The sequence below is a fragment of the Abramis brama genome, assembly GCF_963993115.1.
Source record: "Abramis brama genome assembly, chromosome: 19".
Classification (NCBI taxonomy): Eukaryota; Metazoa; Chordata; class Actinopteri; order Cypriniformes; family Leuciscidae; genus Abramis; species Abramis brama.
In genome coordinates this window covers 30,411,198-30,482,824 of record NC_139981.1, presented here as the reverse complement: position 1 = coordinate 30,482,824, position 71,627 = coordinate 30,411,198, and the positions used below count along the sequence as shown (strand labels likewise).

Sequence of the window (71,627 nt, the reverse complement as noted above, 5' to 3'; positions counted from 1 at the left end):
CACTCAGACAAAGACGAGACAAAACCGGGAGTGTCAGAGCTCTGTCACAAAACCAAGAATTGAACTAGACAGAAGTGATAGAACCCTGACAAGGTGAGGAACTAATGAGTAACTATGGAAACTAATAACGACCAGGAACACAAGCAAAACAAAACCAAAGCACAATAAAACTAAACAGGCTTAAACATAACCCTGGCATTCCAACCCCAAACCCAATGAAGGCCCGTCCTCGCACCGTAATAACAGTCCAACTCAGGAGGGAGGGTGGGGGCTCTGGGGGTGGACGAGGGGCTGTCCAAGGGCAAAGAAAACGGAGGATATGACGGAGGGAGAAACCAGGGCAGCGATGATGGTGGGAGGAGATGAGAGCAGAACATGGAACATGTGGTACTTGGTGAAATCACGTTCACCAAGGTAGGAGTGGAAGGCAGGGTAGGAACACAAATATCAACTCTGTGCTGGGTGACGAAACAGGTAGGATACAATCACTCTCCCAATCAAGTTCAGTGCTTCCACACTCGCCATAGTCAAAGGGGACAGGCTCCACTCCATTCCCTCATACTCCACCAGTAATCCCTATTTAACAGATGATGTAGCCGGCTCAAACACCTGGTCAGACTCGTTAGGCTCGGGTTCCAGGGCGATATTTAGCTCTGGCATCCGCTCTTACATCGCGGCAGGCTCGGGGTCCGTGTCGGCAGTGGGCTCAGGCGTTTTGTCCATTGGGACTGTGGCGGTATGCGTGGTGTGGAATTTTGGTAGTTTGATCCTCCTCCATTTCGCAGATGGTAAAGCGGGACCTGCAGTGAAATAAGACCCAGAAACTCTTGAAAGCTTCCTCGAGGTCCATCTCCAGGTAGGCGCACTCTAGTCTCCGCATTTAAGTCTGCACACACAATTAAGCTATCGTTGTCGTAGTGGACAAGGTGGCATAAATCTAGGAAAGCCTGCTTGTGTCTCTCAAAAGAGCTGTCACCTTGAGAGAGAAGGAGGATCTGAACTGCCGCTAGATCCAATTCTTCGAGGTCAGAACGGATCTAAATGCATCAGTTTACGTTTTATATACAAAAGAACTCAAAACTATAGACAGGAACAGAACAGCCAACTGGCAATGAACTGAAAGAAACACAGGCCTTAAATACACAGGTGAACAAATCAACAAAATTAACAACAGGTATGACATATGACCAAATCAATGAGAAACCATAGCAACAAACTGAAAACTAGGACACAGAACTAAAACACATAGCAAACCCACCCTAAACAGAAACAAACCCAGACAATCCTTTACATAGTGTTATAAACAATATACATTTTATGAATATGCAAAGAAAATATAATTTTGGATCCGTGTATGTATTCTGGTGGGAAGGTTGGCCATGCATTTTATGGTTAATATTTTGAATTAGATTTTTATACTTATTAGTTTTCATTTTACTTTTAGTCATTTAAGTTTTAGGTTTACTGTTCATATTTCTATCTATCTATCTATCTATCTATCTATCTATCTATCTATCTATCTATCTATCTATCTATATCTATATATATATATATATATATATATATATATATATATATATACACACGTGTGTGTGTGTGTGTGTGTGTGTGTGTGTGTGTGTGTGTGTGTGTGTGTGTGTGTGTGTACAGTATATTTATACCATATATATATATATATATAGTTCTTGATTTTGGTGTTTTGTTTTTGTTTGTGTTTTTTTATGTACTATTTTGTGTTTTAATGTGAATTTTCATTTCTTGCTGCCCATCTTGACCAGGACTCCCTGGTAGAGATATTGTATCTCAGTGGGACCTTCCTGGTTAAATAAAATATTTAAAATATTATTTATATATATATATATATATATATATATATATATATATATATATATATATATATATATATATATATATATATATATTGGTAGTAATGAGCAAAGAGTTTTGTTATTGTAACGATTTGGGTGGCTGTAATAATCACACTAACAAAGTCTTTACTTGGAAAACACGAAGGAGAATACAGGAATAAAACTCACAGGACACAACCACTTTAACACAAATGACACAGAACCATGAACAGAGGAAACTAAGGGTTTAAACACAGATGAACAGATGTGGAACTAATGGTTAACATTGGAAACACACTTGCAGAATTAACTCAAACCAGAACAGGGAACAGAATAAAAAATTTAAAAAAAACCAGACCAAAACAGAACTAGAACCTAACAGTTATACTCATAAATACATGTTATTTATGTCCATTCACGCATTAAAACAGGGCCTAAACTTGATCAACTTGATCATAAACCTAAAAAAGGTAACAAAATTATATTATTTAAATTATATTTTTATACATTTATATTATTATAATAGAATAAAAAAACTGTCACAAGGTGTACATAGGCTGTATAAGAGCACAAGCCTAATCATAATCAGTCCTTAAAAGTCAACTCCACAAAAGTCTGCGAATTAGAAGCTGAATTCGACTTAGAGAGAGCAAGAAAGAGAGGGTCCCTTTGCTGACTGCATTAGCATGTGAGGGTGGTATCACATTCCTACTGAATCGGCAAACTCATTCCCTACACTTAGGAGCCAGGACGCCTCCCTAATGTGGAGTGTAACACAACGCAGTGAGCCTGGGAGAAGGTGATGAGGTGGGGGTGGAGGCTAATGAGAGGGTAATTGTGCCAGTGAGAGCTGAAAGAGCGTTTGATAGGCCAGAGGAGGGAAAGCTGAGATGTCCTGGGTGAGAGAAAGAGCCCTGCGGGGGTGTTTAACAGGAGCAGGAAGGATCGTCTTAACTGAGCAGAGCACCGCTGACCTTCATGTCCGAGCGGGACGCCTTGGCTCAGCTTTCTGGTGACAGGGAGCCGTGCTTCACTGCGGAACGGGACATGCGGTCAGGCCCTGCTGACTCCAGTCGGACAAATTGTTGCTCACAAGAAGGGTCACGAATGTAAGGTACAGCAGCCATGGGAAGTATTTGTTTGCATTAACAAATTATCAACACTATGGCATTTATATTAAAGAAAGACAAGCATACTTTACAAGCAGGAAATTTGACAAAAAGATCTTAATGACAACAGATGTCAAACATTACCGGATCATGTTCATATATAGTTAATGTGATTCTCTACACCTGTCTCTATGCCTCTCCTGTGTGAACCTCAGGAGAACTGACTAAAAATCACCAAAATACCATCTACCCCTAAATGCTAATTTAAAGGTTTCTAATTTCTTTTAGAGGTCTCCTACAATAGGTTTACATGGATCCAAGGTAAAGAACACTTCAATCTTCTCATAATATACATTGCAGCATCACTTCTTCTCTCACAAGGTCTGAAATGGTTCAATCAAGGATTCAGTGTCTCTAAACCCCTCCCTTTCTATGAGCCTACTCTGCTCTGATTGGTCAGATGGCCCAGTCTGTTGTGATTGGTCGACTGCTTATAGTGCGTGTCGGAAACCAAACACTCATTATCATATCTGAATTTCAGCTCCAGCTCTTCCTCAACACTTGATACACAATGAGATGAAGGATGGCATCGGTTTTACCATGTCACTTCCAGTGCGAGTCCTCGTTCACTTGAAGTGCAGAAAACAGTGTCTTCTCAACATGTCGATAACATGAACCAAACTCTTCCATTCTCAGCTACAACTACAGTGTTTGAGGGACAAAGTAGATGTTATTCACGGGCAGCCAATGAACACCATAGACTGACATTATGCAAATTTGTTACAGACCTATGTAGGTTTGAGCAGGAATTAGATGGGAGACAATAACTATATAATAACCAATAATAACCTTTATTCTCCAGTTTGATTAGACCTTTTACATTCACAACCAGCTTAATTACACAGTGCATGTAAGGCAATATCAGAAAAAGCATAATAGGGGCACTCTAAAAGGTATTGAAATATACTAACCTTTTAGAGTTATTTCAGATTTTAAAAATGATGCGTGACAATGAGCGCCTTTTTTTTTTTTTTTTTGGCGTAAGAACAAACTTTTTAACTGGCTTGAGCTGAATGATAACACTATTCTCTTTTGTAGAGCTGCTTTACAGCTGAATTTAACTTATTTCATAAGTGATGAACTTTACACAGTTATTGAAATGAATTAAAACAACATTGAACTGAATTTAGCTGAATAATTACACTATTGTCTTCAGTAGAGCTGAAATTGAATGTTTTACAATTGATAAATTAAACAAAATTAACACATATTCCCTGTTTATTACTTCAAAGCTGCTTTGAAATCATCTGTATTGTATAAAGCACAATATTAATAAATGTGACTTGAATCGACTTGGCAGTGCAATGCCTAAGATTGTGAAAATGCCATTGCAATTAAAATAAAATTATAATTTTAACAGAAAAATATTTCATGTTTTATCAAGTGCTTCTGATCAACTTTTTATTAATTTTAAAACACATACATTTTAGGTAACACTTTATTTTACAGTGTCTTTATTTCATATGTAACAAGTACTTACTATATAGTAATAATTTAAGCATAATTACATGCAACTAACCCTCAACCAAACCCTAATCCTACCCTAACCATAGTATGTTGTTAATTAATATTACTCAGTACTTAAATATATAATTACACTGTAACAATGACACCTTAAAATAAAGTGTAACCCAATTTTATCATATGCAACATACATGTAACAGTAATATACATACATGCATATAGGCCTAATACAAGAAGACAACACTGAACACAAACTACATTCAATTGTATTTAGGATGTCAAATATTATTTGTAATAACTTGTACTGATGAATCATACATAATAACACCAAGCGATAGAAAGTTAAATTCTGGGTTCAATATGAGTTAAGCTCAGTTGACATCATTCGTGATATAATGTCTCTCGCTTTCTTTATAAAATACAAAAATCAAGGTTATGTTAAAGCTCTTACAATGGAAGTGAATGGGGCCGGTTTTTGGAGGACTTAAAAGCAGAAATGAGAAGCTTATCATTTTTTTAAAGCACTTACTGTACATGGACCTCCAATGTAGAAACTTGGGGTCAACATGTTGATATAGCCTACTTTTAAAAAATAAATATATATATATATATATATATTTTTTTTTTAAAATAAATATATATATATATATATATATATATATATATATATTTTTTTTTTTTTTTTTTTATAGATTTAGCTATTCACCTACACAATATATTCACCTATATTTAGCCTACATTTGCAACCACCCAAGTCTGTTCTGCAATGTAACAAGTACTTTTTACAACCGAATCAATTTGCAGTCGATAAAATCAAGTCCCATCCTACATTTTTTTCCTTATTTGATAACTTTCACTTGTAAAAAATGTCCAATAACAGAAACAAAATGGGTAGCAAACTTTACAAGAAAAAAAAACATAACAGCAGTGTTTTCCATTGACCTCCCAGAGGCTTCACATTGTTTTCACCTGATGTTCCTATAATGAGTATTTTGTAAATAGTCAACACTGTAATGAGCAGTGTTATCATGAAACAGCGTGGTGGAGCCACAAAGTTTCGCAGCGCTTCTGGTTTCAGTTAGTCGGCCTGAGGCGAGGTTTGTGCATTATAAACATCACCAAATGAACAGCAGCTTCGCTCTATTGTAAAAGTGGAGTAATTAGCTTCTGCTTATCTGCTTATTCTGCCCTTTGGCACTAGTTGAATTTCACCCCCATTAAACCGCAGCCTTATCAGCAGCTGACATAGTGTAATGCCCATTTCTGACGAGTTTTGAAACGCACATCGGTGTAATGTTTCTGCAAGACCTCGTGATGCGGAGAGGCCAGAGGGAGGGATTAGAGAAGAAAAAATCAAATAAATAAATGCATTAAAAACAAGCTTCTTTTTTGTTTTTGCTTTTGAAAATCAAAGGCTGCTGGAAAGGAGCTTTTGCTTTCCGTGAAGCCTCGGGAAGACGAATCCGTGCACGACTGGCATTGAATGGCACGTCGCAGATCTCATTCTAGATGTGACAATAACTCTCCATTTGCCCGAAGTCAATGTCAAACAATAATGAGAGATGTTTGAGTGGATGTCACACTTTCTTTTGGTTCTCGGGAGACAGCATAGAGGTTTTCGGATTCGCAAGTAATTGCGATGAAATCAGGGATCGCGTGAAAGGAATGTCGAGTCGGAACGCGTCCTCATTCAGTTCCGATTTATGCAAATAGCTCCCACTACAAATCACTTCCACTGTATGCAGCAGAGACACACCGTTCAAACACTTCACCGCTAAATCACTCAGTGGGTGTATTTGCAGCAGGGACCTGAAAATGAGGACATTTATTCCCTCGCTCTTTTCCCGGGAAAGAATGTTTCCGAGTATGTTTATTTCATATGCTAATTCTCCCTGTGAGAACACAGTGAATGAGTTGGGTCCTAAATGCTTATTTTGGCCATTTAGCATCCGACAAAAAAGCCCCATGGAGGCACGGAGAGTTGGCCTGAAGTGACCCAGGCAGGTAGCCAAACCAGCCGGAGAAGAGTCTTTACAAAGCATCGTGAGAACTTCTCCCAGCTCACAATGCTTTTCACCCTCTCAAAGACTTAAGCATGTTTCCGCTCATTGGAGATGAGTTTGCTCCAAAGAAAGACGTTTTTGCAAAACTAATGGGCGAATCTCACGAAAACATGTCAGGCTCACATTTCACCGTAAAACCAAAATAAACACCTATTTTTCCTAAAACTACTTTTTCCTGCAAAAATGATTTGAAGCCTGTTTGTTTGTAAGATGTTTTGCATTATGACATTACTTACATGACGATTAAGCACCTCCCCCTACTGACCCTTCGACAAGCTCCGCCCCTTTGGCCTACATTTCTTTAAGCATGAGATTTTCTTTCTTTTTGAAGTTGCATGATTAAAAACAGCATAACTGAACTGTGCCGCTGTTACTGTTACTAAAGCGTTAGTTCACCCAAAAATGAAAATTCTGTCAGTAATTACTCACCCTCATGTTGTTCCAACCCCGTAAGACCTTCGTTCATCTTCAGGACACAAATTAACATATTTTTGATGAAATCTGAGAGCCGTCTCACTCCTCCATAGGCTGCTAGGTAATCGATATCTGCTATCCCAGAAAAGTTAGTTAAGACATTGTTAAAATAGTCCAAGTGACTACAGTGGCTAGTTTATCAAGCGACGAGAATACTTTTTGTGCGCAAAAAACAAACAAAAATAACGACTTTATTCAACTATTCATTTTCTTCAGTGTGGGCCTCTGAGTGAGTTCACGTAGTGTAACAGCGCAGCGCTTCTGGGTTGTACGTCAGAACGTAGGCTCACTATTGGTCGACGCTGGTCATGTGTGTGATGCTGGCCAATAGTGAGCCTACGTTCTGACGCACAACCCAGAAGCGCTGCGCTGTTACACTACGTGAAGTCTTACGGGTTTGGAACAACATGAGGGTGAGTAATTACTGACAGAATTTTCATTTTGGGGTGAACTATCCCTTTACTAACGCCTTTACTACATGAATTAATATGAAATATGATCAATATGGTAGCAGATCTTCTGCACCAGTTGTTCTCAACAGGGGTCTAATCAAACTTACACTTTTCTCTCAAAAATGTTTCAATTTACTTTTTCAAAAGGTATATCTTTATTTCCATGCATTTGTAAACTATTTTCTTACATTTTGTCATTCCAGACGTCTAGCGTTTTAAAGACTTGGCACAAGGACTGCTGCTACTGTTGACTCCACATGATTTATTACTTGTCTTTGAATTTTTCCTCATTTCTAAGTCACCTTGAAAAGTGTATGCTAAATAAATGAATCTCAATGTGTTCAAAACTTTTTGTACTTTTACTACTTGTCAAAGGCAGCTTTTTTGTCATTTTTCACATTGTAGAGTGATGGTGAAAAGTAAATCTGATATTTAAAAAATGGAATCTCCTTCTCCGAGCCTTTGAGATTGTTTTTCCTTTTTCTGTTATTCTTGATGCTTCAGGAGTGAAGTAGAATCATGTCATGTATACGCACTTCTGATTTTAACAAAAAATTCATGTGAATCATGTCTATCAACAGTGGCCAAAAAAAGTGATATTTCTTTTTAATGACCCTACAAGTGTCATGAACTATTGGAGACACAAGGGTTGAGGATCCAAATGCAGAAGTTTATTAAAAGGTAATCCAAAGACGTAATACAAACAACAGCCAAAGGTAAAAGCACAAGCAAACAGTCCAAACAATATCACAGTCCAGGGCAAAGGCAAAACAGAGACATCCAAAGGAACTGGGCAGAAAGTCAAAAACAATGAACATGAAAAACCAAAGATCGCTCGGAAATACAGTGCTGACACATACAAGACTTCGCAGAGAGAGACTGAGAGATGCATGACTTTTAAAGGCTAATGTACTTTTATAGTATTCATTAATATTTTGAATTACCTTTATTTTTTCAGTTTTTGTTTTAATTTTGTTATGTTATTATTTTTATGTTTTGTCTTTGTAATCGCTTTAATTTATTTTTATTTCAGTTTCAGTTGTGGTCATTTTAGCACTTTCTAATGTTCATATTTGAAGTTGTTTTACCATCCAATATTTATATTTTATATCACTTTTATTTCAGTTACTGAAAACAATTTTTAATAGTTTTAGTTTTAGCTTTAGTTACCAATAACTACACTAAAGCACACAGGACCAAATAAATTAGAAAAGAGTAAGTGCTTGGCTGCATCCGAAATCGCAAACGTCCCTAATATATAGGCGAAACAATTTATGTGACAAAAGACGTATGTCTGAATTCACAGTCCTCATAAAAGAGTCTGCAAAAAGTACCTGCATGACCCGCTGAAGTGTGCATACGGTGGACACTTTACTATCCCATGAGGCCATGGAAGAGGATTGGCAGTGAAGCGACACAACTAACGCTGGAAAGTCACATGATAATGACAACATGGCGAATGCAGTACGTCCGGATTACATTCATACTATATAGGACATACTTTTTAGCGGTTAATAATTACTTATTCAAAATAAGCACCAATGTGATTTCAGACGCAGCCATAGTCTGTCAGAAAGCGTTGATTGGTCAATCACTTTTTAAGGCGGGGATTTTAGCGGTTAATAATTACTTATTCAAAATAAGCACCAATGTGATTTCAGACGCAGCCATAGTCTGTCAGAAAGCGTTGATTGGTCAATCACTTTTTAAGGCGGGGATTAGCAAAGGGTTATTTTTGTTTTATTTAGTTTTGTTACATTTTCTTTTATGCAAAACAAATTTATTATTTTCTTTTGTTTTTGAATTGAAATACCCTACAGATTTCCCTGGGATCCATAGTGCTGAAATAATTGACTCATGAATGGCTTCTTTACTCTTTATCATTTTGACTTCATTCAGCACATGGATTATAAAGTTCAGTAGATACAGGACACTGTGAGATCACAAAACTCAATTGAACGTTCAGACTCTTTGTCTGGGTGAGCGGCTGGACCATGAAGAATTGCAGATTTGTTTCTGAGACGTAATTCTTGTGGGTCTCTCTCTCTCTCTCTCTCTCTCTCTCTCTCTCTCTCTCTCTCACACACACACACACACACTGACCGATTTCAAAGAGGAACACCCCCTCCCCTCCCATTCGCTGTTCTGTTTCCACGTTTCCATAGCAGCCGAGCTTCGCTGTGTTTTCGCCCCCTTTTTTGTTTTGCACGGAGAGGCATCTCATAATGGGGGTCTAAAGGGAACAGGAAGGGAACACTAGCGGGGAAGGGGGAGACTGCGGGCCGAAGCTGTGAAAAAGCAACAAAAACAGTAAGAAATGCATTGATAATGACATCACCAGCATTTCCCACAGTGGCCAGTGTCTTAATGGAGCTGGAGCTTCATTCATCGGCCCCGGGTTTGGCTTTCCGAGAGCCTGGGGAGGCCAGCGCTCCCTTCATTCTCAATGGGCTTTTTGGTGAGGAACAGAGGAGCTGTTCTAGGCTTGGAGAAAAGCTCAGCTAATTCACTTTAGGGTTACCAGGAAGCCTGAGCGCCCGCAAGGTTGGCAACAATGGCAAACTTGATTGCCTCACTTCGATGGCCCAAGAACTCCCAGCTGGAGCACCAGAATCAAATGGAACTTGTTTTCTCTGTTCTGTATGTTTCTTTCTCTCGCAGCCCCGCCTCTCTGTGTTCACACACATTTATTTCTTCATCTCTTCCTCTGATGGGATCCCATGGCCGCCTGACCGACCCTGACATATTTCAGGGAGGGAGAGTAAGAGTCTTTATCAGATCTGTGCCTGATGTTAGAGCGCCCCCTGTCGGCTGTGGAGTGCAAGGTCAGAGAAGAAGTCATTTTACACCTAAATCCATCCATCCATCTTCCATTAGCGTTATTACCACTCATTTTTACAGGATCCGCTTCACACACACATTCGCTCCACACACACTCCTACAACAATTTGGCATATTCAGTCCACCTAACCTGCATGTCCTTGGACTGTGGATGAAACCGGAGGAAACCCACAATGACACGGGGAGAACATGCAGACTCCACACAGAAAGGATTCCTGGCTCTGCCGGGACTCGAACCGGGGACCTTCTTGCTGTAGGGCGACAGTGTTACCCAATGAGCACCCTAATTAAAAGGGGGAAGGTGAGCCACCCTAATTAAAGTGATTAGGGAGGTACGGTGGCTCAGTGGGTGACACTGTCACCTCACAGCAAGAAGGTTTGAGTCCCGGCTGAGTCAGGAGGTCTTTCTGTGTGGAGTCTGCATAAAGATTATGTATTACTGCCGAACAGGGTTACCATATGGCAGCATTCACATTTTCTCAAATTACGGCAGAACTATATTAGACAAAATTCATCAAAGAACAGATCAAAGAAGGATAAAACATCATGCTGGTTTCACATCAGGATTCAGCTTTGGTTCAGTTTGGACATGGTAACACTTTACAATAAGGTTTCATTTGTTAACATTAGTTAATTACATTAGATAACTTGAAGTAAGAATGAACTGCACTTCTACAGCATATATTAGTTTTAGTTTATGTTAGTTTCTACATTAACTAATAAATTATTTCAAATCAAATGTTGTATTTGTTAACATTATTTACAGTTTTTCTTGATTGCTTAAACACTACCAGGCTTTTGAACTAAATTTTCAAAAACCATAACGCCATTTATCAAAAAGCACACCCATTTCACTTAAACTATAAACACTATTCCCTGTTTTGACACATGAGTCAGATTTGTTGAACTGTCACTGCAAAACTCTACACACAAATCCCTTCGTTTCTCATTGCCTACACCATGCTGTCATTTAGAAAGCACTAGCATTCAATATTGTTCACTCAAGTCAGCACAGCTTCAGCTCAGTTAGCACACAATTACCCAGGTGGAAACACTAAGAGTCAAAACTGATCACACACCAATCAGAACCTTCAATAGATAGATAAAAAGGGCCAGAGTCAGTTCACTGGGTTTTGGAAAAATGGATCCAGAAAGACATGAAGGAGGTTGAGGACACTGGAGTGGAGGAGTGGAGGAGGAGGAGGTCGAGGAGGAGGACGAGGAGGAGGAGGTGGAGGTGGAGGAGGAGGACGAGGAGGAGGAGAAGGACGAGGAGAAGGAGGACGAGGGGAGGAGGAGGACGAGGAGGAGGAGAAGGACGAGGAGAAGGAGGACGAGGAGGAGGAGGACGAGGAGGACGAGGAGGAGGAGGACGAGGAGGACGAGGAGGAGGAGGTGGAGGAGGAGGACGAGGAGGAGGAGAAGGACGAGGAGAAGGAGGACGAGGAGGAGGAGGACGAGGAGGACGAGGAGGAGGACGAGGAGGAGGAGAAGGACGAGGAGAAGGAGGACGAGGAGGAGGAGGACGAGGAGGACGAGGAGGAGGACGAGGAGGACGGAGGAAAAGGAGGAGGTAGGAGGAGGGAGGAGGAGGAGGAGGAGGAGGCGAGGCCGGCGAGGAGGAGGAGGAGGTAGGAGGCGGAGGAGGCTGAGGAGGACGAGGAGGAGGAGGAGGACGAGAAAAAAGTAGGAGGGAGGAGGAGGAGACGGTGGCGGAGGAGGAGGAGGAGGAGGAGAAGGTCTCGAGGAGGAGGAGCGAGGACGCGGTGGAGGAGGAGGAGGTGGAGGAGGAGAAGGTCGAGGAGCGAGGAGGCTGGGCTACGAGTACAGCGAAACTTGAGTCGCTTCACCATCGCCTCGATCATAAGAACCTTCAGGGAGAAAAACAAGTACAGTAGATGTCCTTCAGACTGCTCTCTGCTGTAACTGTTGAGTGCTGTACACTGTGCTGTTACAACACAAAAGAAATGCATCAAATTGCCTCACATACAGATAGAGTTTTCTGAATGCTTCCATTTTGTAAAAAGGATGTGTTTTACTTACAGTAATCAGTACTTCTATTTTTCTAGGACACAGAGACGATGAAATGGAAGAAGCCTGTCAGATATTTCAGTTGATGCGTGCCAGCGGGGAACAGGTTAGCAAGAGGATATTTATTTTTGTTGTTGTTGTTCTTTTTGGTGTATTGCACTGTACAGTACATTAAGGAATAAAAAAAATGTGCCAATGTATCCATTATGTGTTCATCATGTGAAAAGATTTGTGAGAGGGGGGAACCACAAGCAACATAACTTAACAGTTTGGAAACGTTGTTTTGAATTTATTGCACCAGTGTGTTAGACTATGTTGTAGTGTGTGTGATTTTGAGGGCTTGTGTGTCCTGTCTGAGGGCAAAGTTTGGTTTTTCAGCAAGAGTGAATGGTTTTGAGTGTAGAGCTTCATTTTGACCTGAAAATAGTATGTTTGGGGAACTGCATGGGTGAGAAGTTATGGATTTGTGTTTACTGTTTTGAAAATACGAGGCATAGTTTCAAGAAATGTGTTTAAGCAATCGAGAAAAACTGTAAATTAGTTCATTTCATCTATAAAGCAGTTCTGCAGAAAACAGTGATGTCGTCGTCCAGCTCAGTTCAGTTCTCATACAATCAACAGCATCAGTACAGGCAGATCAATGATATGTTGAATATTAAGAGTCCCCAACTAAGCAAGCCAGAGGCGACAGGAACCCAAACTCCATCAGGACAGAATGGAGAAGAAACCCTTGGGAGAACCCAGGCTCAGTCGGGCCAGTTCTCCTCTGGGCATGTGTGTATATATACTCATCTTCCCTTGCTGCGACATCTCTTCTGTGAGGCCGGGAAAACCTGTCACTCACAAATCTATTGGTGGTAGACATGGTCCAGTTTTTAATTATATGCGTCGACTTCCTCGTGTAAACAATGCATTTTACATTAATAAAAGACAGAAGTATAAAATTTCAACATCATTTATTATGAATAATGACATCAGTATTGCCGAATTAGTAGTTTATGACTGTACTATGAACACAGGCACACTTTAGGCATCATTGTCAGATATTCATTCATTGTAAATAGTCATTTACTTTTACGTTTAACATTAGTTGGTTTTTTTGTTTGTTTGTTTGTTTTTTGGTTATTTTACAGTATGTGTACTTGCAGTGTACTTGCCTAAGACAGTACAGGGTAATATAAGGTAACTGGTTAAGGTTAGGTTTAGGGGTAGGTTCAGGGTTACTAGTTATTACACAGTTATTATAATTACTATAATAGATACATATGTACATGGTGAACAGGACTGTACAATAAAGTTCTACCATTTTTTTATTTTGTTTTTCAGGCTGTGCATTACAATGATCTTACCATGCTTCAAGAAAGACCCAATACAATACTGACTATAAGTAACTTTGCAACTACATGTCAACTAACTCTCATTAGAGTATTAGTAGTATCTGCTAACATTTTATTTTGATACTCCTCAACAGACATTTACCGACTATAAGTAAATTTGCAAGTACATGTCAACTTATTTTATTAATGCTAACCTAACAGTCTACTAATACTCTGAGGGTTAGTAGATATGTAGTTGCAAAGTTACTTATTGTTAGTAGAATGTCTAAAATGTAACTGATTTCTGTATAGCTATTAAAATGACATTTTGGTCACCACTAAAATGGGTAATACATTGACTTAGGCTGTAGACATAGTCAACATTGAAATAAATATAGTTAGGTTTAGTATTTTGTGTGTGGTTTTATATTGTCTTGTAGAAACACAATGTCATACAGTATTTGCTGATGTGATTTTTGTGGGCATGCTACCTTTCCACATTAGTCTAGTCTTGTGCTGACATCTTTTGGCCGATGACAGAACTACAGGACAGAACAACATTTACACCAACGACTTGTTTTAACCAGCACATCCAGAGGCCAGTTGCGTAAACATAGCCAGTGTGTTAAGAACTAGTAATCAGTCTTACTTTTCGGTATCAAATTAGACCATTCTAAGTTTTTATGTAACTGACTTAAAAAAAGTTATGAACAGTCTTATGAAGGAAAAAAAATGGTGACTAACTTGTAAGACAAGTCTTAGTAACGGCCCCTGCTGGTTTCAGTTGAGACAATGAGATGGGCACAAGTTGCATCAAGTCTAACTAGTAAACTGATTAATCAAACTGGACTAGTGTCTTATCATGTGGACTTAATTACTGAATACAGACTGATACAAATAGACTGCTGATTCATGAACCAATTATTTATTACAAAAATGCAAGACAGAACTCTTAAACTATAATCTAATGGCAAACACAATACAAAAACATACATCTTTTATATAAGATGTAGGTCTGCTGCATTGAGAGATGAAATAGCTACAGCAATTGAAAACAAAGAAAATGACAAACATAAATCAAACCGTGAGGAGTGTGGACAGGAGAGCGGATGAAACCTTATATTATTGGAAAGAATTGAAAACAATGGCAAGAACAAAGGAAATATATTAAAACTACCAACAACTACAGAGAGTACCAAGAGCGTTTTCTTTTTTTGATAACATCATTCCGGGTGCAACAGTGTCATCATCTGTGCTTCACACGCGCATCTCAACTCTGCTTAAAGTCTCATTTTTCAACACCATAAATGGGTTAGTAATTGTGAATCAATTTCAATTCAGACAGTAAATGGTGAGTGAAAGTCCAGACGCGTATGATCATCGAACAGGAGACCGATAAAACTTTGATGAGCTGAACCGCACGTCTTCTGTGGTGCATCGGAGAGCTTTGGTCTTACAATGAGTAGCTGAGGGCACTTGATCGATTTTTAAAAATGCATGGAGGATATTTCCGTGCCTCGCTCATTTAAGGTCTTGACCGTGAGATCCAAAGTCGCGTTCCAATTTCCTAAGTATGTAGTGCTTCTGTCTATAAATACAATAGTGCAATGCTTGTTAAAATATGAAATCCCTTGGCTATTCCATAACTTATGAAGATACAGAAAAATAAATCAGATAGAACATCTTTTTTTTTTTTTTTTGCAACTGCAACTTTTTACACATATACAGCAGAAGTAAAAAGCACACACTTTTGCGAGTATATTCTTTTCTCGTATTCATCAAGTGCACACAAATCTATATGAACAACATTTTAAGTGCATCCGTACATGTCCATGTCCAATAAGCATAAAATGCACCCTCCATGGACACAATGGATTTCATATTTTGACAAATGAACATCGAACAGGAAAGAAGTACCAAAGACATGTTGAGGAAGCCAGTCAAATCCAGAGAGTCAAACCTAGAACAATCCAATCACCCCAAAACACTCCCGTTTGCTCTCATCCTGCAGTTTTGAATGAAACTGTATACACTTCTAATATCCCATAAAAACAAACAGCAAAACCTGTTTTTGTGTGTCCAGACTTCAAGTGAGAAAATTTGTTGGTCTAAGAAATTAGGTCTCATAAATATAATTACAGGGGACATAATTGATTCAAACCGCACACTTAGTGGAACAACGTTCAAGTAAATTGCATATAAAATTTACTTCTTGCATACAAAACTTGCCTTTGCGCCTTCTACTCCAACCCACACCTCAATAAGTACTTTATTTTGGGTTCACAGGTTTAGTGCAAGCACGAAAAATAAATAACACCTGCATTGCCAATGCCACTTGCTTTTCTCTGTTGTTTTTCTTGTGGATACCTAAAAAAAGGGGACATACATTAATTACACAATTTGGCTTGCAAAGAATTACCTTCCCAGTAAACTGAACGAACAAAAGAAAAGGGAATGTCAATCTAAAGAAAAATTTCATTAACAAAAATTGCTACTATATCCCCAATAATGTGGCCGAAAAGGGCTATGATAATTACAAGACTATTAGAAAGAAGCCACACAGGCAGGGATGCCGTGAAATAAGAATGAGGGGTAAACCAAAAAAAAAAAAAACAGCAAAAACACAACAACACCCCCCCTCCCCCCATCTGTGGAGCCTCAACAGTTCCAGAACATCGCAATTGAACAATCTCAATCCTTCTCAGTCCGACTCGTATTCCAGCGGGGCCACCTCGTCGATGACCAGCTCCTCTTCGCACTTAATGTCTTCCAGTGTCGGCGACAGCTTCATTCCCGCGTGGACCTTCTTATGGCGCGAGAAGCTGGAGGAGTGAACGAAAGTTTTCCCACACTGCGGGCATTCGTAGAGCTTTCCCGACGCGTGCGTTTGCTGGTGCTGCTTGAGGTTGGACAGGCGGATGAAGGTCTTCTTGCACACGTTGCAGGTGTAGCACTTGTCGCTGGCGTGCGTGTGCTCGTGTCGGGACAGGCTGGTGGTGTGGCTGAAACGCTTGTCGCACATGCGGCAGGGGTACGGCCGTTCTTCGTTCGGCAGACACAACCTCTTCTTGCCTCCTTTACTGTGCTTGTTCTTCTTGCACAGGGTGTAGTAGTTGGGCTTGTCGCGGGAGCACAGCTTCAGGCGGATCTTGAGGTCCGAGGACTTGTCGAGCGAGTCTTTGCCGTGCGTGTACGAGTTGAGGAGCTGTCGCACGTGAGCCACCTGGTGTTTGGAGAGGCCGGCGGAGTGGCTGAAGACCCTGTCGCACTGAGCGCACTGGTACTGCTTCTCTCGCTCGCCCGATGAGACCGGCATTCGTTTATTCGTGCCGTGGTTGGATTGGAAACTGTGCTGGGTCATGATGGGCGCCGGGGTTGGTGCTGGGTACAACGGCCTAACGGTTTTATCCAAGCCTTTTTTGTGGATTAACCGATGCCGCGACAGACTGGAGCTGTGATTGAACGTTTTGCCACAGGTGTTGCACGTGTGCAGTCTCTTGGTTTTGTGGCATTTCTTGTGAATGGCCAAAAGCCGCTTGCCGTTGCACCTTACCCCGCACAGGTTGCACTGGAGAGACTTTTTGCTGTCGCCTAACTTGCTGAACCCCTTCGAGGAGGCGAGGGCCGATCTATCCGAGTGAACGTGCAGATGGCGAGCAAGACTGGAGGAATGGCTGTAGATCTTGCCACAGAAGTGGCACTTATAGGTTCTAGTGTGAGACACCTCCTTCTCCCAGGAAACGTCAGAAACGTCCTCGGCTTCGCACAGCTGGCTATTCTCCGGTTCCGTGTTGTCGTCCGAGTCGGATTCGCTTCCCACCTCCTCCTCGTGCGTCGGGATCAAATTCGGATCTACTTCCTCACATTCTGGGTACACCGATTCGTAAGGGACGAAGAACGTCTCATCCGGTTCCACTTTCACTATCTGATCGGAGGTGAAGCAACCAGCCTCGTCCAAATCCTTTTTGACACAGGCTATAGTGAATTTTGAGCCCACCTCGGCCCACTTGACCACGTATTCGATTGGTTGAGTGTCGAGCTCGACCGTGATGAAGTCTGCTCCTAAAGCGTCCTGCTCGGAGCAGGTCAGCTCTGTTTCTATCTCTTCCATTAGGGCTGATTTTCACGGCCCCTCTGTCGCTTTCTCACTGGGGAGCAGTGCCTATTCCAGCCTTAATTTACACCTCAGCAAACCCTGGAAGGAAACAGAAACAAAAAGCGTTTGAGTTCGATTAAACAGTACAAGCAATAATAACATACATCAACCAATATTTGGCTATTTTGGGATTATTGGCTGATAATTTGTCAGCCTGACAGATTATTATCCCCTCCCTCTTGTGTAAATTCTAAGAGCTTTGTCAATATATTTATTGTACAATGTAACTATTTCTGTAGTAGCTGATTTTGAGTTGATATTGACAACCCTCTACAATGCGAGTAAATCATATGCAAGCATATGCGACCAAATTTCACACTGGGCGACTAAAAAATTACTTTAATTGTAAATTGTACGATCTCAGCCGCCTGTGATTGAGTAAGAGGAAAAAAGTTTGGCGCAGATACAATATCATATCATCGTAAACAGTTGAGAAAGAAAACGCATGTGTAACTATCAGTATATTGGATCCTTGCATTCGGTCTTAAAGTGACTAATATTCCTGCTGTGGCCTGTTTTTAACATTAATCAAACAAAAGACTCACTGCTTTCGACTTAATAATTTTATAACTTTAATAAGGATTCATCTATGTTTAATTTATACAGTAAAGACTATTAAGTGTTGTTTTACATTTGATTATTCAATTTCTGTACTTAATCTGTATAACTACTGTTAGATTTACCTGAAAGGCACTGTTTATTTTATCTGTATCTTTGTTCTATTTTGATTATTTGTGCTATTGCTTGTAGACTGATTATTTGTTCGTATTTTATTACAGACTGGTCTTTAATAGTGTTTGAAATGTATATTTTGTTTTATATTTATGTAGATTTTTCTTTTTAAATTTGCATTGTTCATAGTCTCGCAAGTAAAATAAAAAAAATGAGTAGCCAATGGCAACTCGAGCTTCAGTGAGTCTGTAGAAGGTTGAGTAAAATACAGTAGCCTAGTCAACATTTGAAGTGGATCAAAATCCATGTATAACTTTGATGAAAGGTTTTGATCCACTTCAAATGTTGACTACTGTAGATGTATTTTTATTTTTTATGGTCATGATATAATATCAGCATTATATCACTCTTAGCCACTGAAGAACCATGCAGGTCGACTGCTAGAAAAAAGTATAGGCTGCATGGAGACTCCTGATCTATGCAAGATATTGTACTTCCTCTTAGATGGTTTTTACAATCATTAACAACAGCCAAGCAGACTATTCCTCGACTGTCATTTGAGAGATCCAGAACGATAACGTACATTTGGAGAAAGTTCTACACTGACATTTTACAGCATGTTCTGAAGAATCATTCTGACATTTGCAGAACACTCTAAAGAATCACTCTGACATTTAAAATAACTGCATTCTGATATTTAAGAGAACATTCCATGGAATCATTCTGACATTTAAAGAACGTTTAGAACCATGATTTTGACAGAACGTTCTGGAGAATCATTCTGACATTTAGAGACCGTTCAGAAGAATAGCTCTGACGTCCTGGAGAATCGTTCTGCAGTTCGTGCGAAACCTGTCAAATCCGTCGGAACGCGTTAACATGTCGATGATCTGTAAAATGAAAGCGGAGGTTCGCGCCAGGGTATTTCCTCATCAGCGGGATGCCGCGAAGCCGCCGCCGATCTCGCGTTTTCGCGTGTTTACGTGAGGCTTATTTATTTATAAACTCACCTTCTCTGATCAGTCGTGGTAAAAGACATGCAAAATAATGTCTTTAAACCAGCGACAAAAAAGAAAAGCAGGCAAACAAAAGCGTTACAACGGTAAACAGGAAACACAACTGTGCATCGACACGGTGCATTGTGGGAAGGGATTAAATGGGGCTGCAACCGAGTGTCCAACTGTATATTTTATTTTAAGAGCATTTAATGCCGCACGGGTCGTGTTCAAGTTGTACACGTCAAGAACGTTTTAAGGTCTCGATACTAAAATGTAGACAAGAACTGTGCCCTGATTCACTCTGACCTTGCAATGGCACGGAAGAGGCGTTCGGCAAAGCCTGACTGTACACATATTATAATAATGCCAGGATTCAATCGGCCCGCCATAAAATCGCACATATATTCAGCATTACAGACATACGATGTAAGCGTATATCTCACACCGAGGCCCAGATACACACTGAAACTGAATACGATGTGTACAAGCTGTACTTTCTGTACTACTGCCAGCTTGTGCTGAAATAACTCGCACTTACGGTTGCTCATGAATACATATATTATTATAATCACTGACCATTTCGATATAGACATGAGAGAAAACAGATAATCCGTGAGCCCATTCGGTGCTTAAAATACGTTTTGATCGGTTATTCGTAAGAAACGGATGCTTCAATTAGAGAAATAACAATACAATACGCTTCAGAAAGAGCCAAAGGTATTATAAAGACTCCGAGAATAGTGACATATGGCCGGTGTGACTGTATGATCTGTTGTATTTAGATTCCTCAATACAGTCACTAAGAACCACTGTAATATTATCACAGCGCGTCTTCCTGTCCCCATGACTGCACTTCATTGTGATCAAATAACCAGAAGCATCCACTGTTTAGACATTTTGCAATCAGCCAAGTCAGTTAAAAATGTATTTTAAAGTAATTACCAAGCATTTACTGTGCAGTTTGGTCGATGGAAATCGGTTCGGTTCTGCCGCACCTCTGTCAGATCATCCCGATGTCGTCACGGATGTCATCTTTTTTCTCTCAGCCTCGACGCGTCACCGCTGATGTATAAAACACGTGGATCGACTTCCGCATTCCACTGTGAACATGATAAACAGCATTAAATACGGTGTGTTTTCAGAGATTGTAATATACTCCAAATAATTAAAATGGACTGCCTGGAAATGACTGAAATTGTTTGTTTGTTTTTATTACGGAATAATATATTATTTCCCTAGTAACAGAAAAAACTAAATAATGTGCATTTCTTTTTTGAAATTACATGGACATGACAATAAATATAATTTGTATTCATATATGTATTTTAATTGATATGTCTATTTTTTATTATTATTATTAAGAGAATTATTATAAGAGAATTTCCAAATATAGCATGAACTTTTTTGCAAAGTATAACCGGTTAAATGTATATAATAATAATATATAAATAAATAAATAAATGCCAGAACAAATAAAAAGAGTGTTGCTTTACTATCATATATATATATTTAATAACAACATTACATGCAACATTACAGTTATACAAAAATACGTTATTTGTTTTGCATAATGTGAAAAATGAAGGGGTCTGGGGGTGATGGTGTGTGTGTGTGTGTGGGGGGGGGGGGACATTTTTATGTATATTTAATGAATCACTGTAAAATGTATGTATAGGCCTACTTTTTTGTCCAATGACAATTGTATCATCATACATCACTTCCCAAAGATGTCAAATTATATTTAGTTTCCTCTTTATAATGCTAGGAATATTTACCAAGCAAAAATAAAAGCAAAAGGCATTTCCTTTAATTACTAACTACTATCACGAATAATAGGCAATTCAATTTAATGATCCAATAACATGTTCATATTCACACACAGAGAGAGAAAGAGAGCATTGTTTTATATGAAACTTTATAATTTTAGTTATTAATATCAGCTGTTCCAAATCGCTTTAGTTTCAGTTGTTGATCTGGCCAGAAATCGTTTGCTGTCGCAAAAACCGTCGTGAGTGTGCTTCGATAAGCTTTGCAAGTATCCATTTCATATCCACAGTTTATCCCCATCATCACACCAACTGTGCTTTTTTATATTATAACATAGTAAAAATGTTTATCGTATGTGTTTGAAGGGTGAGAACTGTTTGTTATGGTAATTAAATGACCCTCCACAGTTTACTTTACGGCAAACAAGGGGAGCGTCAGGTTAAGCATTCGCATGCTGAGGCACGAGTTACTGAATACTGAATAATTGAACTATTTGATTGTATTCTGGGGGTAAAAATGACCGATTGCAAATGTAACTTGTCCAAATGAATGTAAGTCTAGACTGAGTCCTTCTCTGACTGCCTTCTAAGTTAAAGCTCATCAAGGACCAGATTACATTGGCTAACCGTAGTTGCGCAAAGCTATTCCTATAAATTAAGCATATCTTCATATGTTTAGTTGAGGTGTACGAACCTCTTAACCTAAAGATGGATAAGGATCCATCAGGATCATCTAGCACTGGCTCCAGAAGTCCAGGAGGCTTCGGTCTGTTTGGATCTGCTGGCCCGCAGTATTCAAACACAGAGCTCTCTGGAGTGCCATGTAAGTCTCGCATAACTATTAATAATCCATATTCAGCATCTTACTAAAGGTCGCTTCTCTGAACAGTGACAGGCATGAGTCCAATCTCTCCATACCTGAACGTGGACCCCAAGTATCTCTTACAGGTGAGATCTGGCCATGAGCTGCCTTTGTGTTTACATGTAATATATGAGATGTAATGAATGGCTGTCATTGTCATGTTCCCACAGGACACAGATGAGTTCATTTTACCCACTGGAGCAAATAAAACAAGAGGACGCTTCGAGCTGGCCTTTTTTACTATAGGAGGATGCTGTATCACAGGTATCTGCATCTCTCCTTCCTCACATGTCAGTTCTTCTGCATGATAATACAGTCTCTTCAATCATATAGAGACACTTCTGAGTTCACTAGTCAAAATGCTTCCGTTTTTGTTGTCTGATATTACAAAACGTTTCATTACAAATTAAATTAGCAGAATAAACTGAAAAATATGGCAGAATGTCTTGGTATTTGCTTTTGATAAGTATTGGTTATTATTTTCAATTCACATTTTTAAAATGATTTTTGTTTACATGCATTACGATGTGTGTATTGGCATACAGGTGCAGTATTTGGGGCTGTGAATGGTCTGAGAATGGGCCTGTCTGACACCAGAAACCTGGCTTGGTCCAAACCTCGCAATGTACAGTGAGTACTGCAGCAGCACCACACGCACACAGGGAAATTCACTCAGTTCAGTTTACCACAAAAAAGTATATGCGTTAAAAGACTGCATCTTATGGCACATGAGGAAAAAAACATGCTTAAGTAAATCATAATTATGATGTAAAATTTGTATCTCCATAATTGTTATTTACTATCTATTTCAACCTTTTGTCTCGTGATTAGTTAAGTATTTCATAATTTTGATTAAGTCAATTATTAGTTAATAACTTAATTATGAGATCAAAGGACAAACTTCAACTTTTTGTCATAATTTCTTCCTATATCAATTTCGAACTTTTGATGGCTACCGTATTATAGCATTTCATAATTTTGACATTTATCTTTTATTAGTTAATAATTAATTATGAGAAAAAAAGTTTAGAATTATGAGATACAAAGTCATAATTCAGAGTCTAATTTCTGTCATAATTATGACTTTATCTCACTAATTATGACTTAGTGTGTCATAATTTAAACTTTTTATCTCATAATTACGATTTACTATCAGTTTCGTCTCGACCTTGTCCATAATTTAAAATCAATTATTAGTTAAATTAATTTTGAAATAAAAGGTCAAAATTATGAGATTCAAATTCTTCAACTTTTTGTTATAAATAAAAATATTACTTTGTTTTGTCATATTGACTTTGATCTCAAAATTTTGATTTACCATCCATTTTGACCTTTTGTCTCATGATTAAAAGTCAATTATTAGTTTATAATTATTAATTATAAGATAAAAGGTCGAAATTATGAGATACAAAGTAATACAATGATTTTCTAAATCAGTTTTGACGTATCTCATAATTATGACTTGCCCCCAGTTTCACAGACAGGGCTTAGATTAAGCCAGGATTAGGTTTCAGTTTAACTGGGGCATTGAAGTAGCTTTTATAAACGTGACTTTATTGCTTTTATTGAAGTTGCTTTCAGTTAAAACTGCTCAAACATGCATTTTAGTCTGGGACTAGACTTAAGCCTTGTCTGTGAAACTGGGCAAGTGTGTCATAATTTCACTTTTTTATATCTCTGAATTTTGATTTAGTTTCTCATAAAAATTGTTGTGTCAAATTATGATTTACTAAAGATTTGTGTGGTGGAAAATGGCTTCCATAGCATTTTAAAGGTTAATCAGGACATCTGCAGCATTAATAGTTTACATTACTTGAATTCAGTCTATCAACACAATAACCAGCAGAGGGCAGTGTTATCCACAGAGTATTCACTGGTTATACGAACCCAAATGGCAGAAGTGTATTTCCTGGTAAAGGTTCAAACGAATTGGCTAAGATCCTTTTTGAAAAATGTTTCATATCCCCAGTCAAATCTTTATGAAATTAGGAGGCGTCAATCTTTTCCTCAGATGTGATTATTACCTTAAAAAACTTCCTGTTAAGTTATCAGTGTTTCATCAACAGGTTTTACTTTACTGGAAAATGATTCATAATGAAGCATAATTTCAGTCCTCACAACATCCCTTTCTGGAATTGTAGATATGTGGTATTTAGGAATAAATCTTTATTTTACGAAAATTGGTGTGAGAAAGGAATATGGTCTGTGATGCATATATTAGATAATACCGGAGTCATTATGTCTTTTGAGACCTTCTGTTCAAAATGTAACTTATTTGACAGAAAACAGTATGATAAAATACAAAGCAATCCCACAATCTATAATTCAGAAGTATTTCAACGTATCTCAAAGTAATGTTATCCCTGTCTTCCTAAGCTTTTGGGGAATGGAGTTTCTCTCACTAACCTCAGTTTACCCAACAATTCGGAAATCCTTTAAGGAATTTTATCCTTTTTCTTCAAATAAAAATTCAATCTTTCAATATTTTTGCAGTATTGAAGTTAAGATTTTAAGAACAAAACATCTTAAATGGAGTGTAATCCATCTAGAGAGTTTTTAAGATGTCGATTTGGTCTTGATGTTAACAGTTGCTCTTTTTGTGTTGAAACAACAGTACTCAGAGTTTTATGACTGTAAATGTGCCTGTGCATTTTGGGAGGATTTGCATTACTGGTTATTTCCTAAATGTGAAGATTTACCTGTATTAACAAAGGAAAAGGAAATATTTGGTATGTTTATGAAAGATGAAACGCATAACTTTGCAGTTAACACGTTTATTATTCATGGTAAATTCATTTTACACAAGAATAGAATTCCTGAAAACACTTCCAAATGTTTCATAAGGAACTGTGTCATCACTTCTGACGAAAAATGAATGCCTTAATCTTATGTACTTTGAGAGAGGATCTTAAACTTGCTGAACTCTTTTATTTGTTTAATTAATTATTATTTACTTGAATGTATTTTTATTTTACTTCTTTGTTTATTTTCTTTATCTTATGCTACGATGCTTGTCTGTTATCTGATTAAGATATTACATGTTTTGTGCCAGGCCATTTATGTTTGTTGAAGTTCTTGAGAAAAGATTTCCTGGTAAAGGTGAGGTCAGGTGTTCATGATGTTCATGAATAGGCGGATCAACCACACTGAGCTCTGCACTGTCAGGTTTCCTTCGGTCTGCGGTGATGCACTGCATTCCACTGTAACCACTATAACCACGGTTAACGTGCACTTTTCCTTTCAGTTAAACTAGTGGTGCAGGAAGTTGGGGAGATTCTTAGACGCGCTGGGTGTGATGGCACATAATGGAAAAGAAAACCAAACCAATAACAATAACTGAAAAAATGAAGACGGCACATTTAATCCTGATATTACAACAGTCGGTTCCCTTCTGTGTGTACACTACCAGTCAAACGTTTTTCATCGCTAAGATTTTTTATGTTTTTAATAGAAGTCTCTTCTGCTCACCAAGGCTGCGTTTATTTGATTTAAAAAAAAATTACAATTTAAAACAGCTGTTTTCTATGTGAATATATTGTAATGTGTAATTTATTCCTGTGATCAAAGCTGAATTTTCAGCATCATTACTCCAGTCTTCTAGCCTGGCAAGCCAGACCTACATCAAGATGTTGGGTCTGGCAACTCACCATAGACGCGGTTTAATCCGAGGGGCGGGATAAACGGCTGTCTTTCAAATTCCCTCTGCACGCAATAGGACAGCGCTTCAACCAACCAGAGCGTTTTCCCAACAGCGGAGCTTAGTTGATAGATTCAACTTTTGCCGTATCTGGCCGGCAAAACGACAAACACATCTTCCTTTTTTTAAGAATGACTTAAGTGCCGTTCTTTGCTCTTTTCTCAAAGAAAAACTTAACTCCAAGTCCTCCAGAGTCGCGGACAAAGCCGATTCGAAAGACCGTTGTTCTCCATCAGCAGCCGCCATTCTTTGTTTTCAAGTGGCAGCCGTCGCAACTCTGTCGTCATATGTTAAGCCCGCCCCCGCCTACTCTATACACGACGTGATTGGCCTGACCCAATTTAGGTTTTTGCAGCTAGAAGCATAGATATCATATATAAAGGCTAGATGTCTCGTGCGCGCTGCTGGCCAATGGAGGTCGACGTCCGCACGTGGCGGCCATCTTGCCACAGTGTTCTCGCTCACTCGTTTAATGGTTTATGTACTTTAAAATAACCATAACTTGCTCAATTTTCTACCGATTTTCAAACGGTTTGGTTTGTTATAAACGTCAGAGATGTAGTTATGACACTGCATACATATGAATAATTATAACATACATGTTCAAGCATTCGGAATTACACCCACGTTAATAACGTTTGTAAGAAACCAAACCGTTTGTAAATCCGTCAAGATTTCAGCGAGATAAGAGGATTTGTGTGCATGCTGATCATTCACCTTAATTCACAGCTTCACTGTGACAAGATGGCCGAACGGTGATGCCGGAAGTGACTGCGCCATAAGACATCTAGCGTTTATATATGATTATCTATGGCTAGAAGGTCTATTGAGAGTTGCTAGACCCCCCCCCCCCTGGCTGCGAAATACATTTTGCTGCCGCTAGGGTGCGTCTAGATTTCTAGGCTACCAGTCTTCAGTGTCACATGATCCTTCAGAAATCATTCTAATATGATGATTTGCTGCTCAGGAAACATTTCTGATTATCAATATTATCAATGTTGAAGACAGTTATTTACATTTTTATTTCAGGATTATTTGATGAATAGAAAGCATTTATCTGAAATAGAAAGCTTTTGTAACATTAAACATTACCGTTCAAAACTTTGGGGTCAGTACGAATTTTTATTATATTTTTTGGGGGAAAGAAATAAAATAAATCAATACCTTTATTAATCAGTGATTAATTAAATTGATCAAAAGTTACAGTAAAGACATTTATAATGTTACAAAAGATTCTATTTCAAATAAATGCTTTTGAACTTTTTATTCATCAAATAATCCTGAAAAACAAATTGTACACAACTGTTTTCAATATTGATAATAATAATGAATGTTTTTTTTGAGCATCAAATCCGCATATTAGAATGATTTCTGAAGGATCATGTGACACTGAAGACTGGAGTAATGATGCTGAAAATTCAACTTTAATCACAGGAATAAATTACATTTTTAAATATATTAGAATATAAATATTGTTAAATATTGTGACAATTTAAAATAAATTTTTTTTTTTATCAAATAAATGCAGCCATGGTGAGCAGAAGAGACATTTTTTTTAAGAACATTATAAATCTTACTGAATCAAAACTTTTGACTGGTAGTGTATATTTGTGTTTTTGCCGCTGTTATCAGGCCTGGATAAATCATTTCAATTTAAAAATATTGTTCTTTCAAAGTACTAAATGTAAATTATGCAATCATATAGTGATGCACTGCTAGACATTGACTTCTTTTTTAAATACGTTATCAGTAACGAAGGCTACACAGCTGTTTTAAATCAATGTGTGTACACAGCTGTGTGTCCCAAAGCATCATGTTGTCAAACGCTGTTCACATGCAGATCTGTGCAGGTGTTCAAGAACAGCGGATCAAAGTCTGTTACGTGCAAGACTTCACCACTGTCAGCAGATTCACCCGAACATCATGCATTCTCTTAAAGACTCACACAGGTCAAGGAAGTTGTTAGTGCACAATTCAACCTGAATCACCAGTTACTGATTCATGTGTAATGGACCAAAAATATGCATGTGTTTATTTGTAGAGGGAAAAGCTATAGAAAGAACAGCCTTTTTGTTCATATGATATTTTGGAGACGTTTCCCAAGACCTACTTATTTTAATTGTATTGTGCTGTGGGCATACACCAGTTGATCTTCTGTGTATGGCAATGATGTTTTAGAACCAAAGTCATTAGTGATTTGGGTCAGTTGTGACTTTTATTTTAAACTCTTAATCTCTATCCTTCTCTCCGACTCAGAATCCTGAATATGGTGACCCGCCAAGGTGCCACATGGGCGAACACTTTGGGTTCAGTGGGTGAGTGACCCGATTTCAGCCTCTTTCACCCTCAGAACCTTTGTAGTCGACTCATTTTGAACAGAAATAACTTCTATTTTCACTTAGAAGTTATATATTAATGCTGTTTTGCTTGCATGATATATGTATGTATGTGTTTAGCTCTGCTGTACAGTGCATTTGGGGTGATCATAGAGAAAGCCAGAGGGGCGGAGGACGACCTCAACACCATTGTTGCGGGGACCATGACTGGTGTCCTCTATAAATCTCCAGGTAGATCATGAATAATATGTTTATCACATTTAGGGCTTTTCTCACTGCGCTCAGTCCTGGGTTATCGTCATTCTAAACTCCGACTTTAACCCCGGGTAAAGGAACGATTCACACTTGTGATCTAGACAAAACGTGTCTATTGGAGAGAAGAAGAGTCCATTCAGGATAAACTTCATAGTACATTTGCCGGCAATATATAATTGTGAGGATGTCGAGTGTTAGAGCCTTTATAGGACTTTTCATACTTGAAATACACTGCCCGGCCTAAATAAAAAAAGTTGCTGTTCGGATTCAAATATGCAAATTGACTGAAAGTGTTTGGGATGTGCTGGAGGAGGCTTTACAGAGTGCTGGACTCTTGCATTGACAATACAAGATGCATCCTATTTACATAGGCAAATGTTGGATTTAAAAAGGCAAACAAAAATTGATGCACCTCTTAATGGAGCTAAATGTTGTGATGTTATTTCCATCAAGAGGTACATACATTTTTGCTCAAGATCTTGTTTTGTCAATGCAAGAGTCCAGCACTCTGTAAAGCCTCCTCCAGCACATCCCAAACACTTTCAGTCAATTTAAGCTCTGGACTCAGAGGAGAAAACGACTCTTCATGCTCCTCACAACCGTTCTTTCACAGTTTAAACCTGATGACCATCAGATGTCATCCTGGAATATGGCATACATGGTTGTTTAAGAAATGAAAAGCCACACACTCCATCAATTATGGTTAGAAGAACTGTTGCCAAACATATAACATGCTAGAAACATAATAATCACTGCAATAATGATCCAATCATAGACTCTTCAGCAATTGCACATTTAAATCCAAACAGCGACTTTTTTTTTTTCAGGCAATGTATTATTCACTGTTATACACTGGCTCATTCTTAACCCTGGGTTATCTTGCTTCACGTGTCACACTGCTCATAATTTAGCCCAGGTTAACAGTCAATCCTGGGTAATCACACTCAGATGTTTCACACTGTACATTCCTAAACCCTGGGTTAACTTCCTTAAGTGCATATTTGTGTTGTCAGGATCGTTGATTGGACGAACACCGGACGCTATAGTATGATTACATAAAGGCTCTAGCATTGCACATCCTCTTCATATTATACATTGTGAAATGCAGTGTGAAAAGCCTTTATGTAAAGAACATTAACCCAGGGCTTAAGAATGTACAGTGTGAAACGGTAGCTTATGATTACCCAGGGTTCACTGTTAAGTTAAGTGAACCGAGATAACCCAGGGTTAGTTGAAGTGTGAAAAGCCCTATAGTGTTGTCTTCAAGAAGCAGAAAAGAAACCGTTTGGTCAGCGGACTGAAGAGGAAGGCACCACAAGGTTGTGTACTTCCTTTTCTGTGGAAGAGTTGTTTGTGGAGAAAAGGGGAATTTGTCTGATGACAACAAAGTCATTGTAGGCTAAGATTCCCTTTTATAAAACTCATTAATAACAGTTACAGACATCACTGCATTATATAATCACAACAGTCACATTATATATAACAGATTAGCTGATGTAAACTCGCATTACAGTTTGAAGTTTTGATTCATATATTTTCAAAAGTATTTGGACACTTAAAACATTTTACTTAAAGGATTTTACTTGACAGTGTAGTTTCATGTTTATGAAAGGGGGAACGGGATGGAAAAGAATGGAAAAGTGCCACGAGAACAAGCGCAATGTGAACCAAATCGACCAACTCCCATATGGATCAAAAACATTGTAATCTGATTTGAAGCACAAAAAATATATAATTCAGAAAAAAGGGCAAGTTCGCGTTCTTTAGGTTCTTCGGTGAGAGAATGAACTACAATACCATAAAGCATTGAGAGTTACATATTTATAAACACTGCAGAATATATGAATATTGCTTATATATAAATAATAATAAATTCATATAAAACATAAGACATGATTTGTAGAACTGAACTATAAACACAATAATTGTAAAATGTGTTGCAAAATATTCATATAGATTCAAATACACTATTTCTAAAATTTGTTTTCAAAGGAATAATTTTATTCATCAAGGATACATAAAAAGTGACAGTAAAGACAGATTCATAATGTAAGATTTCTACTTCAAATAAATGCAAATCTATTCATCAAATACATGAAAAACAAATTAAGCAGTTTTCAACATAATATAATAATTATAATAATGATCATGTGACACTCAAGACTGGAGTAATGATTCAGCTTTGATAAATTACATGTATAAATTACAGGAATAAATTAGATTTTAAAACAAATTCAACTGGAAAACTCTTATTTAGGTCATTGAAGGCCATTCGGTGGTTATAAACACAAAATGTCATTGTTTCCACAAGGAAGTACCTTGCCGAATTACCCTTTGGGTGTTTTCCTAAAGCTGTGACTGGGAATATTCTGTGTTTAGAAGAGAAGATTTGTTGTAAAGACAATAGGGGAAAATGCTCGGCTAGAATGCTACAAAATAATTCCCCATCATGCTTTGCTGCAGTTGACGCAGCACATTTCCTCCTCGGCTGAAAAGGCAGGGTTTAGTGTTGGCCATGAATGCAGTTTGTGTTCAGTGTGTCCCAAGCCTTTCAGATCGTCACAACTTTTGTCATCTCACATTTCATAGTCATGTGTCACACAGGATATATTCCAACACATTTACTTTTTAAGTGCACAGGAAGTGTTGATGGATCATAATGCTGCTGTAAAATCATTTAGTTACAGTATTTTTTACTGCCATGTTTTGGCATTGTGTGTAGTTCTGCATATCTGTGTAATATTAACAGAAGACAGGATTGCAGACGTGTGGCAGTGGTGGGTGGGCTCTCATCCGCTAGTTCACTCAGCGGTTATCAAGCCTGCACTCGTGGTGGGTGTGGATCTTCACACTCCTCAAAGCTTTATCGCTCTTCTCCATGTCCTCGAATGATGAAGCTCAATGACTTGATCTGGCCGTGTAGTGTGGGATTTAAAAGCCAAAATGTTATCATTTAGGTTTACTATGATGATGCCTAGAATGAAAGTCATACACTCATATAATTTAGTTTCGGGCCTTGTGTATTCAGACAACGGCCCTGCCTCTACTATATCCATCGTATATAGCCGTTTTCTATAAACATGCTAAACTATTTGCACTACAGACCAGTGTTTTTATAATTACGACAATACATGAAATAATATGGTAAGCAGCATAACAAGCCAGCTGAAAATAACGAAGCGAATGACACTGGAAGCCAGACACGTTCAATTTACAAATGGCTGTGCCATTCTTATGTTGAAAATGAGCAGGATAGGACTGTAATGTTTGGATGCTAGTAGGTTTAGTAGAAGACTTTGATAGGAAGCTGCTTGAAAAACATCGACCGTTATTGTGCAATTTACTGAACTTGCAGAGGAGAAGTGGAGCAAGTTCATCTAGAGATGCATTTAAATGAAGCACTGCTGATTCTTGTCTTTCAGTTGTGTGTGTGTGTGTGTTGCAGGAGGTTTGCGGGGGGCAGCGCGGGGTGGGCTGGTTGGGCTGACGCTCTCTGGACTCTATGCTCTCTACAGTAACTGGGACCGTCTGAAGGGAAGCTCTCCTACACGCTACTGAAGCTTCTGTTAAGATACTCGACAAATCAGCAATCTTTCAAAATACTTAGTATTGCTTCTTTGCAAATGCAATGTCCATCAACTTTCCAGCTAAGATGAGGTGGTCAAGAAACCACACTTGGGGGCTTCAAATTTATGATTGAATTTATGATTTGAGGAATGTTTGCAGCTAGTTGTTAAAAAATGATTCAGACACTATTTTATTGTTTAATGAAGCAAAAGCTAAACTATTTTATAGTGTCTATAATCATAGTGTGTGTATATAAATATATAATTGCAGAAAAACCAAAGTTAAATAAGTCGCTTGTTTTCAATGTTTGTTTGCAGTACATTCAGCAGTCTAACACTGGACCAACTGTTATTAATTTTTCAAAACAGATGACAATGTTAAGAACAAAATTAAACATTGCACTAGAACTGGATAATGAGTGTTTACTAAAAATCAGTAACATTTGGTAATTATGAATGTATGTTATTACATGAAGTGATATTTGGGCACATTGCCATATTCCATTAGCACTGTTAACGGACACCTGAATGTATTCGTGTAACGAGGTAAATGTCGCTAAAAGACTTAACGTTTGTGTGTTTGGCACGCAGATGAGCGTGTCGCTGAACTGTAGAGGTTTGTTTGGCCTCAGATGAGTCTCATGTACTAATATTCTGGACATTAAAGAATAGCATTCACATCTCTCTCGTGGTTGTTGTATTATCAGCAGATTCTTATGAGGGATGTAATGAAGCCCATTTAAATAAACTAACAAACCGTTTAGTTTCCTTTCTGTTAGCATGACCTGGAGTTTTCTGTGTCAGGAAATAGAAACATGAAATGAGTCGTTACAACAGGAAACGTTTGTCTTTTTATTTATCCAGTTGACAAGGGATCAAAGCATAAGAGATTATGTAAGCAATATTTAGATTAACCTACATACAAGTGTACATGTGTAATTCTGCAGCCCAAACACCGGCACATGCCGACAATGATTTTAGCATTGTTAAGTTTATGTACCAAGTCCTTGGTCCATTACTGAATGATAGATTGGTAAACTTTTAATTTTTGCACCAGCTTTAAATTCACCTGTAGTCTTTGCTCCATATGTGCAAAGTATAATTTGTGCTTTACATGTGTTTCACAGCATAGACGAAGCATTATCAGTGGTTACTTTATGATAGATTCAATTTAAAAAGAGCTATAGTTATTCTATGGTAAATATTTACCACAGGTTGAGCTTGAAGACCACAGAACAAACGCCGGCGGCTGCACAAACGGCACAATGAGAATGGACAGCACTGCTACACATTCGATGTCAGGCACAAGTTATCAGTTGTTTTGAGGTTACAATAACGGAAATCTTGCTATGTTTATCTGGCATACGAGTTTTGTATGCCACAGAGGTGTAGAATATAATCATGACAAATAAAAAAGTAATACGAACAGCAAGGGATGCTCATTCCATACTTGAGAAAAATAGTAAAATTCTATATAAATATATATTCAAAGAAGTGATGAAGGAAATCATTCTCTGCTTTTAGAGTATGCTTTCCTCCAAATGTGCGGAGATTTAAAACATGAATTAAAAAAAGCTGTAACTAAATGATTAAAATTAATATAGATTTATTTTGTACTTCAGCTCTCCCCAAGACCCCCCTCCCACTATGCCCTAATGGGGGGAAAATAAAAAATGTATTTGTTTGTATGCACCAATCTGGTCCATTTCCTCGTGATTTTTAAATCACATTACTGATTTATAATAAACACATTGGTCTCGACTAGATCACTGGAATTAACCTGTATTAAGCCAATTTAAAAAAGGCAAAATACAGTAATTCCCCAGCATAAACACTCCCTCAAGTGATGGTGTACTACAATCCTTCAGTCTCTAGAAGATATGAGAGAGAGCGAATCCCTAAAGAGCATGACGAAAAATATTGTGCAATAATCAGCGGTTAAATGGTGCTAGAGAAATCTCAAAAAGCCACTGGATGTTGCCTTCATATCTGAAATAGAGAAAAGAAAATGGTTTTACTTCCTCTGAAAAGCTTTATTTTATTTTTTAAAAATGCTCATATTTACATCACTGTTTCTCACCTGTGTAGCGGTGTGCTGAAGCCACTTTTCTTTGTCCCCGCTGAGCTTCATACAGGAAAACAGGTCACATACTATGGGTAGGCCAAGCCGTTCCTGGACACACACAGGAAAACATGGTAAGGAATGAATGCATGAATATCACCAAACTTTAGAGTGACATTCTCAAAGCCTGATACTATGGATGAACATTGTAAGATTGTTCTTTAAAGGGATAGTTCACGCAAAAATGTAAAATTCTGTCATCAATTCATGTCGTTCCAAACCTGTAATACTTTCGTTCATCTTTAATGAAACCCGAGTGATTTCCGTCCCTCCGTTGAAAGCTTATTCCACCAAAACTTTGACTCTTCAAACAGTTCATAGACGATAATCCAATCACACGTCAAGCAACTGCGGTTGAGCTTTCATTTACCGTATCTGACGTGCTCTTTTTGTATGCGTTGATGCTTATGTGCGAATAAAATCCTAAATTAAATCTGTTTATCAAATAAAGTGATCGTGTCTCTTCAGAAGACTTGATTCTACTCGATTCATATGGACTACTTTTACAATTTCTTTATGAACTTCTTGAAGCATCAAAGTTTTGATTGCGTAGACTTTCAGAAATCATTAAAAATCTGTTCATTTGTGTTTTCGAAGATTCACAAAACTCTTATGGGTTTGGAATGACATGAGGGTGAGAAAATGACCGTTTTCATTTTTGCGTGAACTATCCCCTTAATACATTTGTGTTGTTGCATTATATTCCTGTCATCACTGTAAAGCTGCTTTGAAACAATCTGTTCTGTAAAAGCGCTACATGAATAACGGTGACATGGGCAGCACAGATCTCAGCCTCACCTGTGCACTGGCCCGCTTTCGTAGAAGCCACTTATCCTCCTCGAGGTCTTTTGTGTTCTCGCTCTCCGGCTTGTTTGGCGTCTCAGTGGTACAGCTAATGGACTTCATCGCTGGCAGAAGCCAGTTCTCCGTCTGCAAAGGCTTCTGGATGAAGCTCTCGGAGTCTGAGGATTTGATTTGCGGGGTCACCCAGGCAGAGAGGGGCGACAGGGCCGGGGACTTGGGACTGTTGCTCGGGTGTAGCCAGGCCTCTAGGATGGCCTGGACTTTCTGCTCCTGCTCCTGCTGGTGGCTGGAGGCTTTGCTTGAGGCGTTCTTACTGACGGGAACCCCGTTCTTATCCCGACCCTCTTTCTTGAGGAGCCAAGAACTAAGAGCCTCTTTTCCACAGTTTTCATCACAGACACATTGAGCGTAGCTGGCACAGGTCTCATTGGCTTTGCAGGTGGTCTCGAGAGGGATGGTCTTGTGAAGCCACATCTCGATGGTATCCGGGTTGGTGTTGGGAGTGCTGGCAGCGGATGAAGGTGGAGTCTTTAGGCACTTGAGCTTTCCGAGGTTCTCGATTTCCACGGCCGTGGTGCGCGTGGCACAGCAAGAGCCGCAGTCAGACTTTGGTAGCCAATCACTGTAGGAGAAGCTCTCGTAGAAGGGTTTGATGATCAGATTGAAGCGGTCAGAGTCTGATACTTGGCTGGTCTTCTCTTGCTTGATTGGGCTCGGACTGGCAAGCCAATTGCTGAGTTCTTCCTCCTCAAAGGTGTCGTCCACTTTTTCCAGCTGGTCTTCCAGTTCCACCTCGTCCAGATTTAAGTCGCTTTCCTCAATCATCTCGATCGAGAAGGTTGAGCTGCCGCTGCAGGTTCGCTCACGAATAGGCGATGTCTCCTTTATGAGCCACGACTCCAGGTCATGAAGCTGACCCCAAGCTTTTTGGAAGTCAAAGGCAGGTAGCTGTTGTTCTTCCTGTATGGTGGAAATAAAATAAGAAAATCCTCAGTGTGCAATTTCCTAAACATCAGTTTGACAGAAGTAGCAGAAGTGGTTTGTCACCTGTTTTTAAAATCTAAGCTATGAAAAAAGTAAAGGCTTTTTATATATTTTTTTTTAAACGAATTAAATTGAGTGCCTTGGATTGTTTTTCTTTTGACAGAAGTAGCAGTTTAGCTAAAGTCAAGTGAATAATTCAGCGGTTCTTAACAAGTTGGTCACAAGTCTCAGCTCACCTGAGATTCCTTGGAAACAAGCAGCCAGTCCTGGGGGTTTGAGCTAAAGTGGTCTCTTACAGGAGCGCTGCTCACGGCACGGTTCCCTAGAAGCCACTCAGCCAGAGGTGTGGCCCGTTCAGGATCTACTTTCTAAGTAAACAAGATGGGTATTTAACATTGTATGCACATATGAGCAGAAAGTTAGATTAGCCAAGTATAATGTCAAAAACAAACCTGTTTCTTGCAAGAAACTGGACAGTCCTGAAGAAGCCACGGTCTCTCAAAAGAGCGTGAGGTCTCCATTTGCTGCAGCAGAGAAGGGTTATGAATGCAGGTGCTTTGTGGAAGGGTGCACAAGTCTATTTATAGCAATGGTATGAGCACATAGTATTTTGACACTATTTACACTGTGATCCTGTCAACGGTAAGTGGACTTTCAATCATGTGTTAATAATTGGACCATATGTTCTATTAGAAAATGTTCACATGAGTCTCACATCGCAAAAGCTTTAGGCTGTCTACACTGAACTGTATTAAAATAAAATAATGTGTGTAGATAAATATTTCTGTTTTTGTGCATATGAATGAAAGTGATTAAACATCATGCTTCATGTTTTCGTCTAGTGAAAAAAGTGATATTGGGGGTTCTGAATTTCTTGACATTTATAGCTATTAATCTATATCAACCACAAGCCTTGGTGTCCAAAATGTGCATATCAGCAATTCCACAAACCTGGTTGGAGATGGTCCCAAAGGATGTGATAGCCTGGCGCAAGGTGCGTGCATCTGCTTGGAAACTCATCTCTGGGGTTTCTTCAGGAGTCAGATTGAGCGAAGATAACCTGAAACAACAAAAGATGAGCCACGTTTATCATCTACTTAGGCATTCCTCGGAGATTCACATTGATTGTGGGAGATTTAATCCACTACAGTGTCTCTGTTGACTAGCTTGACATGTGGTGGTAGTAATATTGCCAGTTTATTGCCAATATCAGCATCACCGGCAATTACATGGCAGATATACATTAAACATTTAACAACATATATTATAAGTATAACATGATTAAAACAAACTTAGACAAACAAAAACAATAAAATAATTCTATAAAAGATTCTAGCTTGACATGCAAACAGCATTTTAGCACACTACAGCAGATTTACAACAATCGGTGTCTTACTTCTCCAAGCAGTTGGTGAGCTGGGTAGCAAGACTGTTACTAGTGGAATACTCCAGCTGATGAACGAGGATGTCAAACTGGCCTTTGAGCTGTGAGAAACCATGAGAGAACAAATGTCATTTCAGCTTTAAAGTAACTCAACTAGAGCAGAACAGCTTCATTTCTCCTTTTTTAAATGTCAGTTTCAGTATCCAGAGTCTATTTAGATAATAGAGATCTAAAAAACTACCTTCACTTCAGTACCAAGCCAATACTAAAATAAAACAAAACAAAACTATACCAGTCTTTCCACAATGACTCAATATGCCAGACTGACAGATGGCTGCCTGCACAAATGTGACCCTGGACACAAAACCAGTCACATGGGTCAATTTTTTTAAATTGAGATGTATACATCATCTAAAAGCTGAATAAATAAGCTTTCCATTGATGCGTGGTTTGTTAGGATAGGACAATATTTGGCCGAGATACAACTATTAGAAAATCTGGAATCTGAGGGTGCAAAAAAAATCAAAACATTGAGAAAATTACATTCAAAGTTGTCCATTTATGTTCGCGATTGTGCTCCATTCACTCACAAAAATAAATGTTTTATATATTTACGGTAGGAATTCTTCATGGAACATGATCTTTACTTAATATCCTAATGATTTTTGGCATAAATCGATAATTTGGACTCATACAATGTAATATACCCGTGCGACATGTGACTGGTTTTGTGATCCAGGGTCACAAATGATCAAACTATAGAAGTAAAACTCACCGAATGAAGCTGCTGTAGCTGCTGATGTAAAGTTTCTCCTTTGAGCTGCTCCACCAGATCGATCTGCTCCAGCAGCCAGACCTCACGAGAGCGAAGGATCTCCAGATGTCTACTGATACAGCTGTGCAACTGAGACTTCACCTGGGAGTAACAGACGCGTGTGTGAATGCGAGTCTTGACAGGTCTGCCTTTGATTTGAGAGCGCTCAGATACCGAGCAGCTTTTAAAACTCCTGTTGAGGAGGATAAAACGACCCCACCTCCTAAACGCTGAAGGACAACCTGCAATGATCTGAGGTCTACAATAATGGAAACAAGTCCAAACTGGAAACAGTATTATATTACGCTCTGAACCATGCAGCTGTTTTGAGAGATTATGGAGAAGCCCAATGAGGTTTCTCAACAGAGCTTAGGTGAACGAGCGTAAATCCTACAAACTATTTTTGAGACAATTTCTCAACTGTTGATACTTCTGAACTTGTTTAGCTGTGGCTGCTACTTTTAGACTACCTGCATCCAACTAGTAATTATTAACTCTGTCTGAGGTGACACATTATTATGTCATATGCATGGATGTTTTCTTATGTTTACAAGAAAATAATATCTTATTGTGCACTGAGCTTAAAACGCATTATAAAGCCACAATGTCAGTGTTCACACCCACTCATGGGACACTGAGCCTTTAATAACACAAGCATGATTTAAGTATATAAATAAAAGATTCAAAATAAGTACTTCATCTCTTCTCCTACATGACACTAAAAACACACACCTCTCTGGAGTTGCTCTTGAGCTGAACTTCAGCTTTGATGACCGCAGCGATGGCCTCGTCCAGCTGGGCCCGGGCCTGAACACACTGCCTGAGGGCAGCCGTCTCTCTCTGCCCCACGGATGACATGCTGCGCACAAGACAAACACGACACATCACATAAACCACATTCTTTTCCATATCCAAATCACTGCTTAAAGGGACAGTTCACCCGAAAATGAAATTGCTATTTTCATGGTGAGAAAAAAATAAAAAAATCATATCAGGTTTTTAAAATCTAACACTACATTTGGTTTAACTTTGCTACACTTTGCTAAAGTGTTAACTGGTAAAATATTAGACAGACATATTTAAACAATATCTTTAGTCTAGTCAAACAGGTTTGGAACAACAAAATATGCATTTTGGGTGAATTATGCCTTTTATCTGACCATAAGAAGATAAAATATGGCATAACAGCATTTCAGTTTTTAGTCTTCAGTTTGTTTATATTTTAAAATCGTATATGGTGATAATATCTGTGAACTTTAGCTTTTAACAACAACAAAAAAAAAACCTTGAACCAAATTGATTTACTTAGAAACACTGATGATCAGTCTTAACAAAACATCCCACAATGCACCTCATGAAGTGACTTCACAGTTATTGTCATTTATGAGGAAAAAGCTCATTAGGAATAAGTAGGATGGTGCAAACCTTTAACTAACAGTATATTAAAAACTAGGGGTGGGGCAATGTGACAAAATCTTATTTCATGGTATGAGAAATTTTATTTCACAATAACTATACATCTCGATAAAGCTATTTTTATTTTTCTTATTAAAAATAAGAACAAAGCAACAGATTACAAACAGCAGAGATACAAATTAATTAAAACATGAAGATTTCAGATGCAAAAGCCTCTAAGTGCCATCTGAAATTTTCTTCTAGAATGATAATTTTTATCAAGCTTGTATATTTAAGTTCAGTAATTTCACTTAAATGACAATTAATAGGTCATTTTCATTGCCATTTAGGTGAAATTACTAAACTTAAATAAACGAGCTTGATAAAAATGATCATTCTAGAAGAAAATTTCAGATGGTACTTAGAGGCTTTTGCATCTGAACTCTTCCCATGTTTTTCAGATTGTAGGTTTATTTAACATGTAGTAAGAAACACTACAGAAATTGAATAACTAAAACACTGAATAGTTTTCACTGTGTGAATCAAATATGATCCGACTCTTATTAAAGATAAAAAAGTGATTCCGTAAAGAGCAGTGAGAGATTTTCTCTATCTTTTGTTGTTTGATTAGCATTAATGAGACAGACAGCAGTTTATTATGCTGCTGTCCCTTTAAGACCGAATGCAAGGATTCAATTTACAGACACGCATCTGTTCATTTAAGACATAACCAACTATGTTTACATGAAAACTCCACACGACAGGCATTTTGACATTATTGTGCGTCTATCTGTCCATCCAAGTGCAATAAGAAGAGAAAGAGAACTGAATTCACGACCGCATGCTGTCTGAGAGGCGGCTTTCTGCACACGTGCTTTCGGGGATGTTATCGCACTTATATTTATATATTTACATACCGTGAAATAAACAATAAAGTAAACTCTCAAACGGTAAAGACTTTATACCGTAGTCACGATATGTACCCTCATACTGCCCAGCCCTATTAAAAACCCATATCAGTCGACTTCAGCTGTGGCCTTTTTCCTGTGAACTCAAAGCCTCTGTGACATCCTGCAAATATCTGTGTGTCAAGAGGAATGATAAGCGCCTGCCAAAGTTAGAGCAACACGTGACATGTCAAATAATATTCAGCTGACAGGGTCTGAAGGGCAAGATGCTATGATTCCTGGAGCATTCGTGCAAAACTCGGGGGGGTGGGGGGGGCAGTTTATACACCCTTAACAATAACAGGAAATGTAAATCTCCAGAGCATTTCTTATTTTGCACTTTTTTTTTTCTTAATCTAATGACTGATGATGCAACAGTACAAACATTTTATGTAATAAAAGCCCATAGAAAACAAACATCTTTGAGTAGCATTAAAACAGCAACATCTGCACAGCATGAAGTGGCCAGAACAAAAGCCCAGTGTCCACAGATCTAGAGCTTTCCATTCTGACAGCATGCCTGGATTAGAAACCAGAGGAAAGGGAAACAAGACCATATCTGGACATCTTAATTAAAACAACTTCATTTAACTAATGCACTTTTGCAGGATCTTATATTACATACACACTTAACACTCTCTGGTTTCAATACAACACAATAACGTGCCCTTATATGATTACTACTGGCACTACCAAAGTGTATTCAGTGTTAGCAGTGGATGGTAATATATCATGGTACTGAAATTAGCATATTCACGTACAGTACCATGGTATTTAAGAGAATACCATGGTACTACGTCAAAACACAAAGTAATAACAAGGTACTTTATTTTTGGCTAGTGTAAGTAATACTTATTATTAGTAATACTAATACTTAACCATACGGATCCTTTATAAATTGACCTTTTGCAATTATTAATACTATATTATGGTTATGAAGAGCGGCGTTCACGAGACGTCCTTTACGTTTACAATCTGAAATAGATCATTTAAAATGTCATGTCAAAGTACCGATTCGGTTCATACCTCTTCTTGTCAATCAAGCGATATACAACGGACGTCAATTTGATCCAAATGTGTAGCTTAGTTTGCGTGTTATTGTCAATTGATGAAAGTCCAATTGTTCTCACGGTTTATCTAAGAGAGCCCCTTCCCCGGCCCACAGAACGTCATCGCACACGTCATCAGCGCGGCATCCACACGAGCCGACTGATTCTGCACGTACACGCCACGGGCACGGGGCCCACTCTCGGGGGCGCGCGACTGACGGCTCGAGCAGAGGCCAGAAACGACCCCAAAACACACAAATCTGAAAAAACATGGTGCAACTTCTGTCTTAAGAGGAACCAAAAAGTGCAAGGAGGAACTGATACTTCAGTTATAAAGATTAAATGCTGACATGCCTTTTAAAAATAATACTGCTGCAAAAATGCTGATATCAGAGCTTACAATATGACCTTTGCACTTCATCTAAGAGCTGACTGATAAACTTCACTGGTATCACAGTTCAGAGTGTGAAAATCTCAATGAAAATAATAGGTATATTTAATACACTACTTCTTATCTTATGCATATCTGTTATTTAACTAGAGATTATGTAATCTTGAAAATGACATTAACATCTAGTGCTCTCGGTACACAAATAAAGCATGAGTGTCAGTCCAAATTAAGATAAGCAAAAACATCTGTACGCCACCAAATAAAAACAATCAAACCAAAAACTGAAGCAACTTTCATATGTAGGTTAAAGTTTCCTAACCGAATCTGGTAACACTATTTTCCAGTGTTCTTGTTGCACATGTTGTATGTATTTATAATAGAAATAACAGTAAATTATGCATAATAACATGCAACTGACCCTAAATCAAAAACTAATTCAATAGTAAGTACAAGTAGTCAATTTATATAATGTACCTAAACGTAAAATTACACCGTAACAAGAATTTAAAATAAAGTGTAACCCCAAATTCTTTATGCTGCTCAAATAACTTAATTGCATGCAAATGTGATGATTCATTTATTGCACTTGTACACTATCTTTCACTAACCAGACACTATTTGCAATGACGAAATCCAGAGAATATTACGCAACATTTGAGCCCGGACCAAGTGTATACTTTACCAAGACATGTGAAATCACTTAAAAGAGCAAAATAAAACAATGACTGAACATCTGAAGCGGACGCTGCAAATATACCGTACAGACCGCCCGTCTGTAGCCCCTTAATAAGTCACATTTATCGAGGACACACTCAACTCAATCCGTAATTCGTAAAAACATACATATTTTTAAAGTATGTCATTAAAACGATTGTCATATTACGTATACACTTGTAAAGATCTTAAACACATCACCAAAACAAAAAAGAAGAAAGTGTGAATGGTTACAAAATATGGTGAGCTCGTGCACTCTCCCCCTCTTTAGCTCAGATTAACATTCCGACGCCGTATTAGCTAACAGTTAAACTATTTTTAAAACAAAAAATGTTATTACATACCTGCACTACCTGGTACCCTTTTATGGAAATGAAATGTTATTAATATAACAAAGTCTTCGGGAGAAAGCAGCGTCGCGTCCTCGCTCTCATGGATCGGCTATCCGGTATCCGCAAAGCTAATGTCAAACCAGAATCGGATAATGACGCGGAGAGCAAGACCTCGCGATATTACGATTGCGTTCTCGAATGTGATGCTGCCATCTAGTGGCCATAGCCTACACTTTGAGTACACGGGGTACAGTGCCCCCTTCAGAAAATTGTACATTTACTAATCATTTTTAACTTCTTTATATACGAGTTTAGCATTTAAAGGACGATACATCATTCAATATATATATATATATATATATATATATATATATATATATATATATATATATATATATATATATATATATATATATAACATGCATGAATGGACGTTTAAGTAAAAGGCAAAACAAAAATTAAAGTAAAACAGTGCCTCATAAGTCGTTTTATTTATGTTTTTGTTTATTTTTATATTGTCTAAATTAGTGCCATATTTATTTTATGAATTGTTTACAATTTTGCTTAGCTTAATAATCCCATCTCTTCACATGAATGTGACATAGTGAAATAAAAAAAAATACTTTTGGAATCAATGGTCTCTTGTATAATAATAATAATGCTGATGATAATAATAATATTATTTAATTTGTTTTAATGTTCAAAGCAACCTAGAAGTGAAGTTCAAAAAAAAAAAAAAACTATTTTCAACTAATAATAACACTGTACAGGTCACACGACTTTTATTTTGACATGATGTACTGGTACCAGTCTATTGACTCGTACTGAAGTACTGCCCGATGCTGACATTAAACGGCGGAGTTTTCTGCTGTTGAACGTATGTAATTTTTTTTTTTTATGGGGTTAAATACACGTTTATATGTAAATCTTTCAAGACTAGTCTTTCTGGTTAAATCCGGAAGTTTATATCTTCGATTAGAGGAAGTAGCGTCACAAAGCGCGTCGGCGTCACGTCGCATTTTCCCAGCCATCCAAGACATCACTGTCAAAAACAAATCCATCTTCTTCCCTACTTGGCATGCACATGGTGTTTATTTTATCATTGACCTTTTTGATAAGCAAGGTAACATTTTGACTTATGAAAACTTCATGTCTTGTTTTAATTTTCCCATACGTGCTCATGAATTTATCACTGTTTGTAAAGCCATCCCCTCTGGTATTCTACAACTTATGAAATGTCACTCCTCATATTTACAAAAGAGTTGTTATAATCCTACACTCACCATTAATGGCTATTTGCTCACTGATAGAAAATGTAACAACAAATTTATTAGAAATGTGATACATAGTAAGAATAAGAGCTCTCCCCGAGGGAAATTTTTTTGGGACAACCAGATTCCAGATGTTGATTGGAAAAAGACGTGGTTGTTACCATACACGTTTTGCATTTCCAACAGGATAATAGAGACTCAGTTTAAAATACTTCACAAAATATACCCCTGTAATCTATTGCTTTCCAAATACATGGACATTAGCCAAAAATGCTCATTGTATGACAAAGATGATGAATCCATTTTGCATGTTTTCTATGAATGTGATGTTGTACGTAATTTCTGGTTGATGTTATCTAATCACCTTGGTTTTCTTGATAATTCTTACACTTTTACAAAAAGAGATATTGTTTTTTATTTTACACACAAACAGAAATGTATTGAATTTGTTACCAATTTTTTTATACTTGTATCCAAACACTACATTCACAAACAGAAATTTAAAAAAGAAAAACCTATATTTAAAATGTTTCTCATTGAATTCCAGTACCTCTTATCCACGCTTCGAAGAATTAACAACAAGAAAAACATGATGCTTCTTTCTTTCTATGATGAACTCTTTACTACACAAGCTTGATATGAACTGACTTATTGATACCTCCTCCCTCCCCTTCCCTCGTAAGTTCCTGTGACATGTTTACTGATGTATTCATATATATGTACAATAATTTGTCATAAAAAAAAAAAACCCATTTTCCCAGCCATAGATATCCATATAAAGGCCTTTATTATATGATATCTATGGTCCCAGCCCTCTGTTCTTTCTGTTTATAGAAACCTGAAACTACTTTACATTTATTTTGGAACTGCTCTCTCACAGTGGCATTTTGGTGTGATTTTATCAAATGTTATGTGAATCCTCACTTTTAATTTACGTATAGAAATGTCATTTTTGGTTTTCATGAATGTGAAAAGGAAAATGATATTTATTTTATAAACCTTATTTTTCTGTTAGCTAAATTTCACATTCACAAATGTAAATTTTCTAAATGCAATCCTCTTTTTTGATTTAAGATTTAAACTTGAAATAAAAATGTATTTTGAATCTATTGAGTTCTCTAAAAACTTAAAAGCTATAAGAACAGTGGCTGTGTTTAAGGACTTGAAAGACTGAAGGAACTCAATATGGACTGAAGGACTCTGGAGTATTGCTGTATTATGTTGACAATGACAATAATTGTTGTTAATGTTTTTTTGTGTTTTTTTTTCTTTTTTCTTCTACAAGCAGTTAATAAATAAAGAAAAAAGAAAAAAAGCGCTGTACAGCTGGCAAAACAATTCACACAAACCATTTTTAATATCAAACTAAAATGAGCACCAGAATTAAACTATAGATTGTAGCGTTTTAATATTCTAAAAGCTAACGTTTTTGCTTATTCTTCGATATTCTTTGATATTCAATGTCGGCATCACAAGTAAGCAAAAACACAAATATGGAACCATGGGATATTTTTGATGACAACATTATCCAGGTAATTTACCTCAACTCAACTCAGCATTATACAGTCACATAACGTATGAAAACACACGATTTTTCTGTGAAACAAGCCGTTTGCTCAGTCTGACATCACCGTTGTGATGGTACTATCTTTATTTCTATTGTATCTTGCTCACTAATTACCATATTCATGCACCATTTGTGTACTATTCAAAGCTGCTTGAAATACAGTAAGCGAAACTGTGATGTAAACAATTATGTATATATAATAAGTAGGTTAGTATAAGTGGAGGAGATAAATGATCGCCATGTTATTGTTATTATACCATGTTACATGCTCAGAAACATGCTATTAGCTTGACATATGTACAAATAACCATGTTATTACCATTGTACCATGTCCAAAAACATTATTATTGCACTTTAGCATCCACAATCATTTGCCTACCCCTTTAAATGGTAGTTCACCCAAAAATGAAATGTACCCCATCATTTACTCACCCTCAAGCCATCCAAGGTGTTTACGGTAAATTTTGAAGACCAAAAAAGCACATCCATCCATCATAAAAGTGAGTTATTAACCCCTCGGAGCAGTATGAATTACTTTTTATGATGGATGGATGTGCTTTTTTAGGCTTCAAAATTTCAGGTACCGTTCACTCCCATTATAAAGCTTGGAAGAGCCAGGATATTTTTTTTAAATATAACTCTGATTGTGTTTAGCTGAAAGAAAGTCATATACACCTAGAATGGCTTGAGGGTGGGTAAATTATGGGATCATTTTTGGGTGAACTAATCCTTTAATACTTTCTATATATTTGCAGTATTCAGAAAAGTTTAGCAAATGATACAGAAATAAAGGGAAAATAAACCTGTCCTGCTCCATCACATTTTCTAACTTATTGTGGAATGTGAAAATTGGCTTTATGAGTGTTTTACAGACTTTGTGACAGAACTTTCTCTCTTTCTCGTGACCGACCCCAGGGCAGCGGCTCGGCAGTGGTGGACATGGAGAATATGGACGACACCTCGGGCTCCAGCTTCGAGGAAATGGGAGAGATGCATCAGCGCATGGAGGAGGAAGAGGAGGAGGAAGAGAAAGAGGAGACGGAAGAGGAGGAGGTGGAGGAAGAGGAGGAGGAGACGGAAGAGGAGGAGACGGAAGAAGAGGAGGAGGAGGAAGAGGAGGAGACGGAAGAGGAGGAAGAGACGGAAGAGGAAGAGGAGGAGGAGGAGGAGGACGTGACGGAAGAGGACATCAGAGAATATGGAGAGTTCCTCGGGATGAAGGGCTTGAAGGGACAGTTGGGCAGACATGTTGCTGATGAGGTGAGCCAGAGGGAGGGCTAGGAACCTGATTGGCCTGTTTACACCTGGTGTTAAGATGCGTTTTGGTCGATCGGATCACAAGTGGACAACGCTAAATACAGGTGTAAACGGGGTCTAAAACTTTTTGAGCTTGTCCACTTTTAACCACTTCCAGAGGAAGAAAACACATTCAACCGGATTGCTTTCGAAGTGTAAACGCTCATGTGATCAAATGTGTTGAAACAGCCACAAAAGACCGTCTACTCTGCGCCTACTGGCCTAATGCGTGAACATTATGGGAAGCGCACTAGCCTGACGGGATTCAAACTTTATCGGCTGAAGACCCAAGTTTGGTTTGAAGATGAAAAATGTATCAAGCACAATGTTCTCTCACCATCATCGTTATTTGTTCATCGTTCTATCAATATACTGCAAATTATAATGCGATATATTACATAACGTTATGAATTCTCTTGAATAAAGACCCTGACCTTGGTCCAAATCTCTCAGCAGATCAGCCTGGGATGCTTTCAACACAGCCATTGTGCGCAAGGCATCACCAGCCAGACCGGCCGTTGCGTATGCCCTGCCATTAAAGCGTGATGTTTGTTTAAAAGGCAGGGCCGGAGCACTTAGTGTCGGTGCCTCTCCCGCCGCGAGATAGTTCGCGAACCTCGCGTCAATTGGGGCATCGACACATACCCGTGTTCGCGCGTCCCCTCAACATAAGCGTAGTTTGCTCGAACAAACAAAACAGTCCCTGAAGACGAAAAGAGGATCACATGTTCTCTAGGCGCCCCTTTTATACTTACAGGTTGGACTAGTAGTGACGTCATAGGCTGTCGCCGGTCAATAACGATTGCTGTGATTGGATCAGGGGGCCAATGTTTCAGAAAACACTGAAGCTTCCCCGGGCGCCGCCATTGATTAGCGGACCCTCACCTGCTGTTAGCATTCCATTGACTCCCATTCATTTTGGCATCACTTTGACAGCGAATAACTTTACATCTGAGGCGTTTAAAGACTCCATTTGTCCACTATTTATTTCTAAAGAAACACGAAAATGTATAAAAGGCTCCATTACCTTGTATCTTACGTTATGGCCCCGTAGAAGCAGTTTTTGTAAAAATAGGCTAACGATTGCATCATAACCACGCGACTCTCTGTCGCACAGTAGAGAGATTACCGTATGGACAGGAGGAGAAGCTCGCGGGCAATCGGGGGGATGTGGAGGCAAAATGACAAAATAATTAATCAGAATACTTAGCAAAAGTTGCTCCTGCTCCTAGCTCATGGACACCTCCTACTCACACTCTCCGTCTCTGCAAGTTTCTGAAGGGAATGATTCAGATTTTTCTACTAGCACAGCTACTAGAAGACAGACAGGTTGCTCACGTCACATCTACGTCGTCAAGCTCAGTTTGAGTCTGCGCAGTACGGTCAGCCATCAGGAAGTGAGAGCTTCTAATTGACTTCACTTTTCTCCGTTGAATCCATTGGGGTCGCTGTGTCCATTTCTTTTACTGTCTATGGATTGGATAAGCTTTCAGACACCGGTTCACGTGGAGGAGGGTGTTCCCCAGAGCGTCATCGACGCAGTGCGAGTTCCCTTTAGAAAGCGAACTACAGGGTTCGACATTAACGCTTGTCTAGGACAAGTGGATTTTTTTGAAGGGGAAGTGAAAGAGAATTTTACTCGGCCGACCGGATAAGTAGCCTGATTAAAACTTCAGTGACAAAACATAACTAGGGAGGCATCTTAACACAAGAATGATTTTGATTTTATTACATTCAGTGTAAACAAAGATTGATAATGGATAGTGTAGGCCAGGGATAGGCAACTCCGGTCCTGGAGGGCCACTGTCCTGCAGAGTTTAGCTCCAACCCTAATTAAACACACCTGAACAAAGCAATTAATGTTTTCAGGATTACTAGATAGATACAGGCAGGTGAGTTTTTATCAGGGCTGAAGCTAAACTCTGCAGGACCGAAGTTGCCTATCCCTGGTGTAGGCCATCTCCGGTAACAAGGTGGCGCTGTTGAGGCTCGCTGAGACACTGCTTTCCAATATGTATATAACAAACATGCATATAATTTGCAGCCGTCAGAGAGCCTCTATCAATATGCAGGAGACTCCCGGACCATAAAGATGTCCTGAAACCTCTCGCTGTAGTCCCTGGCTGAATCCGAAATCGCTCCCTATACCCTCAAATAGGGCGTTATTTGAGAGGACAGCCATTTGTAGTGTCCGAAACCATAGTGGACATTATTGAGTGCACTTATTCAATCCCATATTGCACTGCAACAACGAGTGTGAAACCGATGTACGCTCAACGGCTGTCCGAAATCCTCCGTTATGAGGTTTGATCGACAGTTTGAGGATCCAATGGAGTTATGAGGTTTACTCACAAGCTCTTTTCAGTAGGTTTAATTGGTCAATATTCACAAGAGAGGTAAAGGCTCAACAATAGTAATTAAAGGGATAGTTCACCCAAAAATGAAAATTCTGTCAGTAATTACTCACCCTCATGTTGATCCAACCCCTTAAGACTTTCGTTCATCTTCGGAAAACAAATTAAGATATTTTTTATTAAATCTGAGAGCTGGATCACTCCTTCATAGGCTTCTAAGGGAATGAAACTTGCCGGCCCAGAAAAGTTATTAAAGACATTGTTAAAATAGTCTAAGTGACTGCAGTGGCTCAATCTTAAGTTTATCAAGCAACGAGAATACTTTTTGTGCGCAAAAAAAAAAAGAAAAAAAAAAGACTTTATTCCACACTATTCATTTCCTTCTCTCTGGGCCTCGAGTGAGTTCACGTAGTAAAACAGCGCAGCGCTTCTGTGTTGTACGTCACAAGTAGGCTCACTATTGGCCGACGCTGGTCATGTGTGTGATGCGTGTGACGTACATGACAACATGAGGGTGAGTAATTACTGACAGAATTTTCATTTTTGGGTGAACTATCCCTTTAATTAAGATGGGGGGGGGGGGGGGTTGAGTGGGTTCTTTACCTCTTTACTTATTTATCTGTAAATGAAAACTTGCCTAATAATACAAGGTGTTTTTCATTTCCAGCTTTCATGAACAATATATCACTTATAAATGATTCAAAACTAAATAGTAGTTATTAAGATTAATGTGGTTTGGAATTGGTAAAATGTGCCTGGAGAAAAAAAAATACGATCAGAAAATCAACGTGCCTAATTATTCTGGGCCGTATTTTATTTTATTTTAACGCATGTGACTTGAGGCCGAGTTTTAATTGGTTTGTTTCAGATTGGCCTTGTGCCAGTTGTTTTTTAATATTTTGGCCGTGTGTGATTGGACCATTCTCGACTTTCAAGGTAAAGCCAGCCGCAATATCTCTTTAAAGATGAATTTAAAATCGGTTTTATCTTTACAAAAATCCTTTCTCAGGGCGTTCAAACGAAGAAAAAATAAGGATGATGGAGCTTGGACGGAGTTGGCTAGCTGGATGCGATGTAAGTCATGCCTTTGATTGTTTTAGCTGTTTGCCGTTTCAAAGTCCTGTCACGTAAGCGTTGTGGGCAATGACACAGAAGGTAAATGAAACAACAACTTGAGGCGATCGTCAGTGTTCAAGCACAATGGCTTGTGTTGATGATATAGCCTATAGTTATACAATGGTGGACATGTCTCTTTTCAAATAAAATACGAGTTTTTAAGTGTCTCTTTATGGAAGTATTAATATAGGTACTATATAAAAGTAGACAATTAATATAGTGCCTCTTCAATTGGACATACATTCTGTCATGTCTGCAACTTGACAAATATGTTGTCAATATCATTAAAATTAAATTAAAAAAATTCATGGTCTGTAAGTTTTTGCAAACTCATTATTGGGCTTTATTTAACTTTAACTATAATGAATGTATATGCTATTTTGACTACAAGTTATTGAACAAATTTAGTCATTTTAGTTTTTTAACTTGCTATTCTGTGGCTCCCTCTGGTGGACAACATTAGTATTCGTCTCTGTCTAATACTTTTTTGAACGATTACACATTTTTTAATATAATTTTATTACTGATATAATAATATACCCACATCAAACTCAAATTCACTGATTCGTGGTACCTTATTTCATGCTTTAACATATCAAATTTTTAGCTAAGCAGTTATGACACATTATTATATCACTTGTTAAATAGTTATTTAACAATAACATTCAGTCCTGATTCAGTGCTCACGCGCGCGACTTCAGGTATTTCGAATAATACTGTAACTGTAATGCTTCAATTTTTGTTGCTATACCGACGCGTGTTATGAATTTGTTATAGCGACGCATGTTATGAATTCTGTCTGCAAATATCAACAGGCTAGATCGCTTTCTGCTTGTTGAGACGAGGCGAATATTTTGCTGAGACTTTTGCTGAATATTTTCTCTGCTGATCTTGCGATTTTGAAGCTGTTTGGAGGATTTCAGAGAGGAGACTTTTATTCTAGAAGGAGATCGGAGGATATAATCATTTACATAGTTTTATTTATAGTTTTATCATATTTTTTCTTGGGACACTTCTGTTTGATTGTTCTTTTCTAGTTGTAGAGGGAGTTTGGAGTTTTATTTTATTATTTATTTTATTTTATTTTTGGGGGAGGTGGGTTTTCTGAGGAGAATTGTATTTTATTGTATTGTTTGTATTTTGTATTGTATTTGTATTGTTTTTATTACAGTTTGAAGGAGGATGCCAGGCCCCAGCCAGGCACAGAGCCAGGAGCTTATTCCTGGATATTTAACACCTCTGTCTTGTGAGTTTGTTTCTGTGTCCACAGGTCCGGCTCAGAGGAAGAGAGAGTTGCAGAGGCCAGATGATGGACGTCCGTCCACTTCATCCAAACGCAGAGGTCAGAATAGGCTTTTATTAAAGTTCATAAATTATTTGTCATTGAAAATAGAAAGTTGCATTTTTTGGGGGTGTAACCACTGACATTGGTTATTAATATTATTAGAAATGTTCCCAGAGTGGATGTGTCTTCCACTGCCTGGTCAAGTTCCCGTCGAGCCAATGAAGACTTCAGACGTCCCGACTGCTCCGGGTGCCATGGAGGATGTGAACAAGAGCTCCACAGGTGAGACTGAAATAAGGCAGAATGATGACTGCTTAAAATGGAAAGTTGCATTTTTTTTTTTGGTGTGAGCAATGACATTGATTATTAATATTATTAAAAATGTCTGGAATATTCCAGCCTCAGGCGGATCCAGTGGAGCTGCTTCCACAGATTCTCCACCGGGCATCTTTGTCCCGCTCCTCACGCTCGAGTCCACACCATCTTTGTCCCGCTCTGTGGGCAATGTGAAGAGGTGGTTTTGTGGGTTGTCGTCGAGCTTGAGCAGCACAGGCACGTACATCGTCGAGAAGAGGAGCAGTAACAACAGATCTGAGAGCCAACATGAACAGGGCAGTGGCGGAAACAGAAGTTTGTCCAGATCCGACAGCTTCCAAGAGTGGATGTGTCCTCCACTGCCTGGTCAAGTTCCCGTCGAGACTTCAGATGTCCCGACTGCTCCGGGTGCCATGGAGGATGAGAACAAGAGCTCCACAGGTGAGACTGAAATAAGGCAGAATGATGACTGCTTAAAATGTTTGACAAGTTAAGGTCTGGTCACATTTACTGTTTCTTAGCGAAATTTTTCTGAAATATTTTAGTTGGACAAAACGTTCTTTGAATATATTTTTGTTAAGCCAATTAGCCATGAACTCACTTGCGCTGTCTGACACACACCCGAACACACACGCACGATCCTGAATAGAGTTCTGTATTGCGTTTGTATGGTCAAATACTGACAAAATTGTGACCAGTATTCATGTAAACAGAGTCGGTTAAGTTATGTCTTTAATAAGACATTGCTGTATTTAATAAAATCAATGTTTATTTAAATATATTATATTTCATAAAAAATAAATGTGAAATATATTTTAAGACATGATGGCTCATATGACCTTTACCATTGCCAGAACTGTGCCAAATGAGGCCTGGAAATGTATGCTCTCTTTTTAATAAAAGATCAAATAAAATAAAAATAAAAATAACTAGCATTATCGTGAAATAAAATAAAATGATTATTACTTAATATTGTGAAATAAAAGTTGGTCACCGCTAAGGGACGTTTCTGCAGGTATTAAGCAGAAACAGGGCGTCGTCAGGCGGATAGCTTGGAAATATTTGCATTACTTTGGATTTGTGACATTAAAGATAAGAATTTAACAGTAAAATGGAAGTTATATCATTGTTAAATGTGAGGTCAGAGATGTTTCTAATTATTTATTTTTTTCAGAAAAACCTACAAAACGTAAGAAGATGGGAAGATTTTGCTCGTTCATCAGGAACTTGTGGACGAGTCTGTCCTGCTGCTGTTCTGACAGTAAAGCTGTGGATGTTGTGGAGCCTTTCGTTCCTCCACTAGATCTGGACTCAGAGCCAGATTCTGATCCAGATCACTCCGGCGTCGAGCCAGATCATGGTAAATCTGCAGTCATTATTGTTTTAAACAGTATTATTGTCTTGTTTTCCACTAAAGATATCTTGATTTTGACCTGCACTGATATTTTTAATATAAAACAAAGGATCTAGCAAGCTCATATATTTCTCATATTTTCCTGTTTGTTTTTCAGACTCCTTTGAGTCTCTCTATAACGCGGGAGAGATGATTGGATCCGGAGGATTCGGAAGAGTGTTCGAGGGAACACGCAAATTTGACGGCAAAAAGGTTTTTGCTGATTTTGCTGAATTGTATAAACATTTTGCTCTTGCATGCATCAAAACATATTTAATAACACATGGATTAATACTTAGATGCTCAAATGGTAAATGTTATGTGCAAGGTCAGGCGCTTGAATGCTGTTACTGTTATTGAATAGTGTGTTTCTTTGTCATTTTTGCAGGTTGCCATCAAGCGGATGCGCAAGACTTGCGCCGATCGTTATCTTGCTATTGTAAGTTGGCCAAAAGCTGAATGTGTATTTAGTTGTTTAAGTGCTGATTACTGTAGTCAATACACCTGTAGGAAGCATTAGGTGTAAATGTAATGGACAAATAAGCCTGGAAAGGCTCTGTTGATCGGATCTACAAAGATCAAAGAAAAGTACCTTTAAAAATGAAGTTTTCTTCAGATTTTTACCCAGCTAATCTTCTGTCATCTTTTCTTTTCTCTAGCCTGGGCGTCCCGAACCTCTCATTACAGAAGTGGCTCTGCTGCTAATGATGAGGCAAGAACCCATAAGCCCCTACGTCATACAACTACACGATTGGTTTGAGCACCCTCGAAAATTCACCCTGGTGATGGAGTATCCCGAACCCTGCGAGAGCTTGCTGGAGTTTATCGTTCGTAATCCTCAACTGGACGAAACGACCGCACGGGTCATCATGCGACAGGCTGTGCTGGCAGTGCAACACTGCATTGATCATGACGTTTTTCACAATGATGTTCATTCGCACAATTTCCTGTTGAAGAAAGACACGTTAGAGCTCAAGCTGATAGACTTCGGCTCTGGTCAGCTGCTTAGTAGTGATGGCTATGACAGCGACATTTACATTGGTGAGCATTTTGGGAGTGTGTGGAAACCTGGATGTAATGACTTGCTGATTATTTGACACTTTGAAAGAATTGCTCAACAACGCACAAATGTCTTGCTTACAGGAGTACTGGATTACTGCCCTCCTGAAGTCTTCACAGAACCTCGATTTCACGCCGTCCCAGCAAATGTCTGGGCTCTAGGAGTGTTGCTGTACGAGATGGTGAACGCATATCCTCCTTTTGACAATGCAACGGAAATCAAAGAAGCCAAAGTTACATTTCAGAACACCAGCTTATCCAACGGTGAGTGAATGATATTAATAACATTGATAAACACACACATAAAGCAAAAGGCTCAGTACAGACACAGTTAAAGGTGAAGTGTGTAACATTTTTGATATATAGTTAAATACTATAAGAAATGTACCAAAATTCACTGCATTTCTACTTTCGGAGATTAAACAGGTCATGAACTCGTCAAAGTGAACAGATCATTGTGATGCTACACGCTATAAAGCATGCTTTAATACCATACAGCATCATCATGCATCCGTTCAGAAAGACAAATGCAACACAGCTAAAAGTATTCCTAATATGTTGGACCTGAAACATGCCTTCACAAGAACCAGTAAGAGCTGCGTTTGTGATGTTTGAGTTGGGGATGACGTGATGACGTAGGTTTTTTAAAATATGCTTTATTTTGTAATTTCGCAATGTGCCACTAGTGCAGAAGACAATACATACTTCACCTTTAAAGTAAAGATAAAGAACACTTTACCTTATATTAATCATGTTTCAGATGCTGTTTTCATAGATGCCAACATTAGTGTCACATGGTCATGACTAACCAGCTCTCTCCTTGATAAAATGTGTACAGAATGCAGTGATCTGATTAGCCAGTGCCTAACCCTGGATCCAACTAAACGCCCGACGTTAGAGCAGATCTTACAGCATAAGTGGATTAGAAATGATCTACTGTAGGATGGAGAACTTCAGGAGATTCAGGAGATCAGTGATTTCAGGTGTGAGGAAGAGTAACAGAGAGAGTAGATTATTAGCATTTGTCTTCAATTCTGGATTATTTGTAGTGAGGTTTTCAAATTTTTGTTCATTGTAATGTTCTTTTTTTAGTCAAGTCACCTTCATTTATATATATATATATATATATATATATATATATATATATATATATATATATATATATATATATATTAGTATATTATTTTGTGCCACTTAATGATTTTTTTTTTTTTTCAGTAGTTTCTGACTCTAAACACGCTGAAGAAGAGAAGGCTGAGTTCAGAAGGAAGCTCCAGGCCTGGTTTCCTGGCATTGAAGGTAAGAAATTCAGCCAGCGCCACAACAACAAAAGATACTGTTTTCTTTTAGATTATTAATATATTATTTCCACCAATTGTATCTTATTATTTTTCATTTCACCAGTATCTGAATCTAAACCAAGTGAAGAAGAGAAGGCTGCCGTTTTATAATACTCGAAGGTGAGAGGCTTTCTAAGCGAAACCCCATTCGTCGTCACAACGTAACGTCTCCGTTCCCTACTCAGGGAACGAGGGTTACATACATAACCGAGACGATTTCTCTTAAACATTTAGGATACTCGTTAATTTGTTTTTTTCCCCAGAAATAAATTCTTGAACGTAAACATTTGTTCTCTCTTAATATTGATTATTTCCATCAATTGTGTCTTAATGATTTTTTATTCCTCCAGTATCTGACTCTAAACCAAGTGAAGAAGAGAAAGCTGAATTGAAGAGAAAACGCAAGACTTGGTTTCCTGTCCTCCAAGGTAGAAACTTCAGCTAAGGCTGCAAACACCATAGACATTGAGAGGGACCCACATTTCCCCCAGATATTCAGGATAATTGTCGAAAATGATCTCTTATTATGATAAATTATTTTCAGATTTATTAAAAACAAACAAACACGGTCTTCAACTAAGCTACTTTGTTTGTTATCCTCAGTTTAGAATACTTTGTATATTTCAGTAAAATTCATAGACCCCTCATGGTAAAACAAGTTAAGTGATCTTTTTTACCTCCTTCCAGCTTATTAAACCTGATTATGTTTATTTCCTGTCACGGTTGGTAGATCCACTGTCTCATTCTGGTCGTGTGTGTGTGTGTGTGTGTGTCTCGTTTGCGCTGATTGTTTCTTGTGGGCGTTACCGCTTATTATCATCATCAGCCAGCTTACTTAATAATAATACTTAATACTTAATGCCCTGTCTTTCGTCTTGTGTTTGTCAGATCGTTGTTGAAGCTTCCTGTGTTCGTGCCTGTTTCCTGTATTCCTCGTGTTTCCCGTCTCACTGGATACCGGATTGCTTCACTCCCGTTCTCACCTCTGGATTATCTTCTCTGCTTCACTCAGCCCTGGATCGCCCATCTCAGTCCCTGCGTCACCGCTCTCCTGCTGTCTGTGTTCCTGGTCTGACTTTCGTCATCAAGCGATCATCTGCCTCTTCTGAGTTTTCCTGTGTGAACATCTGTTCAATAAATCATCATTTTACTTGCAATTGCTTCCATCTTACTTATCATTACATTTCCTCAAAAGGAAAATGTAGGTGCAAGTCAGCGAAGTCCATGTAAAAAGCGGAGCATGCCTAAGGATACCAGCGAATGAACAAGGGAACGAAGCATCACCAACATTTGTACTTTGTAAAATGAACTGAATAAAAAAATGAAACTATTTATTTATTAGGATGATTCACATGAATTAACAATGGTGTTTACATTTACATTTTCATGTATAAATATACTATATTCTCTGTATTATAAATATACATTGAAGATAAACAGAGTATGCATGTATTTCCTAATTCGGTTTTATTTGATTTATATCATATTTTGTTTAATTATAAATATGCATAAAGTGAAGATAATCATAGTATGCACGTGTTGCCTGAACAACATATTAAAGTCACCATGAAATGGACAATTGGACAATTCTTGTTTTTATTGAATATTGCAATAAAGAAATAATAATTTATTATAAATGATTTATCCATGCACATCATATATATATTTATATATATATATATATATAAATTAACGTGCCCTCGTCCCAGGGACGCAATTCTGAGAACCGCTTGGAGAAAACTGCATTATACACACATAGGACCACTCCCACCATCACAATGTTTTTGTCCAAATTAATCAAGGCTAGAAATTATGAGAAAAATTTCAGAATTGCAGGATATAAGGAGTTTAGAAATGTGAATTGTGAGATAAAAAGGCGCAATTACCTTTTATTCTGTGGCGAAACAAGCTTCTATACATCACTGAATTAAAACGGCTGAAGAAACTAAGAGGTGGATCCTGTAAAATCTTTTATTAGCTTTATTATAATATCATCATCAACATTATATTCTGAGAGTAGAAAACCAGCTACAATCTCAGAGTCTTGCTCACATGAGGCTTTCTTAAAAATCAATTAGTGGTAAAAAAAACCCATTCAAATCAGACCATCTCAAAATCTGTCTCTTAAATTGCAATGTCCCTCAACCTGTGACAGACCGGCTTATTGTTTTATAAATGAGCTACCATGCAATGCATTTGGCCTATTTCTAAACACAGCTGACTGTTTTATTCCATCCTAATACAAATGGAAAGAAACACAGTTTCCCATTGCCTAACTGTTGATCAAACTAAACTTAAAACTGGAGCACCGGTGTATGAGAGTTCAGATGCAAAAGCCTCTAAGTGCCATCTGAAACTTTCTTCTAGAATGATCATTTTTATCAAGCTTGCATATTTAAGTTCAAAAATATACATTTATAAGAAATATTTATTTAAAACAGTACTCTTCTTTTTAATATTTTTAAATCAATGTAATATTTTTGCGTTGTGATCATATAGTGAGTACAATTTTGCAGATTGACATTTATAATTCATTTTATTTTCAGTGAATTAAATCACAAATCAACTCAATGAAATGCTGAACAACTCAATTAAACTAAATGTGAAGGGAAACATCCCCACCTAGTGGTGATGAATATGCACAATACTACATTAATAAAACAATTAATCCATTAAACACATTAAATAACAACATATTTTATACATATTACATGCACAATGGAGATATAAAACGTGGAAATAGGGGTTTCACTTCATAGACAATTAATCAGTTCTACATAAAACACAAGACAATGCACAAATTAATCACGGTTGTGCCTGGTCATACAAAGTCAAAATAACTCGATATAAAATAACACACTCGACGCCAAACACATGTCAAAAGTTGCCTAACAAGTTCATTGCAGGATAAATCCACAATAGAGCAGTTATTTATGTGTTTTAGACACTTTTAACAGATAATTCTCCGACTGCTCAAAACGTATAATTTAGCCTGCCCAACTTCATGTCTCGTTATCTCTGCTGTGGGCGGCGCCTATTCCGGACACTAAATGCCATCACGCATCAGACAGATCATGGCGCTGTCCCCATTTATGCAGTAATTTAACATTTTACACTCCGTTACCATTATATTTGTGTTAGCAAGGAAGTGCAATAAGCCATGAACTCACTCGCACTGTCTGACACACACCTGAAACACACACGAGCACAGAAAGCCGAGTTCAGTTTCGAGACTTATTGCTTGAATTGTCAAATACACACAAAATTATGTCAAAATGGCTGTTGTGGCCAGAGTTCATTTTAATGTTCTTGTTATAGTCGAGTCACCTTCATTTATATAGGCTATGGCGCTTTATACAATAGGCCTTTTACAATAGGTTTCAAAGCAGCTTCACGGTAATAAACAGGAAAATAACAGAATCATTTAGTAAAACAGAATTCAGTTCGGCTAAAGAAGCTCTAAAAGAGACATTTATGAGTTACATGTTCATAAAATCTTTGTATTGGATGTGAAATCACAGCTTTGGCTTGCTGAAGTCCAGCCCAAAGACTGGGATGTAATAGACTGTCAGAGTTAAGAATTCTTTTGCTTTTCTTCTCCAGGGTTGGACACACACTATCCAGTCTACAAAAAACACACTGGATTAAACACAGGATTGGATGGATATCATCCTGACGGGAAACTCAAACCTGTCCACGTCTGAGCAAGAACATGAGAGACTGTCTGAAAACTGGAAAGAAGTCCTCAAGTCATCACAGGCACATTTGCTTTGTTTTCAAAGTCATGTCAAGTTATTTCTATAGCGCTTTATACAATTCAGATTGTTCAAAGCAGCTTTACAGTGATAAACAGGAGGATAATGATCAATGACTCAAACAGAAGTCAGTTGTGCTGTAAAGCAGCTCTAAGACAGTAGTGAAGACAGTTTAATGTTGATTCAGTCCAGTTCAAAAACAGTGTAAAGTTCATCATATGATTATGAAATGACCTGCCAGTGGCCGGTGGCTTAAGAAAATTTACCAGCCATGAAACTTTTTTTGCAAAAACAGACAGTGTGACAGGTATGACACCAAAATTTAGAAAATTCACTATTTTCAATTTAATAAATTATTCAAATGTAAAAGAACACTGCATTAATTAATAAGTTAAACAGATTAATCTTCATTAAAGTTACAAAAGTTTTTCAGTCAAGAGCAGTGAGTGATTTATTTATTTATTCTGCCTTTTGTTGTTCGAGGATTATTAGGCTGCTGTCACTTTAAGACCTAATGCACTGATGCAATATAGCCTACTTATACTGTACATGTGTGTTTTCTTTCTCAGCTGTTTAACTGACTATGATGACCTGACCTGATGTACTCGTAACATCATAAGAAGAATGGCATCTACGCTAATGTTAGTCTTCCTGTTTATTCAGAGGTTTACTGCAGTCAGCCAGATCCGGGCCGTATCCAGATCAGATGGTGGACCTGCGCCTAGACACGACCACAACGCCTTCCTCAAGGGTCAGCCTCATCAGCCCTGTGAAGGCCTCATCGACACGACAGCCATCGGCACCGATCCCCAACAAACCCGTCTCCATACCGGCGTGACTCCGATCTTCAACCAGATGGAACTGGATAAATATTCTCAATGTTCTGATCCAATCTGACTTCTGACCAGTAATGCTGCCTGAATCATAATCATACACTGTTCGTTCATTGGCCAGAGAAGAACAGTATTCGCGCGCTGTCTGAGTCTCAGCTTCCCACACCACTTGCGAATAACAAATTGAGTTCAGACTTTTGCTTCTTGCGCTTGCATGTTTAAATTGGCACGCATTTAACTTTCGATGCAGCGCTGGTCCATCAATCCAAGCGTCGTTCATGTTTGTTCTCATGATCTCACAACATTGCATTGTTAGAATTCATAAAAATGTTACTGGTGACTGACACCGTTTCATACTCGGCAACATTGATTTTTACTCGTGTTAATTTAGTGTTAATTTTAGGCCGTATTAATCATTCAGCTTAATTAAAAAAATTCTTGAACATTATAAGTGGATCTTAGTGGGCTTCTGAAAAATTATTGACATGGTCCCTTTAAATAAATCCTTATTTAATATAATCTTTGTGGTTATGTAAAAAAAGAAGAAGAAAAGAAACGTGCATGCAGAGTCAGTCTCTGTTCTCATTTCCTTTCTTGTATTATTGCAAATATTCAGGTAAATCTTGAAACTTGAAGGAACAGTTACCCAAAAACAAATTCAATAATCTAAAGAATTCTATCATCATTATTTACTCACCCTCATGTTGGGTATTGGGGTTTTAAAAAAATATGATGTGACCCCTTTAAATAAATGCTTTCAAAGAATAAAAAAGAATAAATGCTTTTAAACATTCCCGATCTATGACAAAACTTAGAAGTGAAAATGCAAGGGCCTACTTGTAAAGTTCAAGGAAGACGATGATGAAGGTATACAAGGTTTATTAGATAAATATTACAAGGATAATAGCCAACGTGCGATACATAATACAGGAGCAAGAACTGAACTCAAGCACGAACTTAAATACACAAAGATAATTAACTAAAAGAGAACAAAGGAACACACGTGACGAGTGAAAACCAAAACAAACTGAACATGACGGTGACACTATTGTGCTTCCTGAAATAAACTGTTTAAAATCTCTATCATGGTTGACTAGACTAGAGCCAGCATATGGACAATAATAATAATAATAATAAAATTAGGTGCATGACACCCCTATTCATGGATATTTAGCTGAAAGAAGCTATTCTTGTATTATTAGAAAGATTTAGGTCAATCTTAAAACTTACAGAAACTTAGAAATAGTTCCCTAAAACAGATTCTATTACTCACCCTCATGTCGGTCCAAACAAAGTCATATAAACTGCGATTTTTACAGTGGAACACAAAAGGACAATTTTGAAGAATCTTTATGCAGCTGTTTTCCATACAATGTCTTTTCATAGTCATCATGAAAGCTCCAAAAAGTAACATAAGTAGTCCATATGGCCATATGTGCGATAAATTCAAGACTTCTGGAGTATCTTTGGATGTTAAACACTTGTTTTTACTCACTGATACCATTTCCATAGACTGAAGTTATGAAATGTCTGAAAATACTGCAGCAAAATGTTGTTGACACTACAATGCCATTGATGTGCAGGATGGAAAATGTTTTTAAGTAGCAGAGGGGAACAACACAAACCACTGTCACTCGGAACTTACATCTTACACACACACACACACACACAAAAAAAAATCATTTTAATTTTTAAATGTACACTCTTTCTGTGCCTGGTTGCGGTTTCATTGTGATTGCGATGATCAGGGTAAGCTGAGGTGAGTACATACACATTTTGGTGTGACATTTGAGTGATTTGATCAAATGTTCTGTGAATCCTAACTTTTAATTTACATATAGAAATGTCATTTTGGGTTTTCATGAATGTGAATGTTTTCACTCCCATTATAAAGCTTGGAAGAGCCAGGATATTTTTTTTAAATATAACTCTGATTGTGTTTAGCTGAAAGAAGAAAGAGGAGGAGGAGGAGGAAGAGGAGGAGGAGACGGAAGAGGACGAGGAAGAGGAGGAGACGGAAGAGGAGGAGGAGGAGGAGGAAGAGGAGGAGGAAGAGGAGGAGGAGACGGAAGAGGAGGAGGAAGAGGAGGAGACGGAAGAGGAGGAGGAGGAAGAGGAGGAGGAGGAGACGGAAGAGGAGAAGGAGGAGGAGGAAGAGGAGGAGGAGACGGAAGAGGAGGAGGAAGAAGAGGAAGAGGAGGAGGAGGAAGAGGAGGAGGAGACGGAAGAGGAGGAGGAGGAGGAGGAGGAGGAGGAGGACGTGACGGAAGAGGACATCAGAGAATATGGAGAGTTCCTCGGGATGAAGGGCTTGAAGGGACAGTTGGGCAGACATGTTGCTGATGAGGTGAGCCAGAGGGAGGGCTAGGAACCTGATTGGCCTGTTTACACCTGGTGTTAAGATGCGTTTTGGTCGATCAGATCACAAGTGGACAACGCTAAATACAGGTGTAAACGGGGTCTAAAACTTTTTGAGCTTGTCCACTTTTAACCACTTCCAGAGGAAGAAAACACATTCAACCGGATTGCTTTCGTAGTGTAAACGCTCATGTGATCAAATGTGTTGAAACAGCCACAAAAGACCGTCTACTCTGCGCCTACTGGCCTAATGCGTGAACATTATGGGAAGCGCACTAGCCTGACGGGATTCAAACTTTATCGGCTGAAGACCCAAGTTTGGTTTGAAGATGAAAAATGTATCAAGCACAATGTTCTCTCACCATCATCGTTATTTGTTCATCGTTCTATCATTTGAATCATTTATTTGTTGCAAACACACATTAAATGTTCGACTCGTCGGAGTCTGGCTTTAACAACAGCATAAACTGTGTGCAAGTCCCTTATGGAACAAAAATATATGGGAATATACTGCAAATTATAATGCGATATATTACATAACGTTATGAATTCTCTTGAATAAAGACCCTGACCTTGGTCCAAATCTCTCAGCAGATCAGCCTGGGATGCTTTCAACACAGCCATTGTGCGCAAGGCATCACCAGCCAGACCGGCCGTTGCGTATGCCCTGCCATTAAAGCGTGATGTTTGTTTAAAAGGCAGGGCCGGAGCACTTAGTGTCGGTGCCTCTCGCGCCGCGAGATAGTTCGCGAACCTCGCGTCAATTGGGGCATCGACACATACCCATGTTCGCGCATCCCCTCAAAATAAGCGTAGTTTGCTCGAACAAACAAAACAGTCCCTGAAGACGAAAAGAGGATCACATGTTCTCTAGGCGCCCCTTTTATACTTACAGGTTGGACTAGTAGTGACGTCATAGGCTGTCGCCGGTCAATAACGATTGCTGTGATTGGATCAGGGGGCCAATGTTTCAGAAAACACTGAAGCTTCCCCGGGCGCCGCCATTGATTAGCGGACCCTCACCTGCTGTTAGCATTCCATTGACTCCCATTCATTTTGGCATCACTTTGACAGCGAATAACTTTACATCTGAGGCGTTTAAAGACTCCATTTGTCCACTATTTATTTCTAAAGACACACGAAAATGTATAAAAGGCTCCATTACCTTGTATCTTACGTTATGGCCCCGTAGAAGCAGTTTTTGTAAAAATAGGCTAACGATTGCGTCATAACCACGCGACTCTCTGTCGCACAGTAGAGAGATTACCGTATGGACAGGAGGAGAAGCTCGCGGGCAATCGGGGGGATGTGGAGGCAAAATGACAAAATAATTAATCAGAATACTTAGCAAAAGTTGCTCCTGCTCCTAGCTCATGGACACCTCCTACTCACACTCTCCGTCTCTGCAAGTTTCTGAAGGGAATGATTCAGATTTCTCTACTAGCACAGCTACTAGAAGACAGACAGGTTGCTCACGTCACATCTACGTCATCAAGCTCAGTTTGAGTCTGCGCAGTACGGTCAGCCATCAGGAAGTGAGAGCTTCTAATTGACTTCACTTTTCTCCGTTGAATCCATTGGGGTCGCTGTGTCCATTTCTTTTACTGTCTATGGATTGGATAAGCTTTCAGACACCGGTTCACGTGGAGGAGTGTGTTCCCCAGAGCGTCATCGACGCAGTGCAAGTTCCCTTTCAAAAGCGAACTACAGGGTTCGACATTAACGCTTGTCTAGAACAAGTGGATTTTTTTGAAGGGGAAGTGAAAGAGAATTTTACTCGGCCGACCGGATAAGTAGCCTGATTAAAACTTCAGTGACAAGACATAACTAGGGAGGCATCTTAACACAAGAATGATTTTGATTTTATTACATTCAGTGTAAACAAAGATTGATAATGGATAGTGTAGGCCAGGGATAGGCAACTCCGGTCCTGGAGGGCCACTGTCCTGCAGAGTTTAGCTCCAACCCTAATTAAACACACCTGAACAAAGCAATTCATGTTTTCAGGATTACTAGATAGATACAGGCAGGTGAGTTTTTATCAGGGCTGAAGCTAAACTCTGCAGGACCGAAGTTGCCTATCCCTGGTGTAGGCCATCTCCGGTAACAAGGTGGCGCTGTTGAGGCTCGCTGAGACACTGCTTTCCAATATGTATATAACAAACATGCATATAATTTGCAGCCGTCAGAGAGCCTCTATCAATATGCAGGAGACTCCCGGTGTTAGGTTAGAACACAGACTCAAACTGCAGTCAACAAAAGGTTTTATTCTTCTTCAAAAGGGGAAACACAAAAGTCTGTCAACGACCCTGACAGGAGCTCAATATAGGCTTAACAAATTTAGAGGGAGTCCCAGGGTAGCATCCTCAGTAGATCGACACAACGTCTGAAGAACCAGAACCAGGCGGTGTAGCTCAGCGACGGTCTGAAGCGGCAGGAGAATGGCGACTCTCAGGTAGTATGTGAAGGAAGGCAGTGAAGGAGACGATCCACAAGCAGAGACTGAGAGCAAGGCCAGGGCTGAATGCAGCTGAACCGCCTGAGAAAGTCAGGAGGTGGTAAAGAAAAAATAAAACTAAAAAATGAAACAAAAGGCTAACAAAAGGTCCAACACAAAACAGAGGAACACAAGACAAGGCAACCGGAGCAATAATCACACATAGCTCAAACAACGATCTGGCACAAGACAACACACACAAGGGGACTAAATAGGAGACAGAAGGAATTAATTGATACAGGATCAGGTGAGGGGAGTGAAACAATAACGAGGTAATGAATGGGATAACAAGGGGGCGGGGAGAGACACCGCAATGACAGAGAAGCACATGGTGAACTGCCAAAACAGACCCACATGCTCCAAACAAACACAAAACCACAACAGAGACCGGGAAGAACGGACAGATCAGCCCAGGGACGTGACACCCGGACCATAAAGATGTCCTGAAACCTCTCGCTGTAGTCCCTGGCTGAATCCGAAATCGCTCCCTATACCCTCAAATAGGGCGTTATTTGAGAGGACAGCCATTTGTAGTGTCCGAAACCATAGTGGACATTATTGAGTGCACTTATTCAATCCCACATTGCACTGCAACAACGAGTGTGAAACCGATGTACGCTCAACGGCTGTCCGAAATCCTCCGTTATGAGGTTTGATCGACAGTTTGAGGATCCAATGGAGTTATGAGGTTTAGTCACAAGCTCTTTTCAGTAGGTTTAATTGGTTAATATTCACAAGAGAGGTAAAGGCTCAACAATAGTAATTAAAGGGATAGTTCACCCAAAAATGAAAATTCTGTCAGTAATTACTCACCCTCATGTTGTTCCAACCCCGTAAGACTTTCGTTCATCTTCGGAACACAAATTAAGATATTTTTTATTAAATCTGAGAGCTGGATCACTGCTTCATAGGCTTCTAAGGGAATGAAACTTGCCGGCCCAGAAAAGTTATTAAAGACATTGTTAAAATAGTCTTAGTGACTACAGTGGCTCAATCTTAAGTTTATCAAGCGACGAGAATACTTTTTGTGCGCAAAAAAGAAAAGAAAAAAAAAAGACTTTATTCCACACTATTCATTTCCTTCTCTCTGGGCCTCGAGTGAGTTCACGTAGTAAAACAGCGCAGCGCTTCTGTGTTGTACGTCACAAGTAGGCTCACTATTGGCCGACGCTGGTCATGTGTGTGGTGCGTGCATGTGACGTACATGACAACATGAGGGTGAGTAATTACTGACAGAATCTTCATTTTTGGGTGAACTATCCCTTTAATTATGATGGGGGGGGGGGGGGGGGGGTTGAGTGGGTTCTTTACCTCTTTACTTATTTATCTGTAAATGAAATCTTGCCTAATAATACAAGGCGTTTTTCATTTCCAGCTTTCATGAACAATATATCACTTATAAATGATTCAAACTGAAATAGTAGTTATTAAGATTAATGTGGTTTGGAATTGGTAAAATGTGCCTGGAGGAAAAAAAATACGATCAGAAAATCAACGTGCCTAATTATTCTGGGCCGTATTTTATTTTATTTTAACGCATGTGACTTGAGGCCGAGTTTTAATTGGTTTGTTTCAGATTGGCCTTGTGCCAGTTGTTTTTTAATATTTTGGCCGTGTGTGATTGGACCATTCTCGACTTTCAAGGTAAAGCCAGCCGCAATATCTCTTTCAAGATGAATTTAAAATCGGTTTTATCTTTACAAAAATCCTTTCTCAGGGCGTTCAAACGAAGAAAAAATAAGGATGATGGAGCTTGGACGGAGTTGGCTAGCTGGATGCGATGTAATGCCTTTGATTGTTTTAGCTGTTTGCCGTTTCAAAGTCCTGTCACGTAAGCGTTGTGGGCAATGACACAGAAGGTAAATGAAACAACAACTTGAGGCGATCGTCGGTGTTCAAGCACAATGGCTTGTGTTGATGATATAGCCTATAGTTATACAATGGACATGTCTCTTTTCAAATAAAATACGAGTTTTTAAGTGTCTCTTTATGGAAGTATTAATATAGGTACTATATAAAAGTAGACAATTAATATAGTGCCTCTTCAATTGGACATACATTCTGTCATGTCTGCAACTTGACAAATATGTTGTCAATATCATTAAAATTAAATTAAAAAAATTCATGGTCTGTAAGTTTTTGCAAACTCATTATTGGGCTTTATTTAACTTTAACTATAATGAATGTATAAGCTATTTTGACTACAAGTTATTGAACAAATTTAGTCATTTTAGTTTTTTAACTTGCTATTCTGTGGCTCCCTCTGGTGGACAACATTAGTATTCGTCTCTGTCTAATACTTTTTTGAACGATTACACATTTTTTTATATAATTTTATTACTGATATAATAATATACCCACATCAAACTCAAATTCACTGATTCGTGGTACCTTATTTCATGCTTTAACATATAAAATTTTTAGCTAAGCAGTTATGACATTATTATATCACTTGTTAAATAGTTATTTAACAATAACATTCAGTCCTGATTCAGTGCTCACGCGCGCGACTTCAGGTATTTCGAATAATACTTTAACTGTAATGCTTCAATTTTTGTTGCTATACCGACGCGTGTTATGAATTTGTTATAGCGACGCATGTTATGAATTCTGTCTGCAAATATCAACAGGCTAGATCGCTTTCTGCTTGTTGAGACGAGGCGAATATTTTGCTGAGACTTTTGCTGAATATTTTCTCTGCTGATCTTGCGATTTTGAAGCTGTTTGGAGGATTTCAGAGAGGAGACTTTTATTCTAGAAGGAGATCGGAGGATATAATCATTTACATAGTTTTATTTATAGTTTTATCATATTTTTTCTTGGGACACTTCTGTTTGATTGTTCTTTTCTAGTTGTAGAGGGAGTTTGGAGTTTTATTTTATTATTTAATTTATTTTATTTTTGGGGGAGGGGGGGTTTCTGAGGAGAATTGTGTTTTATTGTATTTTTTGTATTTTGTATTGTATTTGTATTGTTTTTATTACAGTTTGAAGGAGGATGCCAGGCCCCAGCCAGGCACAGAGCCAGGAGCTTATTCCTGGATATTTAACACCTCTGTCTTGTGAGTTTGTTTCTGTGTCCACAGGTCCGGCTCAGAGGAAGAGAGAGTTGCAGAGGCCAGATGATGGACGTCCGTCCACTTCATCCAAACGCTCTCGCAGAGGTCAGAATAGGCTTTTATTAAAGTTCATAAATTATTTGTCATTGAAAATAGAAAGCTGCATTTTTTTGGGGTGTAACCACTGACATTGGTTATTAATATTATTAGAAATGTTCCCAGAGTGGATGTGTCTTCCACTGCCTGGTCAAGTTCCCGTCGAGCCAATGAAGACTTCAGACGTCCCGACTGCTCCGGGTGCCATGGAGGATGTGAACAAGAGCTCCACAGGTGAGACTGAAATAAGGCAGAATGATGACTGCTTAAAATGGAAAGTTGCATTTTTTTTTTTTGGTGTGAGCAATGACATTGATTATTAATATTATTAAAAATGTCTGGAATATTCCAGCCTCAGGCGGATCCAGTGGAGCTGCTTCCACAGATTCTCCACCGGGCATCTTTGTCCCGCTCCTCACGCTCGAGTCCACACCATCTTTGTCCCGCTCTGTGGGGAATGTGAAGAGGTGGTTTTGTGGGTTGTCGTCGAGCTTGAGCAGCACAGGCACGTACATCGTTGAGAAGAGGAGCAGTAACAACAGATCTGAGAGCCAACATGAACAGGGCAGTGGCGGAAACAGAAGTTTGTCCAGATCCGACAGCTTCCAAGAGTGGATGTGTCCTCCACTGCCTGGTCAAGTTCCCGTCGAGACTTCAGATGTCCCGACTGCTCCGGGTGCCATGGAGGATGAGAACAAGAGCTCCACAGGTGAGACTGAAATAAGGCAGAATGATGACTGCTTAAAATGTTTGACAAGTTAAGGTCTGGTCACATTTACTGTTTCTTAGCGAAATTTTTCTGAAATATTTTAGTTGGACAAAACGTTCTTTGAATATATTTTTTTTAAGCCAATTAGCCATGAACTCACTTGCGCTGTCTGACACACACCCGAACACACACGCACGATCCTGAATAGAGTTCTGTATTGCGTTTGTATGGTCAAATACTGACAAAATTGTGACCAGTATTCATGTAAACAGAGTCGGTTAAGTTATGTCTTTAATAAGACATTGCTGTATTTAATAAAATCAATGTTTATTTAAATATATTATATTTCATAAAAAATAAATGTGAAATATATTTTAAGACATGATGGCTCATATGACCTTTACCATTGCCAGAACTGTGCCAAATGAGGCCTGGAAATGTATGCTCTCTTTTTAATAAAAGATCAAATAAAATAACAAAAAAATAACTAGCATTATCGTGAAATAAAATAAAATGATTATTACTTAATATTGTGAAAAAAAAGTTGGTCACCGCTAAGGGACGTTTCTGCAGGTATTAAGCAGAAACAGGGCGTCGTCAGGCGGATAGCTTGGAAATATCTGCATTACTTTGGATTTGTGACATTAAAGATAAGAATTTAACAGTAAAATGGAAGTTATATCATTGTTAAATGTGAGGTCAGAGATGTTTCTAATTATTTATTTTTTTCAGAAAAACCTACAAAACGTAAGAAGATGGGAAGATTTTGCTCGTTCATCAGGAACTTGTGGACGAGTCTGTCCTGCTGCTGTTCTGACAGTAAAGCTGTGGATGTTGTGGAGCCTTTCGTTCCTCCACTAGATCTGGACTCAGAGCCAGATTCTGATCCAGATCACTCCGGCGTCGAGCCAGATCATGGTAAATCTGCAGTCATTATTGTTTTAAACAGTATTATTGTCTTGTTTTCCACTAAAGATATCTTGAGGCTTGTTTTCAGAGAATATTAATATTATTTTTTTGACCTGCACTGATATTTTTAATATAAAACAAAGGATCTAGCAAGCTCATATATTTCTCATATTTTCCTGTTTGTTTTTCAGACTCCTTTGAGTCTCTCTATAACGCGGGAGAGATGATTGGATCCGGAGGATTCGGAAGAGTGTTCGAGGGAACACGCAAATTTGACGGCAAAAAGGTTTTTGCTGATTTTGCTGAATTGTATAAACATTTTGCTCTTGCATGCATCAAAACATATTTAATAACACATGGTTTAATACTTAGATGCTCAAATCGTAAATGTTATGTGCAAGGTCAGGCGCTTGAATGCTGTTACTGTTATTGAATAGTGTGTTTCTTTGTCATTTTTGCAGGTTGCCATCAAGCGGATGCGCAAGACTTGCGCCGATCGTTATCTTGCTATTGTAAGTTGGCCAAAAGCTGAATGTGTATTTAGTTGTTTAAGTGCTGATTACTGTAGTCAATACACCTGTAGGAAGCATTAGGTGTAAATGTAATAGACAAATAAGCCTGGAAAGGCTCTGTTGATCGGATCTACAAAGATCAAAGAAAAGTACCTTTAAAAATGAAGTTTTCTTCAGATTTTTACCCAGCTAATCTTCTGTCTTCTTTTCTTTTCTCTAGCCTGGGCGTCCCGAACCTCTCATTACAGAAGTGGCTCTGCTGCTAATGATGAGGCAAGAACCCATAAGCCCCTACGTCATACAACTACACGATTGGTTTGAGCACCCTCGAAAATTCACCCTGGTGATGGAGTATCCCGAACCCTGCGAGAGCTTGCTGGAGTTTATCGTTTGTAATCCTCAACTGGACGAAACGACCGCACGGGTCATCATGCGACAGGCTGTGCTGGCAGTGCAACACTGCATTGATCATGACGTTTTTCACAATGATGTTCATTCGCACAATTTCCTGTTGAAGAAAGACACGTTAGAGCTCAAGCTGATAGACTTCGGCTCTGGTCAGCTGCTTAGTAGTGATGGCTATGACAGCGACATTTACATTGGTGAGCATTTTGGGAGTGTGTGGAAACCTGGATGTAATGACTTGCTGATTATTTGACACTTTGAAAGAATTGCTCAACAACGCACAAATGTCTTGCTTACAGGAGTACTGGATTACTGCCCTCCTGAAGTCTTCACAGAACCTCGATTTCACGCCGTCCCAGCAAATGTCTGGGCTCTAGGAGTGTTGCTGTACGAGATGGTGAACGCATATCCTCCTTTTGACAATGCAACGGAAATCAAAGAAGCCAAAGTTACATTTCAGAACACCAGCTTATCCAACGGTGAGTGAATGATATTAATAACATTGATAAACACACACATAAAGCAAAAGGCTCAGTACAGACACAGTTAAAGGTGAAGTGTGTAACATTTTTGATATATAGTTAAATACTATAAGAAA

General features: G+C 38.5%; 5 protein-coding genes across 9 annotated transcripts; 3 read left to right on the top strand and 2 right to left on the bottom strand.

Annotated features, from left to right (window-relative positions):
• Positions 1–14,566: 14,566 nt before the first annotated feature.
• Positions 14,567–20,539, bottom strand: LOC311069443 (uncharacterized protein). 2 transcript variants are annotated; one of them, XM_084092622.1, is made up of 2 exons: positions 20,426–20,539; positions 14,567–17,852 (listed from the first exon to the last, which is right to left on the bottom strand). In XM_084092622.1, the coding sequence occupies exon 2, from the start codon at positions 17,766–17,768 to the stop codon at positions 16,359–16,361; it is 1,410 nt and encodes a 469-aa protein (XP_083948748.1). In that variant the 5' UTR covers positions 17,769–17,852; positions 20,426–20,539; the 3' UTR covers positions 14,567–16,358. The 2 variants fall into 2 exon arrangements, with proteins under 2 accessions (XP_083948748.1, XP_083948749.1); XM_084092623.1 differs by lacking the exon at positions 20,426–20,539 and adding an exon at positions 19,496–19,635.
• Positions 20,540–21,479: 940 nt separating this feature from the next.
• On the top strand, positions 21,480–32,643 carry timm23b (translocase of inner mitochondrial membrane 23 homolog b (yeast)). Of its 3 annotated transcripts, none has more exons than XM_084092483.1 (8): positions 21,480–21,514; positions 21,929–22,072; positions 22,139–22,197; positions 22,282–22,375; positions 22,657–22,741; positions 28,065–28,123; positions 28,265–28,375; positions 31,845–32,643. In XM_084092483.1, the coding sequence occupies exons 2-8, from the start codon at positions 21,958–21,960 to the stop codon at positions 31,955–31,957; spliced, it is 636 nt and encodes a 211-aa protein (XP_083948609.1). In that variant the 5' UTR covers positions 21,480–21,514; positions 21,929–21,957; the 3' UTR covers positions 31,958–32,643. The 3 variants fall into 3 exon arrangements, with proteins under 3 accessions (XP_083948609.1, XP_083948608.1, XP_083948607.1); XM_084092482.1 differs by lacking the exon at positions 21,480–21,514 and adding an exon at positions 21,575–21,709; XM_084092481.1 differs by lacking the exon at positions 21,480–21,514 and adding an exon at positions 21,662–21,801.
• A 154-nt stretch (positions 32,644–32,797) lies between these two features.
• Positions 32,798–43,050, bottom strand: ncoa4 (nuclear receptor coactivator 4). Of its 2 annotated transcripts, none has more exons than XM_084092479.1 (10): positions 42,914–43,050; positions 38,806–38,932; positions 38,035–38,175; positions 37,272–37,360; positions 36,827–36,935; positions 36,328–36,399; positions 36,112–36,243; positions 34,886–35,851; positions 34,046–34,138; positions 32,798–33,954 (listed from the first exon to the last, which is right to left on the bottom strand). In XM_084092479.1, exons 2-10 carry the CDS (start codon positions 38,929–38,931, stop codon positions 33,949–33,951), a joined length of 1,734 nt encoding a protein of 577 aa, XP_083948605.1. In that variant the 5' UTR covers position 38,932; positions 42,914–43,050; the 3' UTR covers positions 32,798–33,948. The 2 variants fall into 2 exon arrangements, with proteins under 2 accessions (XP_083948605.1, XP_083948606.1); XM_084092480.1 differs by lacking the exon at positions 42,914–43,050 and adding an exon at positions 41,442–41,726.
• A 790-nt stretch (positions 43,051–43,840) lies between these two features.
• Positions 43,841–49,930, top strand: yipf3 (Yip1 domain family, member 3). The gene is made up of 2 exons (XM_084092366.1): positions 43,841–44,024; positions 46,655–49,930. Exons 1-2 carry the CDS (start codon positions 43,980–43,982, stop codon positions 47,018–47,020), a joined length of 411 nt encoding a protein of 136 aa, XP_083948492.1. The 5' UTR covers positions 43,841–43,979; the 3' UTR covers positions 47,021–49,930.
• Positions 49,931–50,312: 382 nt separating this feature from the next.
• Positions 50,313–55,540, top strand: LOC311069308 (serine/threonine-protein kinase pim-3-like). The gene is made up of 10 exons (XM_084092365.1): positions 50,313–50,325; positions 50,399–51,847; positions 51,953–52,072; positions 52,190–52,546; positions 53,280–53,465; positions 53,617–53,711; positions 53,887–53,937; positions 54,158–54,539; positions 54,642–54,821; positions 55,396–55,540. The coding sequence occupies exons 2-10, from the start codon at positions 51,688–51,690 to the stop codon at positions 55,497–55,499; spliced, it is 1,635 nt and encodes a 544-aa protein (XP_083948491.1). The 5' UTR covers positions 50,313–50,325; positions 50,399–51,687; the 3' UTR covers positions 55,500–55,540.
• Positions 55,541–71,627: the final 16,087 nt, after the last annotated feature.

What these genes read in the sequence shown, in the direction of transcription:
- timm23b (XM_084092483.1), top strand. Translation starts at nt 21,958, where the DNA reads ATGGATAAGGATCCATCAGGATCATCTAGCACTGGCTCCAGAAGTCCA. An exon ending in ACCCCAAGTATCTCTTACAG is followed by an intron (nt 22,198 to 22,281) that starts GTGAGATCTGGC and finishes ATGTTCCCACAG; the next exon opens with GACACAGATGAGTTCATTTT. An exon ending in AGGAGGATGCTGTATCACAG is followed by an intron (nt 22,376 to 22,656) that starts GTATCTGCATCT and finishes ATTGGCATACAG; the next exon opens with GTGCAGTATTTGGGGCTGTG.
- LOC311069443 (XM_084092622.1), bottom strand. Translation starts at nt 17,768, where the DNA reads ATGGAAGAGATAGAAACAGAGCTGACCTGCTCCGAGCAGGACGCTTTA.
- ncoa4 (XM_084092479.1), bottom strand. Translation starts at nt 38,931, where the DNA reads ATGTCATCCGTGGGGCAGAGAGAGACGGCTGCCCTCAGGCAGTGTGTT. An exon ending in AGCTACAGCAGCTTCATTCG is followed by an intron (nt 37,361 to 38,034) that starts GTGAGTTTTACT and finishes GGTTTCTCACAG; the next exon opens with CTCAAAGGCCAGTTTGACAT. An exon ending in CAGTTTCTTGCAAGAAACAG is followed by an intron (nt 36,244 to 36,327) that starts GTTTGTTTTTGA and finishes TTGTTTACTTAG; the next exon opens with AAAGTAGATCCTGAACGGGC.
- LOC311069308 (XM_084092365.1), top strand. Translation starts at nt 51,688, where the DNA reads ATGCCAGGCCCCAGCCAGGCACAGAGCCAGGAGCTTATTCCTGGATAT. An exon ending in CACTTCATCCAAACGCAGAG is followed by an intron (nt 51,848 to 51,952) that starts GTCAGAATAGGC and finishes TAATATTATTAG; the next exon opens with AAATGTTCCCAGAGTGGATG. An exon ending in CGGCGTCGAGCCAGATCATG is followed by an intron (nt 53,466 to 53,616) that starts GTAAATCTGCAG and finishes TTTGTTTTTCAG; the next exon opens with ACTCCTTTGAGTCTCTCTAT.
- yipf3 (XM_084092366.1), top strand. Translation starts at nt 43,980, where the DNA reads ATGCACATGGTGTTTATTTTATCATTGACCTTTTTGATAAGCAAG. An exon ending in TGACCTTTTTGATAAGCAAG is followed by an intron (nt 44,025 to 46,654) that starts GTAACATTTTGA and finishes GACCGACCCCAG; the next exon opens with GGCAGCGGCTCGGCAGTGGT.